The 60,948-nt window shown below is 43.9% G+C and overlaps 4 protein-coding genes and 1 non-coding gene across 8 annotated transcripts; 3 read left to right on the top strand and 2 right to left on the bottom strand.

Moving 5' to 3' along the window:
* Window positions 1-5,756: 5,756 nt before the first annotated feature.
* On the top strand, window positions 5,757-10,870 carry cssa29h11orf65 (chromosome ssa29 C11orf65 homolog). Of its 2 annotated transcripts, XM_014181722.2 has the most exons (10): window positions 5,757-6,040; window positions 6,217-6,272; window positions 6,492-6,600; window positions 6,675-6,767; window positions 6,869-6,922; window positions 7,442-7,651; window positions 7,835-7,968; window positions 10,039-10,209; window positions 10,325-10,380; window positions 10,515-10,870. In XM_014181722.2, exons 2-10 carry the CDS (start codon window positions 6,238-6,240, stop codon window positions 10,679-10,681), a joined length of 1,029 nt encoding a protein of 342 aa, XP_014037197.1. In that variant the 5' UTR covers window positions 5,757-6,040; window positions 6,217-6,237; the 3' UTR covers window positions 10,682-10,870. The 2 variants fall into 2 exon arrangements, with proteins under 2 accessions (XP_014037197.1, XP_014037196.1); XM_014181721.2 differs by lacking the exon at window positions 5,757-6,040 and having other exon boundaries at window positions 6,067-6,272.
* Window positions 10,871-11,014: 144 nt separating this feature from the next.
* Window positions 11,015-11,086, bottom strand: trnac-gca (transfer RNA cysteine (anticodon GCA)). Its single transcript has one exon. It is a non-coding gene; the product is annotated as a tRNA-Cys (tRNA).
* Window positions 11,087-17,414: 6,328 nt separating this feature from the next.
* LOC106590604 (proteasome maturation protein) lies at window positions 17,415-19,002 on the top strand. 2 transcript variants are annotated; one of them, XM_014181725.2, is made up of 6 exons: window positions 17,415-17,539; window positions 17,996-18,096; window positions 18,199-18,259; window positions 18,417-18,512; window positions 18,635-18,728; window positions 18,818-19,002. In XM_014181725.2, the coding sequence occupies exons 1-6, from the start codon at window positions 17,537-17,539 to the stop codon at window positions 18,883-18,885; spliced, it is 423 nt and encodes a 140-aa protein (XP_014037200.1). In that variant the 5' UTR covers window positions 17,415-17,536; the 3' UTR covers window positions 18,886-19,002. The 2 variants fall into 2 exon arrangements, with proteins under 2 accessions (XP_014037200.1, XP_014037199.1); XM_014181724.2 differs by having other exon boundaries at window positions 17,416-17,539; window positions 18,411-18,512.
* Window positions 19,003-23,105: 4,103 nt separating this feature from the next.
* Window positions 23,106-24,916, top strand: ndufb4 (NADH:ubiquinone oxidoreductase subunit B4). 2 transcript variants are annotated; one of them, XR_001325073.2, is made up of 3 exons: window positions 23,106-23,331; window positions 23,664-23,990; window positions 24,748-24,916. XR_001325073.2 is itself a non-coding variant. In NM_001141168.2 (3 exon segments), coding segments are annotated over 3 exon segments (384 nt in total). In that variant the 5' UTR covers window positions 23,145-23,154; the 3' UTR covers window positions 24,811-24,913.
* Window positions 24,880-34,882, bottom strand: LOC106590602 (homogentisate 1,2-dioxygenase). The gene is made up of 14 exons (XM_014181723.2): window positions 34,651-34,882; window positions 32,325-32,396; window positions 32,074-32,162; window positions 31,813-31,918; window positions 31,649-31,708; window positions 31,436-31,527; window positions 31,312-31,346; window positions 31,145-31,224; window positions 30,592-30,691; window positions 30,378-30,502; window positions 27,616-27,720; window positions 27,407-27,533; window positions 25,446-25,627; window positions 24,880-25,359 (listed from the first exon to the last, which is right to left on the bottom strand). The coding sequence occupies exons 1-14, from the start codon at window positions 34,663-34,665 to the stop codon at window positions 25,216-25,218; spliced, it is 1,332 nt and encodes a 443-aa protein (XP_014037198.1). The 5' UTR covers window positions 34,666-34,882; the 3' UTR covers window positions 24,880-25,215.
* Window positions 34,883-60,948: the final 26,066 nt, after the last annotated feature.

The following is a 60,948-nucleotide window of genomic DNA, read 5'->3' as shown; positions in this document are numbered from 1 at the left end:
TTACTCAGTCATTTAATCAGTCTTTACTCAGTCTTTACTCAGTCTTTACTCAGTCATTTACTCAGATTTTACTCAGTAATATACTCAGTAATTATCTTTACTTTTACTCAAGTATGACAATTGATTACTGTTTCCATCACTGATGGTTTGTTAAGGTATTATGTGGATTAACAATAAAACATTTTTAATTGAGTATCTGCCCAATTTATGATATGTATATCCAACTATTTTGTCCAACAAGATATTTATATTAAGCTGTTATATCCAACAAGATATGTTTAATTATCTGTTACTGTACTTCCAACAAGATATTTATATCAAACTATTATGTCCAACAATATATTTATATCAAACTATTATGTCCAACAATATATTTATATCAAACTATTATGTCCAACAAGATATTTATATCAAACTATTATGTCCAACAAGATATTTATATCAAACTATTATGTCCAACAAGATATTTATATCAAACTATTATGTCCAACAAGATATGTATATCAAACTATTATGTCCAACAAACTATTATGTCCAACAAGATATTTATATCAAACTATTATGTCCAACAAGATATTTATATCAAACTATTATGTCCAACAAGATATGTATATCAAACTATTATGTCCAACAAGATATGTATATCAAACTATTATGTCCAACAAACTATTATGTCGAACAAGATATTTATATCAAACTATTATGTCCAACAAGAATGTGTGCTGTGACAGTAGTAGTTTGCTATGACTTTCCCCTTGCTCCTGCCAAGAGCAGGTGTACCAAACCACATTCCACCTATGAGAATGGACCTAGACTAACAATATCAAACACAAAGCCTCTCCACATACTTTCTGCTTTAAATAGTGTCTTTAATGAGTGTAGGTGCGTCTATTTAACTGTATTGTACTAAAGAGGGTGTTTTTCTCTGTATTCCAGTTACATCAATGCAGTGTTATGCTGTGATGCAGCTGTTTGTCTGTGTGGTTAGGTTAGACAAATGGTAGAATGCAGCTGGTCACAGTTCCCTTTGGCCATTTTCTATGATGTCACTTGGGAAAGGACACACATGGCTGCACAGCCACATAAATGTGTACAAGCTGTAATGGTTTTGTCATGCATTAGTCATCTTGACTGCAGAACAGACGAGTCAAGACAAACCCCCAAGGTCCATATTGAAAAGGGCTTTGTTTTCATTTGTGTTCAGTGTGTCTGTTCAAAGCCGTCTGTTTGTCTCTCTTTCTATACTGTTTTGCACAGTAATCATTAATAAGTCATGCAATGTTATGAAAAGTATAGCTCTCAGGCGTTGTTACATAAATATTCAGTGGGCGTAGGTGCTATCAACAGTACTCATGTTGTTTCATACATGCGCCTACTTGTCTTTGTCATTACACTTCAATGGACTTCTCCCCACTGCAGTTCAACCTGTCAGCACAACATTCGAATGGGTGTCTTCTAATAGATATTGCATAATGATGGGTTATTAAAATGTCAATACAAATGGTCATTTATCAAATCTGATCTTGTCAGTAATGGGCTTGAACATTTGGGCAGAATTTTGGACTTGGGTGCTGCCATGGTTAGGCCTTACCTTCTCCCTTCCCTTCTCCCTTCCGTTCTCCCTTCCCTTCTCCCTTCCCTTCTCCCTTCCCTTCTCCCTTCCCTTCTCCCTTCCCTTCTCCCTTCTCCCTTCCCTTCCCTTCTCCCTTCCCTTCTCCCTTCCCTTCTCCCTTCTCCCTTCCCTTCCCTTCTCCCTTCCCTTCTCCCTTCCGTTCTCCCTTCTCCCTTCCCTTCTCCCTTCCCTTCTCCCTTCCCTTCCCTTCTCCCTTCCCTTCTCCCTTCTCCCTTCCCTTCTCCCTTCCCTTCTCCCTTCCCTTTCCCTTCCCTTCTCCCTTCCCTTCTCCCTTCCGTTCTCCCTTCTCCCTTCCCTTCTCCCTTCCCTTCCCTTCTCCCTTCCCTTCCCTTCTCCCTTCCCTTCTCCCTTCCCTTCTCCCTTCCCTTCCCTTCCCTTCCCCTTCTCCCTTCCTTCCCTTCTCCCTTCCCTTCTCCCTTCCGTTCTCCTTCCCTTCCCTTCCCTTCCCTTCCCTTCCCTTCTCCCTTCCCTTCCTTCCCTTCCCTTCTCCCTTCCCTTCTCCCTTCCCTTCTCCTTCCTTCTCCTTCCTTCTCCTTCTCCCTTCCTTCTCCCTTCCCTTCCCTTCTCCCTTCCTTCCCTTCTCCCTTCCCTTCTCCTTCCCTTTCCCTTCCTTCTCCCTTCTCCCTTCCCTTCCCTTCCCTTCCCTTCTCCCTTCCGTTCTCCCTTCTCCCTTCCCTTCTCCCTTCCCTTCCCTTCTCCCTTCCGTTCTCCCTTCTCCCTTCCCTTCTCCCTTCCCTTCTCCCTTCTCCTTCCCTTCCCTTCCCTTCCTTCCCTTCCTTCTCCCTTCCCTTCCCTTCTCCCTTCCCTTCCCTTCTCCCTTCTCCCTTCCCTTCTCCCTTCCCTTCTCCCTTCCCTTCCCTTCTCCCTTCCCTTCCCTTCTCCCTTCCCTTCCCTTCTCCCTTCCCTTCTCCCTTCCGTTCTCCCTTCCCTTCCCTTCCCTTCTCCCTTCCCTTCCCTTCTCCCTTCTCCCTTCCCTTCTCCCTTCCCTTCTCCCTTCCGTTCTCCCTTCCCTTCCTTCTCCCTTCTTCCTTCCCTTCTCCCTTCTCCCTTCCCTTCTCCCTTCCCTTCTCCCTTCTCCCTTCCTTTCTCCCTTCCCTTCCCTTCCCTTCTCCCTTCCCTTCCCTTCCCTTCTCCCTTCCCTTCTCCCTTCTCCCTTCCCTTCTCCCTTCCGTTCTCCCTTCCCTTCTCCCTTCCCTTCCCTTCTCCCTTCTCCCTTCTCCCTTCCCTTCTCCCTTCCGTTCTCCCTTCCCTTCTCCCTTCTCCCTTCTCCCTTCCCTTCTCCCTTCCGTTCTCCCTTCCCTTCTCCCTTCCCTTCCCTTCTCCCTTCCCTTCCCTTCTCCCTTCTCCCTTCCCTTCCCTTCTCCCTTCTCCCTTCCCTTCTCCCTTCCCTTCCCTTCTCCCTTCTCCCTTCCCTTCCCTTCTCCCTTCTCCCTTCCCTTCCCTTCTCCCTTCCCTTCCCTTCTCCCTTCCCTTCTCCCTTCTCCCTTACCTTCTCCCTTCCCTTCCCTTCCCTTCCCTTCTCCCTTCCCTTCCCTTCTCCCTTCTCCCTCCCCTTCTCCCTTCCCTTCCCTTCTCCCTTCCCTTCCCTTCCCAGACCCTTCCCTTCCCTTCCCTCCCTTCTCCCTTCCCTTCTCCCTTTTCCCTTCCCTTCTCCCTTCTCCCTCCCCTTCTCCCTTCCCTTCTCCCGTCTCCCTTCCGTTTCTCCCTTCCTTCCTTCCTTCCCTTCCCCTTCTCCCTTCTCGCTCCCCTTCTCCCTTCCCTTCTCCCTTCTCCCTTCCCTTCTCCCTTCTCCTTCCCTTCCCTTCCTTCCCTTCCTTCCTTCCCTTCCCTTCCTTCCCTTCCCTTCCTTCCTTCCCTTCCTTCCCTTCCCTTCCCCCCTTCCCTTCTCCCTTCCCTTCCCTCCTTCCCATCGTCCCCTCTTCTGTCTATCTACCTCACACCCTGGCAAGGTTTCTCTCTCTTTCTCTATCTATTGCTCTTTCTCTCTCTCTGGGCGTATGCCCAGAAGTAGGTGGGCGTATGCATGGCCACCCCTACACCTGCACCACTGGGTGAGATTGAAGCTGTCCTTCCCTGCCTTGCACACATTGCTCTGTGTATACTAGAGTATAATCGTGTACAGTATTTCCCTCTTTTTCTAGAGAGGAACAGGGGCAGTATGTAATGTGTGATTAACTAAATTGACTTTGTACTTGTATAGAATCTTCATTCTCCATAGAGACGCTGGATGCAGAGTTTCAGTCCAGTGCAATTCCTCACATCCTAAATGTTAAGTAGAGAAGAACATCCATAGACATGGAGCTGCTGCAGCAGCAGATAGACCACTTCCTACAGGTAACATCCATAGACATGGAGCTGCTGCAGCAGCAGATAGACCACTTCCTACAGGTAACATCCATAGACATGGAGCTGCTGCAGCAGCAGATAGACCACTTCCTATAGGTAACATCCATAGACATGGAGCTGCTGCAGCAGATAGACCACTTCCTACAGGTAACATCCATAGACATGGAGCTGCTGCAGTAGCAGATAGACCACTTCCTACAGGTAACATCCATAGACATGGAGCTGCTGCAGCAGCAGATAGACCACTTCCTATAGGTAACATCCATAGACATGGAGCTGCTGCAGCAGATAGACCACTTCCTACAGGTAACATCCATAGACATGGAGATGCTGCAGTAGCAGATAGACCACTTCCTACAGGTAACATCCATAGACATGGAGCTGCTGCAGCAGCAGATAGACCACTTCCTATAGGTAACATCCATAGACATGGAGCTGCTGCAGCAGCAGATAGACCACTTCCTATAGGTAACATCCATAGACATGGAGCTGCTGCAGCAGCAGATAGACCACTTCCTACAGATAACATCCATAGACATGGAGCTGCTGCAGCAGCAGATAGACCACTTCCTACAGGTAACATCCATAGACATGGAGCTGCTGCAGCAGCAGATAGACCACTTCCTACAGGTAACATCTATAGACATGGAGCTGCTGCAGCAGATAGACCACTTCCTACAGGTAACATCCATAGACATGGAGCTGCTGCAGCAGCAGATAGACCACTTCCTACAGGTAACATCCATAGACATGGAGCTGCTGCAGCAGATAGACCACTTCCTACAGGTAACATCCATAGACATGGAGCTGCTGCAGTAGCAGATAGACCACTTCCTACAGGTAACATCCATAGACATGGAGCTGCTGCAGCAGCAGAAAGACCACTTCCTACAGGTAACATCCATAGACATGGAGCTGCAGCAGCAGATAGACCACTTCCTACAGGTAACATCCATAGACATGGAGCTGCTGCAGCAGATAGACCATTTCCTACAGATAACATCCATAGACATGGAGCTGCAGCAGCAGATAGACCACTTCCTACAGGTAACATCCATAGACATGGAGCTGCAGCAGCAGATAGACCACTTCCTACAGGTAACACTCACACAGCAAATGGATGAGCACACACAGACACCCAGATGGTCATAATAGAAAGGCTTAAAGGCTTATCATTCTGTTTTTTATCCTCTTATGTTTGTTGTGTAGTAAATGTTTTATTTTTTATTTTCATCGATTCTTTTTCAGTTTTTCTGTGAAGCACATTGTGTTGCATTTCATGTCTGAAGATGAATGGGGAAAGAAAAGGGTTTTTGGAATAAACTCCAAAAATAAAGTCCGAGGTTTACACAAGTTTAGGTGATCTTATGGGGGGGTGAGAGATCTTATGTGTGGTGGTAAAATTCCAGGCCAGAATTGTTGTCCTAGTCCGCCCATGGGTGAAAGTGCAAGGTGATGAGCTTGATGCTCATTTCCAATAAATATTAAGGTGTCTTATTCTTATTCGTTTGACAAATAAAATCAATATTGCTCTTTTGTCCATAATAATCTTATCATGTAGGCTATACCCGCGCTATATCGACTGGCTGTTGTGTAGAGCGCACCTGGGCAAACTCGCTATAAAACGCAAATTTTTTTGTTAGAAAACGATCAATAGAGTTGAAAATGCGATGGAAACTCATTTAACTGCAAAAAAATGTGTATGTGCACGCACAAACTTTTATTCGATAGAAAATATATTTGATGGAAACACAATTGTGGTGGGAATAGCATTTTGTTTTTACGTCGCCAAATGGATGGAAATGTAGCCGGTGACACGCTCTGCATGTTGCTTGGTAACCAAATGGCGTTTGCTCAAACAGGGAAAACCTGAACACAACAACTCTGCGTTTAGGGCATGTTTTGCAAATATATATATAACGAAAACAAATGATGACATGTATTAACTAACTGTTATCTATATATCAACGGGCAAGAGTTGTGTTTTGAACAGACACATTTAGGGTAAACTCTGTGCGTAATTGGAATAGGTGGATCATCATAGTGCGACGAATGTAGACGGTTCGTTTTTCTGACGCAGTTGCTGGGCGAGTCAGTTGTCTGTGTCTGTCTGTTGCCAGTGTTTATTCTACGCGTGTCTGTGTTCAGTTTTGCTGCATAAGGTCTCTGTCCATTGTGACCGTTGCATAACAACAGTTCTTTAATGTTCTTTGTATTTATACCCATTTCGGTCACAGGCACAGGTCCAGTTCATAAGCATGGAGAAGAACATTTACAATTACGCAATAGAAAGGTTAGTAGAAGTTATTCCTAAACTCAACATTAAATGGATATACCTCCACCACCTAACACCTAAAGTTACAATGCCTCAGTATTTTAGAGCAGGTATAAGGTGATGTGCCACCACTCAAGCAGTAAAAGTGAAGGTTCTTAGTACCAATCGCACCACCCCACCTCAAACACTGATCTCAGCCCAGCATAGTTACCTCTTTAACCTTTAACCCCCTCCCAGTGCCCCTTCGTCCCCCCCAGTGGAGGATATGACGGAGCTGGACAACCGGCAGCAGAGAGTCTACCACAGAGCTGCCAGGATGATACAGAGGACATGGAGGAGACATGTGGTGGGTGAACCACAATACAACACACACACACACTAACACACACAGACCGTGTAACCTCTATATCCTATGTGTAGGATACACGCGTGTTCCAGTACTTCAAGAACCTTGTGAGGTTCCGTAACCAGGGAGACCCTCAACTCCTGCTCAAAAATGTCAACCCCAGAGAGGTACAGACACCAGACATACACACACACACACACACACACACACAAGACAGACACACAGACTCACACACACAGACACATGTATGTTACTATGGTTGTTGCAGGCAAATATTCTGGATGCTGCTGCAGGAGTCCACATCAGATTCAGACTGGGAGGGGTAAGTTCATTTTGTCAGTGCTAAAATGCACATTATAAACTGTCTGGTTCAAGCCCCGAATGCTGATTGGCTGGCAGCTGTGTTATATCAGACCATATGAAAAAGAAAAGGAGAGCCTCACACTCTAGGAGATCAGATGTGATAATTTAATAACCAACGTTTGGACAGACAAGCTGTCTTCATCAGACCCCGCTATGACAAAACATGTATTATACTGTTTAATTACATTGATAACCAGTTTATAATAGCAATAAGGCACCTCAGGGTTTGTGGTATATGGCCAATATACCACGGCTAAGGGCTGTATCCAGGCACTCCGCGTTGCAAGGTTAATAAGAATAGCCCTTAGCTGTGGTATATTGGCCATATACCACACACCCCTGGGCCTTATTGCTTAAATAAACACCCATCAGCAATACTAATACCTGAATTTATTTCAAAATCTATCTGCGATGATTTATGCAATACAAATAGATGTGTGCATGCTAATGTGAGATGGGTTTTTCTCTCCCCTCACAGACCACCTTTCCACCGAGCATCTACTATAAGATCTACACCCATCGACCCATCGTGGACATGTGTGCCAACAGCCCCAAGGACTACACCCACCCCAGGCAGAAGAGGCCCGTCCCCAGGCAGATACACAACGGGAGGACCCAGGTGCAGGACGACCATGCTGGCTGGTACCACCGCGTGGAGAACAACAGCTGGAGACTGCTCTCTGGGAAGGTGGTGCACAAGTTCTGATTCCATGATATCACACTGTATCAGATGTGGGTTCAGTATGATATGGTTGGAACCACCAACAGAGATACTTTGTTTGCCTTCATTGTTTTAGTGCAGTACTCAGCTACTCTGTGAAAGAAGAATCATTTGAGAACTGCTGTGCACTCTCTCTCTGTATTGGTTCAGGCTGCTCTGTTAGGTGACATCATCACGTTGGAGACCAATGGCAGGAAGGTGGAGTTTCACCATTCCAAACTGCAGCGTCGTCAGGACGTGGACAGGAGGAAGAAGAGGAGGAAGATTGAATGGTTGAAGCAGATGTGAGTTCGTGTGCGTCCTTACCTGCAACAGCACTACTCACCTGTTCACTCACCTGTATGCAACAGCACTACTCACCTGTTCACTCACCTGTATGCAACAGCACTACTCACCTGTTCACTCACCTGTATGCAACAGCACTACTCACCTGTTCACTCACCTGTATGCAACAGCACTACTCACCTGTTCACTCACCTGTATGCAACAGCACTACTCACCTTCACTCACCTGTATGCAACAGCACTACTCACCTGTTCACTCACCTGTATGCAACAGCACTACTCACCTGTTCACTCACCTGTATGCAACAGCACTACTCACCTGTTCACTCACCTGTATGCAACAGCACTACTCTCCTGTTCACTCACCTGTATGCAACAGCACTACTCACCTGTTCACTCACCTGTATGCAACAGCACTACTCACCTGTTCACTCACCTGTATGCAACAGCACTACTCGCCTGTTCACTCACCTGTATGTAACAGCACTACTCTCCTGTTCACTCACCTGTATGCAACAGCACTACTCTCCTGTTCACTCACCTGTATGCAACAGCACTACTCACCTGTTCACTCACCTGTATGCAACAGCACTACTCTCCTGTTCACTCACCTGTATGCAACAGCACTACTCGCCTGTTCACTCACCTGTATGCTCAAACTGAATCATTATTGCTTATCTGTAACAGCAATGCTAACCTCTAATAGCCTCAGCTGTCCCCCTCACCCCTACCTGTCCCTCTACCTGCCCCCCTCACTCACACCTGTCCCTCTACCTGCCCCCCTCACCGTCACCTGTCCCCCTCAGCCTTACCTGTCCCTCTACCTGTCCCCCCACCCCCTCCTGTCCCTCTACCTGTCCCCCTCACCGTCACCTGTCCCTCTCTCTTAGCCTTACCTGTCCCTCTACCTGTTCCCCCACCCCCTCCTGTCCCTCTACCTGTTCCCCTCCCCCTGTCCTTCTACCTGTTCCCCCCACCTGCACCTGTCCCTCTACCTGTTCCCCTCACCCTCACCTGTCCCTCTACCTGTTCCCCCATCCTCACCTGTCCCTCTACCTGTTCCCCCCTCACCTGTCCCTCTACCTGTTCCCCTCACCCGCACCTGTCCCTCTACCTGTTCCCCTCACCAACACCTGTCCTTCTTCCTGTTCCCCTCACCCTTCCTGTCCCTCTACCTGTTCCCCTCACCAACACCTGTCCCTCTACCTGTTACTCCCACCTGTCCTTCTACCTGTTACCCTCACCACACCTGTCCCTCTACCTGTTCCCCTCACCAACACCTGTCCTTCTTCCTGTTCCTCTCACCCTTACCTGTCCCTCTACCTGTTCCCCTCACCAACACCTGTCCCTCTACCTGTTACTCCGACCTGTCCTTCTACCTGTTCCCCTCACCATCACCTGTCCCTCTACCTGTTCCCCTCACCAACACCTGTCCCTCTACCTGTTCCCCTCACCAACACCTGTCCCTCTTCCTGTTCCCCTCACCCTTACCTGTCCCTCTACCTGTTCCCCTCACCAACACCTGTCCCTCTACCTGTTACCCTCCCACCTGTCCCTCTACCTGTTACTCCGACCTGTCCTTCTACCTGTTCCCCTCACCAACACCTGTCCCTCTACCTGTTACTCCGACCTGTCCTTCTACCTGTTACCCTCACCAACACCTGTCCCTCTACCTGTTCCCCTCACCAACACCTGTCCCTCTACCTGTTCCCCTCACCAACACCTGTCCCTCTACCTGTTCCCCTCACCAACACCTGTCCCTCTACCTGTTACTCCCACCTGTCCTTCTACCTGTTCCCCTCACCACGCACCTGTCCCTCTACCTGTTCCCCTCACCAACACCTGTCCTTCTACCTGTTCACTCCCACACCTGTCCTTCTTCCTGTTCCCCTCACCAACACCTGTCCTTCTACCTGTTCCCCCCACGCCCCTCCTGTCCCTCTGCCTGTTCCCCTCATCCTCACCTGTCCCTCTACCTGTTCCCCTCACCTGTCCCTCTACCTGTTCCCCTCACCCTCACCTGTCCCTCTACCTGTTCCCCTCACCTGTCCTTCTACCTACTGTCTGCAGGTATGACTGTGGCTGTCTGCATGCACGTACAGAGCATAGTGAGACAGCCATGCTGGTGGAGCGGTCAGCCCAGGGCATGATGGACGCCGTGGAGCAGCTGGGACCCAACCACATCGTAGAGTGGGAGGTGGATGAACTACTGGAGTGGACCAACGCTCTCAACTTTGACGAGTAACTAACCACCATATGTACCTTTTTTATCATCCTTCATTATAACAGGTGATCACATTGAGACAGTTGCAATACAGTGTTACCCAAAGCAACAATGCTTTTTATATTTCTGCAGGTATATTAATGACTGGAGGGTTGTGGGTACCAGTAATTCCTCTGAGTCTTGGAAAGGTACAATTATTTCTTCCTTGACCTGAGGCACAAAATAACCACACCAACAACTGCTGTGGGATTATAGCACCCCCTTCTGGTTAAAGGGAGTAAAAAGGCTCTTTTGCTCTCTTTCTGTTTCTCTTTCTCACAAGATAAGAGGCCTTCCAACCTGGAGCCTTGTGTTGAGTTCTCAGGGCTGGGGCAGGAGGACAGCCAGGGGCTGGGGCAGGAGGACAGCCAGGTGGATACCTACAGCAGTATCCTCCAGCCCCTGGTCTCCAGCCTCATCAAGTCAGAACACTCCAAGGCCAATCTCTGACTGACTGGCTGGCTGGCTGACTGACTGGCTGACTGCATCGTATCGCTGACCAGACCAGAAAATTGCTATACCAACCATCGGACACTACTACTATGACACTATGCAGTGAGATTAAATTAAATGTGATGAGCAATAAAGCAAGTGGTGAATGTAACTATGTAACTATGATATACATTATATATTATTGTAGCTAAGGGTAGGTGTGTTTTTTTCTACTCCGCTGTTCACGAAACTGTAATGGACCTAATCACACCAGATGTAGGCAGATACAATGCGCTTCTAAAGGTTATACTTATTGAGGTTAAAGTGTGAGCAAAAGTATCAAACATAATGAGGGGGCACCCGGATTTGAACCGGGGACCTCTTGATCTGCAGTCAAATGCTCTACCACTGAGCTATACCCCCGTACTCATAACATATGGAAGATTATTTTCATATAAATCTTAATCCATTTGTGGATATTGTACATACAATATCAGTACGATAAATCATATATAGATACATATAAACGACACAGTAGTTCCAAAAGCAGCAAACGTACTTTCCTTTTTATTTACGTCTATCTGCCCGCTTGTATTTTTATCATCTGATTCGGAAGTGTCGTCAAACGATGAAAGAGGGTTAGAGGTTGGAAAAGGCGTAGTGCGGACGTAATGGAGAAGTTGGTGAAGAAACAGCTGTGCTGCAATGCGAACCATATTCTTGTCCGTTCTGATTGTATGCAGCGGGAGGATGAGGGTCAGAGATCGGTAGTGGGAAGACATCGGAAGAAAAGAGATCACGATACAGAAAGCAGTGGAGTGTCTAGTAAAGAAAGCCACCCGATCGGGTGCACTGCACCCCGAAAGCATAAATATGGCCAAAGTAGGAAGAAAGAGTAATGATGTGTTGGAGTGGAAAGTGGTAATAGTGTTTGATGACAACACAGAGCCTCATTTACAACTAACTAATGCCGTAGAGAAAGAGGTAGGTGAAGTGAAATTAGTTCGTTTCATTGGACATGGTAGATTGTTAATATTGTGTGGTAGCCAAGCTCAGCAAGAGAATATTCTGAAAATGGAAAACGCATAATGGTAAAAAGATTAAAACCATGTCCCTGGTGCGTATGCTAGATTGAGGGGAGTCATCATAGAGTCCCAAATATATGTCCACAGATTATATTAAAGAAAATGTGACGGCAGGTGTCAAAGAAGTGAAAGTTTATCAGTGATGCTGAGGTTTTGAGAAAGTCTTGCTAGGAAAAGTACAGATAGGATTCCTTAGTTACAATGTGAGAGAATTTGTCCCATATCCACTGTGGTGTTTTAAATGCCAAACGGGACATGTAGCCAGGGGCGGAGCCAGAGGGGTGTCCAAGGTGGCTCTGGCATCTGATTGGCTACCCCGGATGCCACCCCAAAATGTTATTCGCTACTGTCAGTTTGATGCTGATTGACATCTCATTCCACCTCTTGTTGAAATAATCATTTATTTTCTGCTGCAGTGCATTTTTCAAATCAGACTTATGTTCCAACAGGACCCAATGGTAGACCAGGCCTATACTTTATACTACACATTTTAGTAAGCAGCTGTTAGTATCTAATCTTGTGGATCCCTAAATTATACATTTCCATAGAGATATGACACATTATTTAACGTGTATTTCAGACATTTCAAGATCCAGAGAAGAGGGTCCTGTACAGCCAGAGCGCAGCATGGTACTAGGAAAAGGGCTTTCAACAGCTCCTGGTATAAAGACAATTCATGGCTTGAATATTCTGTAAATCAAGATTCAACTTATTGTTTCGCCTGTAGGCATTTTTCTCTGCCCAATACACCTGAATCTGCCTTCACATCACAGTCAAGTTTTTGTAACTGGAAAAAGGTGCTGTTTAAAGATTCTGGGTTTAAGTTCCATTCGAAGGCAGAGCATCATATCAATGCTATGTATGCTTGGAATCAGCATAAAAGGGCTATTGACAGAAACTCATCAATGTTAGATGTTATAAATGAGGACCGGAAAAAGAAAGTGGAGGAAAACTGTACTTACATTAAAACAATTGCAGATGTGCACCTATTAGCTGCCACTCAAAATATAGCGCAGAGAGGTCATCGAGAGTCTAATGACTCTCACAACAAGGGTCATTTTTGACAATCTTAGAAGAAATAGCAAAGCATGACCCTCTCATAGAGAAAAGGATGAATGCATGTGGCAATGTTAAGTACACAAGCCACCAAATCCAGAAGGAAGTTCTTGAGGGCTGAGCTGAGATGGTACAAAGTGAAATAATAAGACAAGTAAAAGAAAGTGAAGTTTTTAGTGTAATTTCAGATGAAACCAAAGATTTAAAGAAAAATAACACGTCTTTAGTTGTGAGGTACTTTTACAACGGGACCATCCACGAAAGCTTTTTACACTTTCAGTCATCTGAAAGCTTAGATGCAGCACGGCTCACAAAAATTATAATTGATTGCCTTGAAAAACATGGTCTGGACTACAGAAATAATCTTGTGGGGCAAGGCTTTGAAAGTGCATCTGTCATGAGCAGAAAGCATTCTGGTGTGTCTGCACGGATTAAAAACAGTGCAAGATTTGCATTTTATGTGCACTGTAATGCACATTGTTTGAATTTGGTTCTTGTCGATGCTGTAAAATGAGTGCCTGAGGCAGTTAACTTTTTTGCTTTCCTGCAGAAGCTTTATAACATTGTATCTGGCTCCTACGTTCATCTCAAGTGGCTTGCAGTTCAGAAAGAGCTGTATCCACAGCAGCAGCCCAGGGAACTACAGAGACTTACGGATGTAAGGTGGGCATGCAAATACATGGCATGCTGTAATCTGAGGGACAGGCTTCCAGCAGTTTCGGAGAGTGCTACAGGATATCACACTTGAAAATAGTGGTGATGGATCAGTGGAGGCAAGGGGCCTTCTGTCTCAGATAGATTTACATTTCATAGGGCTTTTGGTTACCTTTTGTAAAGTGCTTGGTGATGCCAAATGTCTTCCTGACATGCTCCAATCAAGCTCTATTGACCTAGCAAGGGCTGTGGATCTAGTAGGTGCCCTTACAGACACATTACAGGACTACAGAAGTGAGGGTTACTTTGGAGAACTATGGAAAGAGGTTGAAGAGATTGCAGAGCATTGTGAAATAAGTGTACAAACAGTGTGTAAAAGACAGCCTAAAACAAGCTTAAGATTTCACGACTCATTTATGATGACCACTGTAGGACAGAAAAATAGTGACCAAGGTGATGGTGAGAGCTTCCAAAGAGCTATCTTTTATCAGGTGTTTGACAGTCTCACAGCTGAGCTGCTGAGGCGTTTTTCAAAGAAGAATCGCGAGATAATGCAAGGGGTCCAGTCTCTCAACCCAAAGAGTACAACATTCTTGAATGAGGAGCCTCTGTTTGTCTTTGCTCAGACCTTTGAGTCAGATTTAGAGGACCTCGAACATTAGGTTCATCAAACCAAGCGGCTTCTTGATAGGAGAGAGAAAAGTGGAAGGGACACTGTCTACTCTCCTTGACTTTGTTGTGTTTCAAGAACCTTATAAAGAGGTCTTCCATGAGCTATTTCCACTTTGTAAGATTTCTGTTGTTACATCAGTCAGCAGTGCTTCTTGCAAGAGGAGAAGCTTCTCAGCTTTAAAACTGATTAAAACCCATCTTGGACAACAATGGTTGATGACAGGTTAAGTCACCCCGGAATTCTCAGTGTTGAGTCAAGGAGGGCACGCTCCCTCAACATAGATGAGTTTGTGAAACATTTTGCCAGTTCTCACCAGAACCACAGAATTATACTGTTTTAAATCTAGCACAGATAATTTGGCACTTAGGCAGTCCCTCTGGTCAGGATTAAAACCTGCACTGTGTACTAGCTAGTACACTGACATTCTAAAATGATAAATCCAAAGGGTATCAGGTCACACAGATTTAATTTGGTCTTGATTAGACCAATTCCAAACGTTTCTTTGCTATTAGTTAACATAATATATATGAGCATAAATATGATACTGTACGTTTGTAATATTGATGGGCACCAAAATTATTTGTATTTTTCAAGTCCATTTCTGCATGATACCTGGTATGTCAAATTGCAGTGTTTTTTTGTAAATGAACTTTTTTGTAAATAAACTATGCAATTTATGTAACACACAAATGCTATCTTATCTCCTTGGTGCTTGAGCTTTATTCTCTGAAAATATTTTGGATGTTCAACACTTGTGGACCCAGATTATATATTCATGAAAACAGAGTGACCCAAGTCTCTCCTGTGTGTGTGTGTGTGTGTGTGTGTGTGTGTGTGTGTGTGTGTGTGTGTGTGTGTGTGTGTGTGTGTGTGTGTGTGTGTGTGTGTGTGTGTGTGAGAGAGAGAGAGAGAGAGAGAAAGAAAGAAATGTAGCTGCAGTTCTGAGGTAGAGACACTGACTATTCATAGTATGTTAAAGAATTCTTGTGAAGTAACTAACCCTTTTGGACCACACTATCTGCCACATTGAAGAACTCCAGGTTAAGTGAATTATCACTTCTACCTCTAATCACCAATCATAGGATTCATTCATGCTCCTTAGATGCCAGGTTAGGGTTACATACTAATTTTCTGTCATGGTCTATGGACCCCTGAAGTAACCTTGGCCAACCCATGTATAAAAATCTAGTTCCACCACTGAGTGTAGCTGCTCAGTGTAAAGGAAAGAAAATATGTGCCAAGTGTAGAGGGGCACATGATTACGGTGAATGTGGAAGCAATGTGAAGGTTAAGGTTGTACTTGGGGGGGGAGACACAGTGCACCATTTGGTGGATGCCAGGAATAGAGAGGGGCTCAGAGACATAGGATTAGTCATGATATATCATATGCAGAGGCCGTAGAATAGGTTAGTAGAACTAGAGTGCGGACTGATGGAGCTTACATGGACGTACCTGTAGTAAGTGGACCTACTGTCAGACTGATGGATCTGACATGGATGTACCTGTAGTCAGTGGACCTACTGTCAGACTGATGGATCTGACATGGATGTACCTGTAGTCAGTGGACCTACTGTCAGACTGATGGATCTGACATGGATGTACCTGTAGTAAGTGGACCTACTGTCAGACTGATGGAGCTGACATGGATGTACCTGTAGTCAGTGGACCTACTGTCAGACTGATGGATCTGACATGGATGTACCTGTAGTCAGTGGACCTACTGTCAGACTGATGGATCTGACATGGATGTACCTGTAGTAAGTGGACCTACTGTCAGACTGATGGAGCTGACATGGACGTACCTGTAGTCAGTGGACCTACTGTCAGACTGATGGAGTTTACATGGACGTACCTGTAGTAAGTGGACCTACTGTCAGACTGATGGAGCTGACATGGATGTACCTGTAGTCAGTGGACCTACTGTCAGACTGATGGAGCTGACATGGACGTACCTGTAGTAAGTGGACCTACTGTCAGACTGATGGATCTGACATGGATGTACCTGTAGTCAGTGGACCTACTCTCAGACTGATGGAGTTTACATGGACGTACCTGTAGTCAGTGGACCTACTGTCAGACTGATGGATCTGACATGGATGTACCTGTAGTCAGTAGACCTACTGTCAGACTGATGGAGTTTACATGGACATACCTGTAGTCAGTGGACCTACTGTCAGACTGATGGAGCTGACATGGATGTACCTGTAGTAAGGACCTACTGTCAGACTGATGGAGTTTACATGGACATACCTGTAGTAAGTGGACCTACTGTCAGACTGATGGATCTGACATGGATGTACCTGTAGTAAGTGGACCTACTGTCAGACTGATGGAGTTTACATGGACGTACTTGTAGTAAGTGGACCTACTGTCAGACTGATGGAGCTGACATGGATGTACCTGTAGTCAGTGGACCTACTGTCAGACTGATGGAGCTGACATGGACGTACCTGTAGTAAGTGGACCTACTGTCAGACTGATGGATCTGACATGAATGTACCTGTAGTAAGTGGACCTACTGTCAGACTGATGGATCTGACATGGATGTACCTGTAGTCAGTGGACCTACTGTCAGACTGATGGATCTTACATGGATGTACCTGTAGTAAGTGGACCTACAGTCAGACTGAAGGAGCTGACATGGATGTACCTGTAGTAAGTGAACCTACTGTCAGACTGATGGAGCTGACATGGATGTACCTGTAGTCAGTGGACCTACTGTCAGACTGATGGATCTGACATGGATGTACCTGTAGTAAGTGGACCTACTGTCAGACTGATGGATCTGACATGGATGTACCTGTAGTAAGTGGACCTACTGTCAGACTGATGGATCTGACATGGACGTACCTGTAGTCAGTGGACCTACTGTCCGCTGGTGCTTCTAAGGGCCGAGGCCTGTTCAGAAATCTTGTGCTCATAAATGTGCAGTGCCAAAGGACACCTTGACAGTGAATAAAGTTGACTTCATAGCTTTTATTGGTAAGGTTATCAGTACGACTCGGGTTGTGGAAAGCAGAAATGCCAGGTTGAATCTTATTGTAGAGAAGACAAAAGAGATATTGGGGGTAACAGATGGTACTGTTGAAATGGTTGTTGGCATGCTGAACAATCCTACGGGTGGAGTGTTTCAGCATGATATAGATCAAGTTTAATGGGGTTGGGGAGGATGTGGCAGGAGTTAGGAATTTATTTGGTTTTTAATTTTATTTTCATTGTAGTACAGAATTGGTCAGATCATGGTTGATCGTAAATTCCAGCACAGTAGGTGGCGGCATGCACTTTAAACGTTTGTTTGCGGACCGCAATGTCATCATAGAAGAAGAAAAGTAAGTGTCGTCAAACTAACGCGACCCTGACCGGAAGTGTTGAACTAAAAGTGGAAACAGCCCCATCACAGCGACAATGGTAGCTATCAAATAACCAACATTTGTTATTTAATTCACACATTAAAAGTGTAAAATGTATGTTTGATAGATAGTTATGTTGTCTATACGAAATACCAATGACTCGTGGGGTTTTATTAATGTATTGCTTGCTGTATTTGTAGAGATTTGTAGTTTGGATTTTGATTAGTCACTCATGCCAGTGAACTAGCTAACGTTAGCGCGTTATTAGCAGCGATGATGTCCAACGTTAGCTCTAGCTAGCTATTTGTGTTTGTTTGTGTCAGTCAGTTTGGTTAATTCATCTAAACTAGCGCCAACAATCTTGCCTACCCTTTGCTTCGTGCCAGTTAGGTAGTTAACAACGTAGCAGTTATCTCAGCTGTTTGGGATACACTAAAGTGTTAGCTAGTAGGTAACGTTAGTCACCATGCCTCTACTATAATGCAGACTGAGTTGTTCTTTTGTTCGTCTCCAGAATACTCGTGGACTACGATCACAGCTTAGGGACAGTGTGCCGGTGACGGGCATGGGTCAACAGGTTGGGGCTTATGGCGTTCAGGACACACTCAGGAGCGGGTGAGAGAACGGTCTCTGCTGGACACTCATTCAACTCAAAGTATGTAACGTTAACTATATAACAGTTTGTGAGACATAACTGACAGTTGAACTCTCTCTCAGGTTCAGCAGTGTGAAAAATGAGCTGCTCCCCAGCCATGCGCTGGAGTTGTCAGAGAAGAATGTGAGTGACACAATACGCTGTTGTTCTGAGCTAAAGGCTAGGCATATGTTCTGGGAGTTAATACAAGTCTTCAGGTCTCGTACAACTTTTCTCGAATAAACCACTAATGCTACTTTAGCTCCAACATTGACTTTTGTACACTCCCTTGCAGTTTCAGCTGAACCAGGACAAGATGAACTTCTCCACCCTCAGAAACATCCAGGGCCTCCACGCTCCCCTGAAACTGCAGATGGAGTACAGGGCAGCCAGACAGGTAGACACATGTCTCTCTGATCTTCATTGAAAACAAAGAATAGTGTTGGAGAAAATGCAATAACCAACTTTCCCACTTACCCCTTACCATTTTCCCTGTCCCTTCTCTCTCTTCCTTCTCAGATCCAGCGCCTTCCGTTCCTGCAAAGCTCACACCTGGCCCTGGACACTCTCAAAGGGAACGATGAGAGCATCAGCTTTGAGGACATCCTCAACGGTAAGAGACACTGTATACAGACGAGACAACAGCAGTAAGAAGTTAAACTAATGTGAACTTAGCACTATTTTGTGTCCATCTCCCTGCAGACCCAGCCCAAAGTGAGATGGTGGGTGAGCCCCACATCATGGTGGAGTATAAGCTGGGCCTGATGTGAGAGCCGTCAGACCCCCGGATGTTTGTGTTTACCCTCTGTTCACTTCCTCATATGAGACAGCACTCAAGACTTTCGTATCGTTTGATTCCTTTGTTTCTAATAAATCCTATAACTCAAGCATGTTGTTGATCTATTACAGGTGTGTGCTAGTGTTTTTGGTGTGTGCTTGCTTGTTCACTGAATTTATAGAAATACACACTTAAGCACAAGATGCATTACAACTCTTATTTTAATTTTTTTTTTCAAACACTGTTAAGATTTGTGTAGGTTTAACTCTTATGAATCTTATCCATTATGACCACACGTCTGTCAGATGCCCCTGACAGTAGATACTCCCCCGTGGTACAAAAAAACACTGCACCAGGTCCTCGTGCTTCCACACGCCACTTACGGGTACCCCAATCTACCACCCTCACCTCGTCCACAACGACTGCCAGCATCCGGCCCGACGGGGCAGAAAGCCATCTAGTTGCTAGGCTGCGTCCCCGTCTCCATAGTGAACAGGTCTGCCACCCTCCTGACGTCCCACAGCATGACAGAGCCATGGGAATTGCAGTACGCGATGAGGTCACCAGTGGGGCTGAGTGAGGCGTGGTTGATGGAGCTGCGGTAGCTGTAGATTGTCTAGGCACGCGGCGGTCCGGGTGTCCCACGAGGACAGTCTTCAGCCGAGGAGGTGAGCAGGCTAGTGGAGGAACTACACTGTTGATAGAACCAGTGTGGCTGTGTAGCAGCACCTCTCACTCTGCAGGTCCCACACCTTTATAATATGGATAATAATCATGTCTACAAATATGATGGCACACATTACCTCAACACAGTCAGCATGTGTGTGCCAAGTTTGGTAGAAGAACAGGAAATATTTATTTCCTAACAAACCTTAATTGTCATCAAGGGAGCAGGAGGCCACAAAGTCTCCACCAGGGTGGAAGGAGCAGCCCCAAGTGGCTCCAGTGTGGCTCTCTGGGGTCAGCACACAACAGCCCTCAGAAAGGTCCCATATCTGGAACCTGGAGTCCCACCAGTGGCCCCTAGCTTAACCCCGTCAGGGTGGAAGTTAACCCCAGAGAGCCGTCGCTGTGCCCCTGGCCTGTAGAAATCAGCTCTCCTTCAGGAAGCCGCCAGAGCTGGTCGTCACCAGCTGAGGCAACCACTAGTTTGCTTGGGTGTAGAGCCAGGTAGCTGACAAGCAGGGTGTGGGCCTAGAGATGTTTTATTGTGAAAAAAGAACAGTAACTTTAACATACATTTAGTAGTTTGAGTTGCTATTAGGGAAATAAAATGCCTTGATACATAAAGGGTGAGCAGGGTATTCATCACATCTTACCTTGAGGGTGTTGGTGAGGCGGAATGTGGCTCCCTTGAAGGAGCCCTAACTAGACACAGACTTCCCTCTGTGGGCCAGCTGGGTGTCTGGTGGAAACTCTGTCTGGTGGTGTTGGGGTCTTTGGAAGGAGCGTAAACACTGACCCCATCCCACTTGGCTTGTTGTTACCACTGTCTTGTTTGGGGTGAGGTTTCGTTGTCTGGTCTTGGGCTACACTCGGAGGTGGGGTGGGGAGGTTGAGAAGGAAGGGTGTTGTCTAAGGTCACCTGCCTCTCCAAGCTGACCAGAATTTCTGCTTCAGACCTGCGTTGTATTTTTCGTTCATCTGTTTCAATGCTGGATCATAAGTGGGGGCACTGTGTGTCTTCAGCTTTCTAATATCTTCAATCAGTCTTTTCTTCTCCTGGCCCACTCGCTTGTACTGGAGACAGTGGAAATCTCTGGCTGTCCTGCTGCTAAGGCTGTTTGTCTGTATTCTCCCCTCTCCCTCTGTGTTTTTCATCTCGCTGCCAAGAAAATGGTTTTGAGTGTACACATCTGGAACTAGCCCCACATCCTCCGCGTTAAACAGACATTTGTGCGCCATCTCATTCCACTCCGTTTGAAAGCAGTTCATCGTTTTGGTCATGCCCATGCTGATAAGGAAGTTGGGTGGAAAGTCATTGACCACTTCGGGTATGCGAGAAACCGTCTTTGATTGGAGCTTCGCTGTATTGAAAGCCATAATCAGTGTGGGAATTGTAGCAGACTCGAGGTAAAATATATCGTACGCTGGTTGTTGTTTGGAAGCAGTGGCGACCCGTCATTCAGGTTTTGAGTCCCACATTTTTTGGGGTGGGGCTTACCTGTTTTGCATGTTATTTTGGCATTAATACATGTCACATATCAATTTGCAAGCAATGTAAAAAATATAATAGTCATTGAGTTAACAAAGCTTCATACAAACATGGTCTCTTTTTTGCTTTCTTGAGTAAGGCAGCTCCAAAATGCAGGTGTTTCAGCCTAGCTTAGTACTTTCTGTTGTGGCGGGGCAGCCAGTGGAAAATATGTAGTGTAAGTGCTGGTAATGTCCCCTATTTGCGCCATGATTGGCTCAGTATTCTGTTACTCATGGGGACAGTACGTCACCGCCAAGTCTAAGGGTAGAACTCAAATTCAAGCCCCTTGGGTGCTGCCATAGAGTTACATTAGAAGTGCCCATCCAAGAAGGCTCAAGGTCATTGGCCACTGATAAAATGACGTCAAATGATGTTATATCTACAGTAGCTTTGATTGGACTGATCATGTCAACATCATACTTTCAAAATCTTAGCTAGCAGCCATCACCATGAATCAAGTTGACAATCTACTGGCAAATCCTTTTTTAATCCTTGTCATATGAAGATAAATAATGAAGAGAAATCATAGATAAATGTATCAGTGCTCATCGCCCATTGGACATAAACATTACACAAGTTGCAAATTCAACAATGAGTGGTTTGGAAGGAATTAGTGACAGTGGCTAACTGCAAGCATTGCAAAGCAATCACTAGCCTGCTATTCAGTGGAATGGCTGTGTGGTCCAAAATCTGGGAATAAGTGTCTTTAACAAGTTTAAAATGATAAACAATCAACATTGGCCATGCTGTCAATGAAGCATGCTTTGTACCGCACTCAAAACAATTGCTAACTCATAACTGTGAAAACTTAACTTCAGTGAGTTCAAGACAACTGGGAATTACGGAAAAAATTTGCTCTGACTGGAAAATATGTTTTGAACGGTCATCCAACTTGGAATTGTAAGTCGGGTACTCGGGCCTCTTTATAGAGCTTCGGCCTGAAGATCAATGACGTCAATATGATTTGGCCTTGTTTTGTTTTTTCTCCAAGTTCACAGTTGTCTTGAAAGCACCATAAATCCAGAGAATGACAGACTTTGATGACAAAATTTGCCCACGAAGGACCGCCAAGCCACCTTCCTGTTCAAGTGAGCACAGCACAATAAGATGAGTCCAAAAATGACTTGTATGCTGCTGCATAAGTTATGTAATATGCCAGGGAGATATGTATACTGTAGCTAAGAAAGTAATACTAAGTGTATGTTGTGCAGTAAGCTGTTAATAGCCCATGTGCCTCACGCTAATAATTTGGTCTATTTACCCCTCTTCATTTTGCCTACTGTTCTGATTTGGTGGTGCACATGTGGCCTATGACCTGTTTTAGAGAAATGTAATCATCACATTTTGTAAGAGCTTTCATTGTCCACTTATATGCCTCCTTTATTTATCCTACAGTTCTGACTTGGTGTATTGAGAGAACACTAAGAACAGCACATGTTTGCTGTACATTTCAAAAGTGCTAAACAAATAGTTATACTGACTATGTCTGTCCTAGCTCGCTCATGAATGTCTTAATCGAAATTACGGATTATCTCATTCGCTTGTCATCCCTTTATGCCATAGTTTGTACATCTCAATTGTCAGTAGAAACCACATTTATTTAAGCAAGTCAGCCATATCAGCTATGTTTTTTAAAAAGGCATTAAATGAGGCTGAATGAACTGTTTCTCTGTCAGGAAAGGCTCTGCTGATAGACAGGTGTAGCAATGGTAAGATGTTGGGACTGCTGTTGGGATAGCTTTATTTATGTAGGCCCTAACAGGCACCTTTGTCACCGTTATAGTGCAATTAATGTATCGTTTAGTGTTGTGGCTTTGCTCGCATGCATCTCACTTTGTATTTTTTGCAATACAAAGATTTACATACTAAAATCGCCACTGTTTGGAAGTCTTTGTGGACATTTTTAGGCACTCAAAAGTTGACAGTCCCTGCCAAAAAATGGACAGGTTCGTGTGTAATGCTTCGTGTTGCCATGGAAACTAGCCTGCTGGAAGACAACGCGATACTTCGTGGTAATCTAATCACGTTGTCTGTCTCTACGGTCATTGGTCTCTACTCACAAACATGGCGGACTACCGCGAAGCGCCCTTGGCTACTCGGCCAAAAACGTTGGACCCTGCTGAATATTTCAACCTTTCGCTGGACCAGAGACGTGCCGAGGAGGAGAGGGCTGTCTTAAGGGCCCAGCTGAAGAGACAATATCAGATGCAGCTAAACAACCCGCACAGAAAAGAGCTTATTGTAAGTAGAGTGAGCTAACATGCTAACGCTAGCTAGCTAGCTAGCTTGCGAATGTCAGACTCACAGTTCACCCAGAGGTAATGCTATTGATGGGGTTTGCTAACTAACGTTACTTTTGTTGATATGACCTTGATATTACAATTTCGGAGTAAGTTTGCTATTTAAACTAATTTGTGATGCATTGTTGTATTCAGTTAAATTTATTCTGGGGGAACATGACTGTTTCTGAATTCAACCGTTTTTACCACGATAGTAGTTGACTGTAATAAGATTGGCACCCACTCTCAAAGAATGGCCGTCATTATTGACATGCTGTTTTTTTGTGTTTACAGGAAGACCCTGCCTTGACACGCTGGGTGTACGCACGCACCAACCCCTACAACCACTTCAGAGCCACCAAGAAGACGTCGCTGCTAGGTGGGCTCTTTGGAGTGGTTCCCCTCTTCGTCCTGTACTACGTACTGAAGACGGACAGGGTATGGATGAGATGACACCAACCCTTATCCTACTTGTTCCCTGACACTAGGGGTCTGTTCCAAATCCACCCTAGCCTCTATACCAGTGGTCAACAACCTTTTCTGAGTCAAGATCACATTGAGTCAAAATACAAACTGAGATCTACCACTCAGGTTTTTTATTTTTTTAAACATGACTTAAAGGTAAGCAACTCAATATTAGGAAAGTGTTCCAATCTATATTATGAAGGCAAATTTGTACAGGGTCACTAGACTGTGCCCACTAAGGTCATCCATTGAACAGACACATTTGCTGTCTAATACAGAAGTGATTGGAGTCTGAGCCCTCAGACAGAGCCAGTATTAAGTCACTCTCAGTAAATTCATTTTAGCTCATCGACATGGTGAAATATTAATTTTTGCATTATTGGAAGCAAATACACTTTGAAACTTTGTCTGACTCCATAATAGTTTAACGTTTTTTTTGTAAGAAACTGAAGTCAGAGAAGAACACGCGCTAGGCTAAGCTCACCTTCTACTCCGCCACCATTCTTTGTGACACAGTCTACATGGCACCTCCATTGTTATTAAGATCCTCTCTCTGAATCTGAGAGAGCTGTCACAGACCTGGGTACTGAGACTCACACAGTGCTGTAATTCCTCTGCTATTTCTCCACTGAGAGGAAGAAAAACAACCCTGTATTTATTCATGAGACATTAGTTCATATTATAAACACAACACCAAGAGGAGGTTGCTTAGAGCAGGGCTTCCCAAACTCAGTCTTTTTGGTTTTAGCTAAGCACTACACAGCTGAGTCAAATAACTCATTATCAAGCTTTGATTATTTGAAACAGCTGTGTAGTGTTAGGGCAAAAACGAGTTTGGGAAACCCTGGCTTAGGTGACGATGCTGTCTCTCTGTTGCCATCGTGACCTCATTAACCCCCCCCCCCCCCTGCAGGACAAGAAGGAGGAGCAGATCAAAGCTGGGACCTACGACCGCAAGTTCAAGCTTGCCTACTGAGTTTGCTCATCTCAGACTTCCATTGTAAAGTATTGTAGAGTTAATGTCAGCGTGTGTATTTATTATTGATAACTGAATAAAAAAACCTTTATTGTTGAAAAGCAAATAAAGTGTCTGCCTGTCATTACAAACATACATGGGCAGCAGAGTAGTGAAAACGTGCTATTAAGTCTTCCAGGGTATTTTTATTCATTCACTTTTGTCCAGTACCTTTATCTATCAATGAACTGGTCAGTCAAAAAAACAAGCATTACCCAAACACTCTATTAGGCTGTGAGTGACAGAATGAATTGAGCCACGGTATAGTGGTATGAAGCTAAATAGGTCCAGGATGTTGACTTTATTGGCCTTTGCGCCATGCCTTGAAAGTGATCTAGGGGAAGCAATGACTGTTCTGCTTCTACTCTACTGTTTGCTTGGTCTCCAGTTGGGGTCGAAGTGTTTGCGTAGCGGCTCCCAGCACTGGTAGTAGCTCTTGTCCAGCCTCTGACAAGTCTCCAGACCCCACTTAGTTACCGCCATGCTGAACGACGACTCAAACATGAAGGCCTGAGAGAGAGAGAGGGATGTTACTTGACGGATCACTGATATTTACAGTTTTATAATTTCATCACGTGTGTGCTCCCATATGTTACCATGGTCCCCTCGGCCACCCTCTCTGGTTTGAGGGGAGCGGTGCTGCTCTTCTCGAAGCAGTCTCTGTCAGGGCCATGAGGGGTCATCATGCTGTGGAGACTGCCCCCTCCTGGCTGGAAGCCCTCCTCCTTGGCCTCATAGTGGCCCTTGATCAGCCCCATGAACTCACTCATACAGTTCCCTGGAACACAGACACGGGGAGCTCTGACACAAACACACGCTACTACAAAATATACTGCTCAAAAAAATAAAGGGAACACTTAAACAACACAATGTAACTCCAAGTCAATCACACTTCTGTGAAATCAAACTGTCCACTTAGGAAGCAACACTGATTGACAATACATTTCACATGCTGTTGTGCAAATGGAATAGACAACAGGTGGAAATTATAGGCAATTAGCAAGACACCCCCAATAAAGGAGTGGTTCTGCAGGGGGTGACCACAGACCACTTCTCAGTTCCTATGCTTGCTGGCTGATGTTTTGGTCACTTTTGAATGCTGGCGGTGCTTTCACTCTAGTGGTAGCATGAGACGGTGTCTACAACCCACACAAGTGGCTCAGGTAGTGCAGCTCATCCAGCATGGCACATCAATGCGAGCTGTGGCAAGAAGGTTTGCTGTGTCTGTCAGCGTAGTGTCCAGAGCATGGAGGCGCTACCAGGAGACAGGCCAGTACATCAGGAGACGTGGAGGAGGCTGTAGGAGGGCAACAACCCAGCAGCAGGACCGCTACCTCCGCCTTTGTGCAAGGAGGAGCAGGAGGAGCACTGCCAGAGCCCTGCAAAATGACCTCCAGCAGGCCACAAATGTGCATGTGTCTGCTCAAACGGTCAGAAACAGACTCCACGAGGGTGGTATGAGGGTCCGACGTCCACAGGTGGGGGTTGTGCTTACAGCCCAACACCGTGCAGGATGTTTGGCATTTGCCAGAGAACACCAAGATTGGCAAATTCGCCACTGGCGCCCTGTGCTCTTCACAGATGAAAGCAGATTCACACTGAGCACGTGACAGACGTGACAGAGTCTGGAGACGCCGTGGAGAACGTTCTGCTGCCTGCAACATCCTCCAGCATGACCGGTTTGGCGGTGGGTCAGTCATGGTGTGGGGTGGCATTTCTTTCGGGGGCCGCACAGCCCTCCATGTGCTCACCAGCGGTAGCCTGACTGTCATTAGGTACCGAGATGAGATCCTCAGACCCCTTGTGAGACCATATGCTGGTGCGGTTGGCCCTGGGTTCCTCCTAATGCAAGACAAGGCTAGACCTCATGTGGCTGGAGTGTGTCAGCAGTTCCTGCAAGAGGAAGGCATTGATGCTATGGACTGGCCTGCCCGTTCTCCAGACCTGAATCCAATTGAGCACATCTGGGACATCATGTCTCGCTCCATCCACCAACGCCACGTTGCACCACAGACTGTCCAGGAGTTGGCGGAGGCTTTAGTCCAGGTCTGGGAGGAGATCCCTCTGGAGACCATCCGCCACCTCATCAGGAGCATGCCCAGGCGTTGTAGGGAGGTCATACAGGCACGTGGAGGCCACACACACTACTGAGCCTCATTTTGACTTGTTTTAAGGACATTACATCAAAGTTGGATCAGCCTGTAGTGTGGTTTTCCACTTTAATTTTGAGTGTGACTCCAAATCCAGACCTCCATGGGTTGATAAATTGGATTTCCATTGATTATTTTTGTGTGATTTTGTTGTCAGCACATTCAACTATGTAAAGAAAAAAGTATTTAATAAGATTATTTCTTTCATTCAGATCTAGGATGTGTTGTTTAAGTGTTCCCTTTATTTTTTTTGAGCAGTGTACATTACAGAGAGACCAGGGACAGGTTAGGGTAGTCACTAGATGGCTATGCTAGAAAGGACAAAGTTCTCGGTAACATCAGAACTGAAGACGAGCAAGTGCTTGAGTTATTTGTTCTTAGGGTTAGAATTGTGTGTTTTGTCGTACTGTGGTAGTACGGGGGTCTGAAGGTGTGGTCGGCCACTCCCCAGCGCGGGGGGAAGATGACAAAGTCAGCCATGGCGACTCCTGGACGGGTGGACTTGGCCGTCAACACTGTGAAGATGGAAGGATCCTGGTGCACAGATGGAAGAGAAGAAGGGTTAGGGGTGTGTGTGTGTGTGCGTGCTTTATGTGTGCGTGTGTGAGGTTCTCACCGCATGATCGAAGGCCACACAGTTGATGACCATGAAGTTCTCCAGGTTGTATTTGTAGGGTGTGTAGTTTCCATGCCACGCTACCACATTGAAGGGAGAGAAACTCTGCAATCACACACACAAGAAGAAATAGAATGTTAGAATGTATAGTAGGGGTGAGGCAGGCGTCAGCATCCCCTGGCCTACCACACCTTGGAACTTGAGATATAGCCGTACCTCAAGTCGGCTTGATATTCATAATTGAAAAACAGACGTAGACCAGCATGGGGAAAGAAATAATCTGAGGATAAGGGCTGATTTTGAACGGTGTGCCTCCTCTCGTTCTCTACTATTCTTTTCATTCACCCCATTCGTTGTGATCTTCAGCTCCAGGTATTTATGCAGTAATTGGTTTCACAATCAAACTTTCTCAAACTTTCACGGCGCTCGGCGAGAGATGGGGAGAGAGACACGAAGGCGGTGTAGTGATATTTCTTCATCTTGATTGTTAAAACCACAGCAATTTTATATAGCAGTTCTGATAATGTCACTGTGAAAGAGACATTCAATGGTAGTTCTAAAATCAATATTATTCATTACAGCTCAAGCTGTCTTCAGGACTGACCCATGTACCCTCTCAAACGTGCGCAAGCACACATACATTCTCCCACACACGCATTCTCCCACAGACATACACCATAAATGACATACTAACACACTCGCATGCAATACAAGCGCACACACAAACACACCATGCACCCAGGGGGTCGGAGTACCCCAAGGCAGGTAATCTCTTGGGCATTACAGTTCCTGTGATAACTCTGCCAGATTCGATTAAAAACGGAGTGCAAGAAAAAAGAAAAAACATATTGGCCCAGTCAAGCAAATAATAAGTTAATTTGAGCAATTTCATCTCTCTGCAGGGGGACCAAACAGAGACGGAACCTGGCCCCCCACAATTCCAATATGTGTGACACACACACACGTTTCAGGTTAGGTGGGGGGAAAAAGTGCAAGCCCCATCACACGGTATCGAAACCAGATGACTAAGAGAAAGAGAGGGGTGGATGGAGAGAGGTAGAGAGAAGTTAACAAAAGAAAGAGGGGACCGGTGTATATCCCATGCATACACAGGGCATTCGGAAAGTATTCAGATCTCTTCACTTTTTGTTACGTTACAGCCTTTTTCTAAAATTGATAAAATACATGTTTTTCCTCATCAATCTACACAAAATACCCCATAATGACAAAGCAAAAACTGTTTTTTAGAAATGTTTGCAAATGTATTAAAAATAAAAAACACCTTATTTCAATAAGTATTCAGACCCTTTGCTATGAGACTCAAAATTGAGTTCAGGTGCATCCTGTTTCCATTGATCATTTTTTAGATGTTTCTACAACTTGACTGGAGTCAACCTGTGGAACAGCCCGCTTGGAGTTTGCCAAAAGGCACTTAAAGGACTCTCAGACCATGAGAAGCAATATTCTCTGGTTTGATGAAACCAAGATTGAACTCTTTGGCCTGAATACCTAGCGTCACGTCTGCAGGAACCTGGCACCATCCCTACGGTGAAGCATGGCGATGGCAGCATCATGCAGTGGGGATGTTTTTCAGCGGCAGGGACTGGGAGACTAGTCAGGATCGAGGGAAATATCAACGGAGCAAAATGCAGAGAGATCCTTGATGAAAACCTGCTCCAGAGCACTCAGGACCTCAGATTGGGGTGAAGGTTCAGCTTCCAACAGAACAACGACCTTAAGCACACAGCCAAGACAACGTAGGAGTGGCTTCGGGACAAGTCTCTGAATGTCCTTGAGTGGCCCAGCCAGAGCCCAGACTGAAAATTGCTGTGCAGCGATGTGCCCCATCCAACCTGACAGACCTTGAGAGCATCTGCAGAGAAGAATGGGAGAACATACCCAAATAGAGGTGTGCCACGTTTGTAGCGTCATACCCAAGAAGACTCAAGGCTGTAATCACTGCCAAAGGTGCTTCAACAAAGTGCTGAATAAAGGGTCTGAATACTTATGTAAATGAGATTTCAGTTTTTTATTTGTAATACATTTGCAAAAATGTCTAAAAACCTGTTTTTGCTTTGTCATTATGGGGTATTGTGTGTAGATTGATAAAAATCTTTTTTTTAAATCCTTTTTAGAATAAGGCTGTAAACAAATTAACAAAATGTGGAAAAAGTGAAAGGGTCTGAATACTTCCTGAATACACTGTATCCCCTCTAACACAGGTGTTTCCACGGTTACCTCCCTCCCTAACACACACACACACACACCCTCCATCCTCCCTTTCCCTGTCTCTTTAAAATCCCCTCCTGTCAGACAAAATGAGTCGATCCAATTACCTGCTCGACAGGAAGCTTTCAGAGCGGGGTGGGAAATCATTCCCCGGTAAAATATGCTGAAATTAATGCTTAACTCGAGCAAGGTTTTCTCCCCTTCTGAAAAGACAGGTAAGTATCTGGTGGGAACTCCAGGACGCGTTAACTAATTATGATTAAGGCTGGTAAGCGAGCCGAGACGGGAGCCTGCTGATCAGAACTGTCAGGCATTTTACATTAAATAATCGGGGAGGGCAGTTCAATGTTAACGTGCAGCTATTCTCGGAGTTGGGACGTCTAGATAGCTAATCGCTAACATTAGTGGTGTCCCATGTATATATTACAAGCTACTATCATGAATTATAATGCTGTGTATTGTAATGTCTGTGACAGAACATGTACATATGAACTAAAGACACACGTGTACTCACGTCACGCACACGTACACACCTGTTGGCTGGAGAACAGTTTGCCCTGATACTTGTTGATGACGGTGTAGCCTGTGGCCACCTCACGGTCCTCATACCACGCTACCGGAGTCAGGAAGTCCCTGGGATTGGCCAGTCCGTTGGCCCCTAGGAAGATGATAGGTTCACAAATGTTATAGCGTTGAAAGGTGGGAGGGTCAAGGTGTCACGTTGAGGAGGAATGGTGTCACACGCACCTATGGGTCCCAGGTCGGGAAGCTCAAAGTGGGCTCCGTACACCTCCAACACGTAGCCTCTGGTCTCCCCGAACACATCCACACTGAAACGCATACCTTGCTGCAACACACAAGGGACATACAGATATAGGCGAGGGGACAGGTGAAGGTTGACAGTTACAGGTGATGGTTGACAGTTACAGGTGAAGGTTGAAAGTTACAGGTGAAGGTTGACAGTTACAGGTGAAGGTTGACAGTTACAGGTGAAGGTTGACAGTTACAGGTTGACAGTTGCAGGTTGACAGTTACAGGTGAAGGTTGAAAGTTGCAGGTTGACAGTTGCAGGTGAAGGTTGACAGTTGCAGGTTGACAGTTACAGGTGAAGGTTGACAGTTACAGGTTGACAGTTGCAGGTTGACAGTTGCAGGTTGACAGTTGCAGGTTGACAGTTGCAGGTGAAGGTTGACAGTTGCAGGTGAAGGTCGACAATGAGAGGGATTCATGTGAAGCATGGTTTTGTCATTGAGAACTGTCAAGATTGACAGACGTAAGTTCTCTGGTGCTGCCGTCTCACCTGGATGACACAGATCTCGTTGGGTTCCACCATCATCTTCCCAAACTCTGTAGTGATCAGAACCTCCCCCTGCTGGGGTACTGAGAGAGAGAACAGGTGGGTACTTACTTACTACTTATCAACTTAATATGTGTACCTTTACTAAAAAAACTGCATATTTGACTGACCAATGAGGAAATCTCCATCTGAATTGTTGAAACACCTGAAAAGCAGAGACCACATAAAATTGTTGACATGGGGCTCAGAGTTTTAAAGCTCAATTATGGGAGAGATGATGTCACACACACACACCTGTCACCCATGGAGGTGTTGCAGGTGAACATGTGGATGCCGATCCCATTGCGGGACTTGGTGTCTCCTGCTCCACATAGGGTGTGCAGACCCTATGGTTGACAGATGGGAGAACCAATCAGACCCAGGACAGGTGACAGGCTATGCAGCAGAAACAGCTATTTTCTACCAAGTAAAACCAGAGGACTGAGTGAACGAGGGATTATGTTTTACCGTCACAAAGTCTACTTTCTTCTCTGAGGATTTGGGGATGGTAAACGGCATCCATCGGAGCTACGAAAAGGAAACCATTTTTAAATGTTGAGACTTAATTTCCCTGTTTATCTTCTCTCTCTCTCTCTCCCTCCCTCTCTTCCTCTCTCCATTTCTCTCTGTACCTGGTTAGGGTCAGGTTCCACTTCGTCCCATTTCTCTGTTAGGTTTCCACAGTGCATTGCGGTGTAGGGCTTGTGGCGGACGGACGGCAGGATACGGTATAACCAGCTGTAAAATCGAGGAAAGAAACTTAGCAAAGATAGTGTGTTCCTCTGTGTGCATGTCTATGAATAAGTGTATAAAATTGCTTTGCTGTACACATAATCTGAGGACCATTGAAAAGAGGATACATTCCTGTCAATCACTATTAAATGACTGGATACCTCCTCTTATTGGTTGGCCGTGGGCAGGTGAAGGCGGAGCCAGAGAGTTGTTCAGCATAGAGGCCATAGGGACACACCTGAGGGTTGTTCTGGAGAGACACATCAGAGCTGGGTTCAACATCCCAGAGAGGGTAATGGAGGTGTGAGGGGTGTTGCAGGGCCTACAGAACCTACAATGTAGGCTATACAGGTGTGGTTTGAGGGGTGCAGTTGGATAACAGGTGAGGTGTTGGTCTAGTGTGGAATGTTACCTGCCCTTCAGGTAAGGACCCTGGGCAACGAGGGTCTTCAGAGGAGAACTCATTCCCAAACCCACTCAGGTACTGGAGGAGATTGAGAGAGAGGCACTACAGTTGACAGTGATACTTTACATCTGGCTTCAGTATTGCATTATATTATGACATCATCATGTCTATGTTGTTTAGTCCTTATACACTGTACAAAAATATAAATGCAACAATTTCAAAGATTTTACTGAGTTACAGTTCATAAAAGGAAATCAGTCAATTGAAATAAAATCATTATGCCCCTAATCTATGGATCGCACATCTGGGAATACAGATATGCATCTGTTGTTCACACATACCGTTAAAAAAAAAAGTAGGGGTGTGGATCAGAAAACCAGTCAGTATCTGGTGTGACCACCATTTGCCTCACGCAGCATGACACATCTCCTTCGCATTGAGTTGATCAGGCTGTTGATTGTGGCCTGTTGAATGTTGTCCCACTCCTCTTCAATGGCTGTGTGAAGTTGCTGGATATTGGCGGGAACTGGAGTACGCTGTCATACCTGTCTATCCAGAGCATCCCAAACATGCTCAATGGGTGACATGTCTGGTGAGTATGCAGGGCATGGAAGAACTGGGACATTTTCAGCTTCCAGGAATTGTGTACAGATCCGGTGAATTAATGGCACGACAATGGGCCTCGTCACGGTATTTCGTCACGCTACCTCTGTGCATTCAAATTGATCAAATGCAATTGTGTTTGTTTTCCGTAGCTAATGCCTGCCCATATCATAACCACACCGCCATCATGAGGCAATTTGTTCACAAAATTGACATAAGCAAACCGCTCGCCCACACGAAGCCATACACGCCGTCTACCATCTGCCCGGTACATTTGAAACCGGGATTCATCCGTGAAGAGCACACTTCTCCAGCGTGCCAGTGGCCATCGAAGTTGAACATTTGCCCACTGAAGTTGATTACAACGCTGAACTGCAGTCAGGTCAAGACCCTGGTGAGGACGACGAGCATGCAGATGAGCTTCCCTGAGACGGTTTCTGACAGTTTGGGCAGAAATTCTTCGGTTGTGCAAACCCACAGTTTCATCAGCTGTCTGGTCTCAGATGATCCCTCAGGTGAAGAAGCCGGATGTGGAGGTCCTGGGCTGGCGAGGTTACATGTGGTCTGCGGATGTGAGGCCGGTTGGACATCCTGACAAATTCTCTAAAACGATGTTGGAGGTGGCTTATGGTAGAGAAATGAACATTACATTCTCTGGCAACTGCTCTGGGGGACATTCCTGCAGTCAGCATGACAATTGCACGCTCTCTCAACTTGAGACATCTGTGGCATTGTGTTGTGTGACAAAACTGCACGTTATAAAGTGGCCTTTTATTGTGCCCAGCGGTGAATGGATTATCTTGTTAAATGAGAAATGCTCACTAACAGATGTAAATAAATTTGTGCAAAATAAATTGAGAGAAATAAGCTTTTTGTACTTATGGAAATTGTATGAGATCTTCTATTTCAGCTCATGAAACATGGGACCAACATTTTACATAACTTTTAGACTTTATGCTCAGAGTACTTGTGTCATCTGTTTGCATACTTGGCACACAATGCAAACCTACGTGACTTTTCTGATGTAGCCATGCAACGCCACAGCAGTACGACCCCCAGTTCTCTCTTTCTCCTCTCACAGTAGCCTACGCTTGGAACTTGGCGCACGCACAAACCAAATAAATTGTGCTGAGTCATCGCGGGTCTGCAAAAGCGCACGCGTCTTTTTTCCAGTAATGCGCGCGCTCGCGTGATTACATTCCTTGCAGTGTAGTTTACTTGGTGTGGAAGAATGATGCCCAAATTCTCAATAAATTCCAGTGGCTGAATGAAACATGAGTGGCACAATGGCCGTCAACTGATTACAGTGTTAACCGTGTTAACTGCGCTCAGAGCTCTGCGTTCCACAAGCGGCTCGGACGCATCTGGGCAGCTGCTAAACCCAGCGCGCTGATTGGACATACGGGAACGCCTCTTCAGCGCAACGCTGGACCGCGGCAGTAGGCTCCACATTTATAAAACACAGTTTAGTTTAGCGAAACACAGTTTAGGCTTGCATTGCATATCATAAGATTTCGGACATTTGTTGATGCGATTGATAGCTAATGTATAACATTCAAATGTAAAAAAAAAAAGTTATATATGCTTATCGTTCCCATATGTCAGCATCTTATTTTAAATGAAGAACAATTTATGAGAAATAACAGCCCTCTGTAAAAATATAACCTGAACTTAGATTCATCATAAATGGAGGTAATATTTACGGAAGTTGTTCCTCCTTAGTCATTACCTTAAGCCCGGCCATTGTCCTTCCTTATGAAACTGTCCAACTGAAGAAAATACGTGTTTAAAGTCCAACACGCTGGTTAAAACGTAACTATTTCTCTCCAGTGCCTCAGTCTGCTCTACCTACCTAACCAATACGCCACACAACCCCCACGTCCCGAGATGGAGAGAGTGGAAAAAAAGAGGAGAGGAGGGCTGGATTTATGCTCTTTCTCAATATGGCTTTAATTAAGACCAGACCCGTCCGTGACGTATGGGGGGTTCTCTCTGGGAGAAAGGGGTGGAGAGGCTGTTTGCTCAAAAGTGAGCAAACAAGGACCAAAGTCATGGCGAAAGCAAATACAACCCCAAGCCACCTTTTAAATACAACATGGGTCCAATGTGTAGTTTTACGTTCCATCCACATCGGGGCTACGGATGCACTGATGCACGTAGAAATATAATGAATATTATTAATGATATGGTGATGCACAACAGTGTACTGACATTATAGAGATCCTATTCAATTACCATTCTACTTCCTAATTCTATGACTAAAACCAACGAGATGATGACTCCATTACTTAGCTGGCCATGTTGGAAAGGATAACAGTGGCAATATAATCAGGCCTGCTAAGTGGCATGTTTAAGCAATACGGTCCAAGCGGGTGTGGTATATGGCCAATATACCATGGCTAAGGGCAGTTAGTAATCATGATGCAATGCAGAGTGCCTGGATACAGCCCTTAGGTCATGGTATATTGGCCATATACCACACACCCTTGTGCCTTATTGCTAATTATAAACTAGTTACCAATGTAAATAGAGCAGTAAAAATAAATATTGTCATAGCCGTGGTATACATTCTGATATACCACGGCTGTCAGGCTGTCAGCCAATCAACATTCAGTGCTGAACAATCCAGTTTATAAAGGCCTTTGAATGATTGCGTTTAGCATAGGACCTAATCGAAGAATCAGAGGTGTAGGCCTTTATCATTGTGGACAGAATCAAAAGGGACAACCAATCTGTGGGATAGAGAATAAGAAATGACTGATTATTTTTTATCTGCTTTTAACCACATCTATTTTTTTTCAGAATAATTTAAATGAATAATACATTAATATTAAACATGCAATCGAATTTTCATCTGTACATCATACAATACAGAACCAAAGACGAAAAATCTACATTATAGGCCAAATTTATTCAGTTAATTTTGTCAAAAGGAGAGGACCAAACTGGGCGCAGCTAATGTCCCAGCATTATCAAAAAGAACGCATTTCCATTTCTCATTCTTCATCCCAATCCACTCTCTTGTTTTTCTTTTCTTTTAGGGAGGGTTCGGGCAAAGGTAAATGATGGCAATTCTCATAGCGAGGCGCAAATAAACTCGACGCGACAGAAGTAACTGTTCTCCATCGAGGCGTGCAGTTGTCGCGGGTGCCCCACTGTGTGCCGCGTCGCATACGAGAAAGCCCAACGGCGGAAAATATCGCGACCAGGTCTGCGGAAATTGATCTGCTCCTTGGATTGAGAAAGACATGAGATTTGAATATCACCTCCGAGTTTGATGATAGAATTCTGCAGTATTTGTCTCCTCTCCGGGTAGTGTTCTACGAGGGGCTGAAAGACTGAAGAATGGAGAAAAGTAGCCTATTGCATCGCAGTTGTATCTATGCATGAGTAAGTGGGCAGTAAATGGTTTGTTATTAGGGGCCTGCTGGACTCAATGGACTGATGGGAAATGGCATGCATATCTTAACTCACCTGCTACAAACCCCAATGCACCCACCCAATGTCAGCTTGTCTGGACAAGTCTGCGTTTTAACCTGAATGGTTGAAACATTGTGTCAGCACACATCAGCACTCAACAAAACAATATCCCACAAAGCAGGTGAGAACAGGGACACCTTAAGTATGATCCCCAATTAGAGACAACGAACATCAGCTGCCTCTAATTGGGAACCATACCAAGAGCACCAACATAGAAATGAAAAGACTAGAACACCCCCTAGTCACACCCTGAGAACCAAGGGCTCTCTATGGTCAGGGCGTGACACATTGAAAATATTGAAACACATTTCCTTGTTGTCCGTCACCATTATATGGCCTAAGTTGCTCTGGATAAGTGTCTGCTAAATTACTAAAATATAACTGTAACTGTAAATTACAAAGTAAAATATAAAATGTGATCACAACAAAACACTTGTGTTGAGAAGGCCTTGGCATAGGCTATACCAAAGACAGGATCTCTCCTCTTATGCATGCAGAAAACATCCACAGCAATACACACACACTAACAGAACACCCCGATCCACAAACATCTTCTAATGTAAATAACTCCACTGATTAACCAGGAACACGAATTGTCGACAGACAGACAGACAGACAGACAGACAGACAGACAGACAGACACACACACACACACACACACACACACACACACACACACACACACACACACACACACACACACACACACACACACACACACATATACTCTACACATGCCTTTTAGTACTGGCTCCCAGTTTCTAACACATCACAGTGTCACAGAATCGAAAATTACACTCTCCACCCACAGAGAAAATTGCTTTGGAATTGCTTGGTTATAAAGACTACTTAAAAAAAAGACTAGTAATGCAAAAAAACACAACAGACTTTAGCACTTTGTGGACAACTCGTGCTGCTGGTTAATCTTTGGATTTACCAGTTATTTACGTCAGAGTATATATGTGGATCGGTGTGTTGTGTCCGTGCGGAGGACCTAAAGTCACTTTACAATTGTAAAAAAAATGATGATAAAAAATAAACAGGAGTCAAAATAAAACATCAGACTAAACAAAAGATGAATAAAGAGAGAGGTAGTCTCAAAGAACGGAGAGATTGTGATGTATCAGTGTATGGGGAGGGGCAGGTTGGGATTTGGATACAAACCCAGTTTAGTGGAAGGGGTAGGGTGTGTGTGTGTGTGTGTGGGGGGGGGGTTAAGGGTAGGCCTTGTTAAAGAGGTGGGGCTTTAGGAGGGACTGAAACATAGTGATGGACTCAGAGTCATGGATGGCTGGAGGGAGGCAGTTCCAGAGCCTAGGAGCAACCCTTGAGAAGGCCCAAGCTCTGGAGCTTCGACCTGGAGATGACAAGGTGGCCTGCTGTGGTGGAACGGAGTGTTGGTAGGGGAGAAGAAGGTCTGAGAGGTAAGGGTGGAGAAGATGCCTATGTGGTTCAGTTTCATCACTGTTGAGCTTGAAGACGTTTTGTTGCATCCATGTTTTTATTGCAGAGAGGCAGGATTTAATGTGGATCAGAGGTGGGTTGAGGAATATAGCAGTGGAAGTCAAGGTTAAAGTGACAGAGGATCTGACCAAGGGGGAGGATGTAGATGATGACGAGTAAGGGACCCAGCACAGAGCCCTGTGGGACACCCTGTATAACTGCAGCTGAGTCTGAGGTGTGGCCATTGAGGGAGATGTGGTGGGTTTGGTTTGCGAGGTGGAATTGTAGCCAGGAGAGTATGATACCCTCAACACCCAGACCCTGCATCCTGGTGAGGAGGATCTGGTGGCTCACTGTGTCAATATCAGCACTCAGGTCAAGGTGAATCAGAATGTTCAGGGCACCAGCATCAGCAGAGGTGAAGAGGTCATTGATTACTTTGAAAAGTGCAATTTCAGTACTGTGGAGGGGGTGGAAACCAGGCTGGAGGGGCTCAAACAGGTTGTTGATTAGCAGGTTGGTTTGTAATTGGGAGGCACCAGTACATTCCATAGTCTTGGCAAGGAAGGGGAGGGTGGAAATGGGGCAGAAGTTATTGAGGATGATGGTAGCTAGTCCAGGCTTTTATAAGATGTGGGTGACTGCAGCTGTTTTGTAGTTGGCGGGGAGATTTCCGTGGGCGAGGGAGAGGTGTGTGATATATGGACAGAAAGCAGGCAGGCAGGCTTTGATGAGAACACTGGGGAGAGGATCCAGGGATGGACAGAGAGCAGGCTCTATACCAAATGAGCATACCCCTAGCATACCCCATACCCCTCTCTTCCTTGTTTCACACCTGGTAGTTTGGTGGATGGCACTACCAGCTCTCTGTAACCTAAAGGGCAACCAGTGAGTCCGTCTCCTTTATACCATGTTTCTTGTAGGATGACAATGTCTGTATTTCTAATTTCTTTGATGAAGTCTGGGTTCCTGCTCTTTAGGCCAAAGGCAGATGACCTCAGACCTTGTATATTCCAGGATGAGATAGTAAAACCTTGTTTAGGCCCGGACCATTACTGTCTGTCTGTCTGTCTGTCTGTCTGTCTGTCTGTCTGTCTGTCTGTCTGTCTGTCTGTCTGTCTGTCTGTCTGTCTGTCTGTCTGTCTGTCTGTCTGTCTGTCTGTCTGTCTGTCTGTCTCTCTCTCTCTCTCTCTCTCTCTCTCTGTCTCTCTGTCTCTCTCTCTGTCTCTGTCTCTCTGTCTGTCTCTCTGTCTGTCTCTCTCTCTGTCTCTCTCTCTCTCTCTCTCTCTCTCTGTCTCTCTCTCTGTCTCTCTCTCTCTCTCTCTCTCTCTGTCTGTCTCTGTCTCTCTCTCTCTGTCTCTGCATCGCTCTCTGTCTCTCTGTATCTCTCTCTGTATCTCTCTCTGTCTCTGTATCTCTCTCTCTCTTTCTCTTGCTCTCTCTCTCGCTCTCTCGCTCTCTGTCTATCAGTGAGTCTGTTAAATTCCACTTTTCCTGACCCCTGTGTCAGGGACATAGAGTGTGCAGTTATGAATTCCTCACTGTGGAGTGGACTGTGTGTGTGTGTTGCTTACATCCTCACCGCAGACTGTGTGTGGGGCCTGGCGATGAAGAGGAATAAATCCAATAGAGATTGCAGGGTTGCACTGAACGGCTGTTCCCCCACTGGGCCTCACCAGACCTGCAGGTCGCGGCTGTTCCCCCACTGGGCCTCACCAGACCTGCAGGTCGCGGCTGTTCCCCCACTGGGCCTCACCAGACCTGCAGGTCAGGGCTGTTCCCCCACTGGGCCTCACCAGACCTGCAGGTCGCGGCTGTTCCCCCACTGGGCCTCACCAGACCTGCAGGTCAGGGCTGTTCCCCCACTGGGCCTCACCAGACCTGCAGGTCAGGATAGAATACCTAATGATACCACACACACACACACACACACACACACACACACACACACACACACACACACACACACACACACACACACACACACACACACACACACACACACACACACACACACACACACACACACACACACACAGAGCCCAGACACACACACACACAGAGAGCCCAGACACACACACACAGAGAGCCCAGACACACAGTGAGCCCAGACACACACACACACACAGAGAATAATTCCATTTGAGATGAAGTGTCTGACGAGCCGCAGGGTAGCCACTGTGATCAGGATGCAAAGCGCAGGAGGTTGGTGGTACCTTAATTGGTGAGGACGGGCTCGTGGTAATGGCTGGAGTAGAATAAGTGGAAAGATATCACCAACATCAAACAAATGCTTTCCATGTATTTGAAGCCATTCCATTCGCTCCGTTCCAGCCATTATTATGAGCCTTCCTCCCATCAGCAGCCTCCGCTGATCCAAAGCCAGCGTCACTGAACGCCCCTCAAGAAGACATTGTGGCTCTACACCCTCCATTACCAGCTCACAGGGCTCACTGCGGTGGCCATTTTGTGCCAACTGTGATGTGTCTACTACCCTCTTTCTCTCTGGAGGACAAGATATTATAAGGTTACTGAAGTAAATACAGACATGAGCCACATAAACGTTTTGAACCTGGTCTCTTTTATCCTAACGGCAGTTTAGAAGACATCCTAGGGCTACAGGCAGAGATTTGATTCATGCTGCTACAAGGCCTCGTACTGCCGGGCTCTTGATTCTCCTTACCATCTATTTCACTTATCTGGCTGACATGGTACCAACCTCGCCCACAAGGTTCCGCGAAATTCACCCAATTCAATCAGGTTCTGAGAGCCTTGAACCCATGCTATATAACTCTAACCTTTTTTGTTGTTGTCATTTAGCAGACACTCTTATCCAGAGCGACTTAAAGTAACAAGTTCATAACAGTACCGACTGGGAATCAAACAGACATCCCTGACGTTGCAAGTACTATGCTCTACCCACTGAGCCACACGGAAAACCCACAGCCTGCTATGTAACCCTAATCCACGGCCTGCAATATAACCCTAATCCACGGCCTGCTATATAACCCTAACCCACAGCCAGCTATATAACCCTAACCCACGGCCTGCTATATAACCCTAACCCACGGCCTGCTATATAACCCTAATCCACAGCCTGCTATATAACCCTAACCCACGGCCTGCTATATAACCCTAACCCACGGCCAGCTATATAACCCTAACCCACGGCCAGCTATATAACCCTAACCCACAGCCAGCTATATAACCCTAACCCACGGCCAGCTATATAACCCTAACCCACAACCTGCTATATAACCCTAACCCACGGCCTGCTATATAACCCTAACCCACAGCCAGCTATATAACCCTAACCCACGGCCTGCTATATAACCCTAACCCACAGCCTGCTATATAACCCTAACCCACGGCCTGCTATATAACCCTAACCCATGGCTGCGCGAGAACACAAAGCACCCAGGGCCCTTGTGCTACAAATCTGTTAGAGTAGAGCCTAACCAGCCCTGAAGGTTTTGTTTGGCCCTGGCCTCAGCTATGGAAAGAGCACAAAAGTCTGAGGCTTTAGGTCAAGCACCAGGCTAACTCATTGTAGTGGAAATGGTCCATTATTTTACTAAGGTAGGCTACATTTCCAACCACTTTGTTTTTGCAAGCCTACAGAAGTCTACAGGCCTACAGAAGCCTACAGGCCTACACAAGTCTACAGAAGCTGACAGGTTTGCAGAAGCCTACAGAAGCCTACAGGCCTACAGAAGCCTTGTCACAGTTGTCGTCGGTAATGGAGGACCAAAACGCAGCAGGTATGTGTAAGCTCATCTTGAGGTTTATTAACTTCCCAAAATGAACAGCAAAATAACAAAACAAGTGAACGAACGATATACAGACAGTCTGGCCAGGCACAAGGCTAAACACAGAACAATCTCCCACAACACACAGACAAACACACCCAACTAATATAGGACTTCCAATCAAAGGCAACACCACACAGCTGCCTTCAATTGGAAGTCCACCCCAATTAACTCTACATAGAAACACACTTACTAGACTACACATAGAAATACATAAACATAGACCATAAACCAAAAACCCGGAAATACTAAATCAAACACCCTTTTACCAAAACACCACCCCGAACCACATAAAACAAATACCCTCTGCCACGTCCTGGCCAAACTACAATAACAATTAACCCTTATACTGGCCAGGACGTGACATGCCTACAGGACTACAGAAGCCTACAGGCGTACAGAAGCCTACAGGTCTACAGAAGCCTACAGAAGCCTACAGGCCTACAGAAGACTACAGGCCTACAGAAGCCTACAGGTCTACAGAAGCCTACAGAAGCCTACAGGCCTACAGACGCCTACAGAAGCCTACAGGTCTACAGAAGCCTACAGAAGCCTACAGGCCTACACAAGTCTACAGAAGCTGACAGGCTGACAGGACTACAAAAGCAGCTCACAGATCACTGCACCTGTACATAGCCCCTCTGTAAATAGCCCACCCAACTACCTCATCCCCATACTGTATTTATTTATTTATCTTGCTCCTTTGCACACCAGTATCTCTACTTGCACGTTCATCTTCTGCACATCTACCATTCCAGTGTTTATTGCTATATTGTAATTACTTCGCCACCATGGCCTATTTATTGCCTTACCTCCCTTATCTTACCTCATTTGCACACACTGTACATAGACTTATTCTACTGTATTATTGACTGTATGTTTGTTCATTCCATGTGTAACTCTGTGTTGTTGTATGTGTCGAACTGCTTTGCTTTATCTTGGCCAGGTCGCAATTGGCCAGGTCGCAAATGAGAACTTGTTCTCAACTATCCTACCTGGTTAAATAAAGGTGAAATAAAATAAATAAATAAATAAAATACAGAAGCCTACAGAAGCCTACAAGCCTACAGAACTCTACAGAAGCTACAGGTATACAGAAGTCTACAGAAGTCTACAGAAATCTACAACAGTCTACAGAAGCTACAGGTATACAGAAGTCTACAGAAGTCTACAGAAATCTACAGAAGGCTACAGGCCTACAGAACCCTACAGAAGCCTACAGAACCCTACAGAAGCCTACAGAAGCCTACAGAAGCCTACAGAAGCCTACAGAAGGCTACAGAAGCCTACAGAAGCCTACAGAAGCCTACAGAAGTCTACAGAAATCTACAACAGTCTACAGAAGCTACAGGTATACAGAAGTCTACAGAAGTCTACAGAAATCTACAGAAGGCTACAGGCCTACAGAACCCTACAGAAGCCTACAGAACCCTACAGAAGCCTACAGAAGCCTACAGAAGGCTACAGAAGGCTACAGAAGCCTACAGAAGCCTACAGAAGGCTACAGAACCCTACAGAAGCCTACAGAAGCCTACAGAAGGCTACAGAAGCCTACAGAAGCCTACAGAAGCCTACAGAACCCTACAGAAGCCTACAGAAGCCTACAGAAGCCTACAGAAGCCTACAGAAGCCTACAGAACCCTACAGAAGCCTACAGAAGCCTACAGAACCCTACAGAACCCTACAGAAGGCTACAGAAGCCTACAGAAGCCTACAGAAGCCTACAGAAGGCTACAGAAATCTACAGAAGGCTACAGGCCTACTTTAATCCACACACTCTGCTCAATACAGATTCAAAAGAACCTCACATTTTCATCTTGTGGCATTTGCAGTGCAGACTCTTCGTACACTCTTAGAAGTAAAGATGTCTGGAAGAATATTTTGGGTTTCCTTGAGGAATCCCTCTGAAAAGGGTCTTCTTTTTTTGATGAGAGGAGTTCAATTTTGACCCTTTTTAATAATATATTGTAGAGGTGGCAGCCTATCAGATTGGAGGAGTTACTTATTGGAGGAGTTGCTTTCATATGACTTATTTTTGGTCACCTGTTAGCGTAAATGTAATTCCTGTTCATCATGTTAAGTTTGTACACAGCAAATTAATATTTATGCATATTACATTTTCTAATATAATATTAATAACATTGGTGATCACATATTTAACTAGGCAAGACAGTTCAGAACAAATTATTATTCACAATGACAGCCTACCCCTAACCCAGAAGACACTGGGCCAATTGTGCGCTGCCCTATGGGACTCCCAATCTCGGCCGGTTGTGATACAGCCTGGAATCAAACAAGGGTCTGTAGTGCCGCCTTTAGCTGCGCCACTCGGGAGCCCTGGTACATACAGTAGTAAAGTGCTAACTATTCCAACTTCTCATAGGCTCTTGAAGAACTCATACACCTCTGTTAGACTCATTGAAGCTACAAAACTGACAGTGTTCAACCTTAACATGTGACGACAATACAACAGAACAGACAAACAGGAACGGGTGTCCCAAAAAAAGATCAATCTTAAAGCCACTAAGTCACGCCCCCAACTCCAGCAATCCTCCAGGAACCTATTGCTACATTGAACCGTTGAAGGTTCCTCTGAGAACCCTTCAACTAACTGAAGGTTGAAATATGAACCAATGACTAGAAATTATTTCTTGAGGGACTCCAGGGTTCCTGGAGTCACCACTAATTCTAAGTATGTATGATTAGCCATTTTCTTATAAAAACATTTTTTTTTTAATCAGATTATAATGCAATTTATCCTATCACACCAATTGTTTCTATAATTTACATAAAACTCAGACAAGGTCAGATAGCAGTGAGGTACTTAATTTGTCCTAATCAAATCAACCATCATTTGCATCACGCCATCCACATGAGTTGTTGCCGCTAGCTGAATAAAAGGACTTCTTCAGACTGGAGAGGGCAGGTACGTTTTGATAAGCTTGTGAGGTAATTCATTTGCATACATTACTTTGATTATCTCATTAAGGGGAGAAGTGATTCTTCAGCTGAATTTTTTGGCACACTTGCTTGCGCGCAGTCAAATTAACCAACGCCCGCAAAGGCACAATCAAGAAAAGGGCAAATGTGCCCAAACTTGTGAGTTCAGTCACCCCTGCGCCCCCCAATTCGAGCTTGCCTCGTAGTAGAGACACAACAATATCAGCAAACAATGTTTATGGACTGACACTGAATGTACAAAACATTAAGGACACCTGCTCTTTCTCATGACATAGACTAACTCGGGAATCCAGATTAAAGCTATGATCCCTTATTGAGGTCACTTGTTAAATCCACTTCAATCAGTGTAGACGAAAGGGAGGAGACAGGTTAAAGAATGATTTTTAAGCCTTGAGACAATTGTGACATGGATTGTGTATTTGTGTCATTCAGAGGGGGAATGGGCAAGACAAAATATTTAAGTGCCTTTGAACGGGGTATGGTAGTAGGTGCCAGGCGCTCCGGTTTGTGTCAAGAACTGCAATGTTGCTGGGTTTTTCACACTCAACAGTTTCCCATGTGTATCAGGAATGGTCGACCACCCAAAGAACATATAGCCAACTTGACACAACTGTGGGAAGCATTAGAGTCAACATGAGCCAGCATCCCTGTAGAAAGCTTTCTGCAGAGTCCATGGCCCAACGAATTGAGGCTGTTCTGAGGGCAAAAAGGGGGGCGGGGGGTGCAATTCAACATTAGGAAGATAACCTTAATATTTTGTACACTCAGTGTATTTTGGCAGGTGTCTCCAAACCTCTTGGCCTTGATTCATGCTATCAAAACAGCAGTCAATGGAGTGAAGACAATGGGGCCACAAGAGGAAGGCCCAAAAAATGTTCAAAGTCTCCAGCCACCCCGGTCATAGACTGTTCTCTCTGCTACCACACGGCAAGCGGTACCGAAGCGCCAAGTCGAGGTCCAAAACGCTTCTTAACAGCTTCTACCCCCAAGACATAAGACTCCTGAACAGCTAACCAAAGGGCTACCCAGACCCCTCTTTTACTCTGCTGCTTCTCTCTGTTTATTATCTATGCATAGTAACTTTAATAACTCTACCTACATGTACATATTACCTCAATTACCTCGACACCGGTGCCCCCGCACATTGACACTGTACCGGTATCCTCTGTATATAGCCTTGCTTGTTATTTTACTCCTGCTGTTTAATGATTTGCTGGTTTTAAGTATTAAACTTTCAAATGACTCTTTGTTGACTGTTGCTGGGTGTTATCGTCCTTCATCAGCACCGACCTGTACCCTACCTGCCCTAAGCACCGGCCTGTACCCTACCTGTACCCTACCTGCCCTAAGCACCGGCCTGTACCCTACCTGGACCCTACCTGCCCTAAGCTCTCTCCTGACCCCTTACACTAAGTCTGAATTTGTCCTGCGTGGTGACCTAAACTGGGACATGCTTAACCACCTGACCAAGTCCTAAAGCAATGGGACTCCCTAAATCGTTCTGAGATTATTACCAATCCCACAAGGTATGACTCCAAACACTCAGAAAAGGATACTCTCCTTGATGTTATCCTCACAAATAATCCTGATAGGTATCAGTCTGGTGTTGTCTGTAATGACCTTAGTGATCAGTATTTTACAGCCTGTGTTTGTAATGGCTGCTCAGTGAAACAACCTGTCCTGATTTGTCATAGATGCTTGCTAAAAAACTTTAATGAGCAAGCCTTCCTTCATGACCTGGCCTCTGTAAAATGGTATGGAATCAGCTTGATCACCTCTGTCGAAGACGCTTGGACCTTCTTCTTTATCTTTTCAGTGGTATTGTTAACAAACACGCCCCCATAAAGAAAATGAGAATTAAAAACAGGTTCAGCCCCTGGTTCGACCGTGATCTTGCAGAGTTACTCCACCTCAAGAATTGCATTTGGCGAAAGGCTCGGCACACGCATACTCAGGCTGATTGGCTCTCGTTCAGGCAAATGAGAAATAAGTGCACTCATGCTATCCGGAAGGCCAAAGTTAGTTACTTTAAGGAGCAGTTCTCTCTCTGTGGGTCTAACCCCAAGAAGTTCTGGAAAACAGTTAAAGACCTGGAGAATAAACCCTCCTCCTCACAGCTGCCCATGTCCCTTAATGTTGATGATGTGGTTGTTACTAACAAGAAGCACAGGGGCGGCAGCGTAGCCTAGTGGTTAGAGTGCTGGACTAGTAACCAAAAGGTTGCAAGATCAAATCTCTGAGCTGACAAGATACAAATCTGTTGTTCTGCCCCTGAACAAGGCAGTTAACCCACTGCTCCTAGGCTATCATTGAAAATAAGAATTTGTTCTTAACCTGTTGGGGCTAGGGGGCAGTATTTTCACGGCCGGATAAAAAAACGTACCCGATTTAAACTGGTTACTACTCTTACCCAGAAATGAGAATATGCATATAATATGTAGATTTGGATAGAAAACACTCTAAAGTTTCTAAAACTCTTTGAATGGTGTCTGTGAGTATAACAGAACTCATATGGCAGGCCAAAACCTGAGAAGATTCCATGCAGGAAGTGCCCTGTCTGACAATTTGTTGTCCTTCTAGGGCATCTCTATCAAACATACAACAGCATCTCTGCTGTAACGTGACATTTTCTAAGGCTTCCATTGGCTCTAAGAAGGCGCCAGAAAGTGGAATGAGAGCTCTGCAGTCTGGGCGAAAAACAGCAGGAGTGTTTGTGAGTGGTCAGGCAGGGAACACCGACACTGGAGCGCGCGTGCACGAGAGGACTCAATTTTTTTCTTTCTCTCTTTGAACGAATACAATGTCGCCCGGTTGGAATATTATCGATATTTTACGAGGAAAATCTAATAAAAATTGACTTTAAACAGCGTTTGACATGCTTCGAAGTACGGTAATGGAATATTTTGAAAAATAATTGTCACGAAATGCGCCGGCGCGTCACCCTTCGGATACTGACCTCAACGCACGAACAAAACGGAGCTATTTCAATATAACTATGGATTATTTCGAACCAAAACAACATTTGTTGTTGAAGTAGAAGTCCTGGGAGTGCATTCTGACGAAGAACAGCAACGGTAATCCAATTTTTCTAATAGTAAATCTGAGTTTGGTGAGGGCCAAACTTGGTGGGTGTCAAATTAGCTAGCCGTGATGGCCGGGGTATCTACTCAGAATATTGCAAAATGTGCTTTCGCCGAAAAGCTATTTTAAAATCTGACAAAAATCGCGATTGCATAAAGGAGTTCTGTATCTATAATTCTTAAAATAATTGTTATGTATTTTGTGAACGTTAATCGTGAGTAATTTAGTAAATTCACCAGAAGTTTGCGGTGGGTATGCTAGTTCTGAACATCACATGCTAATGTAAAAAGCTGGTTTTTGATATAAATATGAACTTGATTGAACAAAACATGCATGTATTGTATAACATAATGTCCTAGGAGTGTCATCTGATGAAGATCATCAAAGGTTAGTGCTGCATTTAGCTGTGGTTTTGGTTTTTGTGACCAATATGCATGCTTTGAAAATGGCTGTGTGATTATTTTTGGCAGGGTACTCTCCTGACATAATCTAATGTTTTGCTTTCGTTGTAAAACCTTTTTGAAATCGGACAGTGTGGTTAGATTAATGAGAGTCTTGTCTTTAAAATGGTGTAAAATAGTCATATGTTTGAGAAATTGAAGTTATAGCATTTATGAGGTATTTGTATTTCGCGCCACACGATTCCACTGGCTGTTGACTAGGTGGGACGCAAACGTCCCACCTTGCCCAGGGAGGTTAACTGACTTGCCTAGTTAAATAAAGGTTAAATAAAAAAATCACCACTTCATTAAGTCAGGATTCCTATTTGACTCAGCCTTACCTCCTTGACCGTCCAACATTTCATAATCTACCACCCCTTCTAATGCAACTATCCCTGATGCTACTCCCTCTTTCCCCCTCCCCCGCTACAAAGTTTCTCTCTGCAGGCAGTCACTGAGTCCGAGGTGCTAGAGGAGATCCTGAAACTTGACCCCAGAAAAACATCTGGGTCAGATGGTTTAGACCCTTTCTTCTTTAAGGTTGCTGCCCCTATCATCGCCAAGCCTATCTCTGAACTTTTTAACCTGTCTTTCCTCTCTGGGGAGGTTCCTATTGCTTGGAAGGCAGCCACAGTTCGTCCTTTATTTAAAGGGGGAGATCAAGCTGATCCTAACTGTTATAGGCTCATTTCTATTTTGCCCTGTTTATCAAAAGTGTTGGAAAAACTTGTTAATAATCAACTGACTGGCTTTCTTGATGTCTATAGTATTCTCTCTGGTATGCGATCTGGTTTCAGCTCAGGTTATGTATGTGTCACTGCAACCTTAAAGGTCCTCAATGATGTCACCATTGCCCTTGATTCTAAGCAATGTTGTGGTGCTATTTTTATTGACTTGGCCAAAGCTTTTGATACGGTAGACCATTCCATTCTTATGGGCTGGCTAAGGAGTATTGATGTCTCTGCGGGGTCTTTGGTCTGGTTAGCTAACTACCTCTCTCAATGAGTGCAGTGTATAAAGTCAGAAAATCTGCTGTCTCAGCCACTGCCTGTCACCAAGGGAGTAACCCAGGCTCAATCCTAGGCCTCACGCTCTTCTCAATTTACATCAACAACATAGCTCAAGCAGTAGGAAGCTCTCTCATCCATTTATATGCAGATGATACAGTCTTATACTAAGCTGCCCCCAAAGACATCATTATGGAGACATCATTTATAGATCAGCAGGTAAAGGTGCTCTCGAGCAGCTAGATGTTCTTTACCATTCGGTCATCATATTTTCCACCAATGCTCCTTATAGGACACATCACTGCACTCTATACTCCTCTGTAAACTGGTCATCTCTGTATACCTGTCGCAAGACCCACTGGTTGATGCTTATTTATAAAACCATCTTAGGCCTCACTCCCCCTATCTGAGATACCTACTGCAGCCCTCATCCTCCACATACAACACCCGTTCTGCCAGTCACATTCTGTTCAAGGTCCCTAAAGCACACACATCCCTGGGTCGCTTGTCTTTTCAGTTCGCTGCAGCTAGCGACTGGAACGAGCTGCAACAAACACTCAAACTGGACAGTTTTATCTCAATCTCTTCATTCAAAGACTCAATCATGAACACTGACTGACAGTTGTGGCTGCTTTGCGTGATGTATTGTTGTCTCTACCTTCTTGCCCTTTGTGCTGTTGTCTGTGCCCAATAATGTTTATACCATGTTTTGTGCTGCTACCATGTTGTTTTCTACCATGTTGTTGTCATGTTGTGTTTCTACCATGTTGTTGTCATGTTGTGTTGCTACCATGTTGTTGTCATGTTGTGTTGCTACCATGCTGTGTTTTCATGTGTTGCTGCCTTGCTATATTGTTGTCTTGGGTCTGTCTTTATGTAGTGTTGTGCTGTCTCTCTTGTGTGTTTTGTCCTATATTGATAAGTTATATATATATATATATATACTCTGACCCAGGACATATATATATATATATATATATATATATATATATATATATATATATATATATTTATTTTATTTTTTAATTTTATTTTTTAAATCCCAGCCCCCCCTCCCCGTAGTGAGGTATTTTGCCTTTTGGTAGTCCGTCATTGTAAATAAGAATTTGTTCTTAACTGACTTGCCTCGTTAAATAAAGGTTAAATAAATAAAAAATAAATACAATTATTTGTTAGTTTTATTTCTGTTTTCTACTTATCTATGTTTTACTTAACACTTTGTTTTCTTAACTTCTCAAAGCATTGTTGATTAAGTGCTTGTAAGTAAGCATTTCATTGTAACTTGTTGTATTCGGCGCATGTGACAAATAAAATGTGATTTGATTTGATTGCTGCTGCTCAAGTGCCTGACCTATCCATCAGCAGTGGATTTAAGAGCAGAACATTCCACGGCTCTAGACTTTCCTTTTCCATATTATTATTATTACTATTAAATAGCCTACATAAAATATGTAATGAGTCTTGTTAAACAACGCGGAATTGCAGGAAATGAACATCAACATTTTCCAAATTAAACAAAACCAAACTATTGGTGGTGTATTTAATATAGGCTATCTCAATAAACAATAATGTTTTTCATATAATTACATTTTTTAAATGTGAGAATGGGGGCCCTGGCGAATAAAAGGTTTGGAAGCCCTGCCTTAGTGATGTTTCCTTTACAGAAGGAATACACCGCCTATAGAAACAACACCTTTCATGCAGCAAGGTGAGGTACAAATGATTCCCAACTCATTCCCACGTCTGGATTTTGGTGTCCCCCTTTTTTAATGCTCAATGGTTCCTGAAATATAATAATAATCAAAGCAAAATAAGTGTTAAAATCAAGAAACCATGAATAATTGATTTTACACATGCAGGCCAATGTAGACTGTGATCTGAAGCCATTCTTGTGATTATTGTGATTTTGCTATTCATATGGTCGTATGCTTTTTATGTTCTATCTATATATGGAAATTAACCAATGAAATCGAGCCACACCCGACCATGATTACAGACACCTGTGTGTCCTTTCAAGCTATATAAACTAGTGACCCGCAGTGTGTATCATTATACCCTGATGAAGACAGCTTGTCTGTCCAAACGTTGGTTATTAAATTATTGCATCTGAGCTCCTAGAGTGTGCGCCTTTCCTTATTCAAGTGTTTTACTCCGCTAGCCAGCACCTCTCCTAAACAGCTGTACGTTTCTTTCACCTCCAGATACACATGCAGGCCAAAACAGATCTGCAACGAATATAGGCCACCATGCATGGGCAACTCTTTAGGAAATACAGCTAACAGGCTTTTCTTTGATGGGCCCTGCGTGTATTTTTACTTAATCATTGAGGAGAATGAAGCCTAATCTTGCGTTTGAAATATTTAAGTCATCAATTATTGGGAGAAATTATCCAGTCAGTTGAGTGAAATTAGATCCCTTTGTTGTTTTGTCAGACCGCGTTGTGGTTGGAAATGTGGCCCACTGATTTGATGATGGCTGCGTGCGCCGCCGCCTTAGCGGTTTCGATCATCGTTCTGAACCAACAAAGTCATTAAATTGACTCCCTCGCTCTCTCAATACGCGGGGCTGTTAATAACCGCTAATTAACTTTGCTTAGAGCGCCTTTAAAAGCCTCCTCCGTTTCGCTCGCTCTCTTTCTCTACTCCTGCTAGCGTTCCCGTTCCCAAGCATCCAATTATACCAGCGAGAGGATGAAGATAAACCACCGGCAGCGGGGCCACGAGACTGGAACTTCCGTTAACGGCTCATATTCTGTCAGATTAAAACTCAACACAGGTCAATGTCAGGATTTAAACAATCAATTAGGCCTAAGCAGTCAGTGAACTAAGAGAGAGAGATATTAGACCAAACCAAATCATGAGAAAACAAAAAGATACTTGACATATTGGAAAGAATTCACAAAAAAAATGAGCAAACTAGAATGCTAATTGGCCCTAAACAGAGAGTATAGCCTTGCTGCTGTGACTGACCCAAACTTAAGGAAAGCTCTGACTATGTACAGACTCGGTGAGCATAGCCTTGCTATTGAGAAAGGCACCTGGCTCTCAAGAGAAGACAGGCTATGTGCACACTGCCCACAAAATGAGGTGGAAACTGAGCTGCACTTCCTAACCTGCTGCCAAATGTATGACCATATTAGAGACACATATTTCCCTCAGATTACACAGATCCACAAGAATTCGAAAACAAACCAAATTTTGATAAACTCCCATGTCTATTGGGTGAAATACCACAGTGTGACATCACAGCAGCAATATTTGTGACCTGTTGCCACAAGAAAAGGGCAACCAGTGAAGAACAAACACCATTGTAAATACAACCCATATTTATGTTTATTTATTTTCCCTTCTTTACTTTTAACCATTTGTACATCGTTATAACACTGTATATAAAATAATATGACATTTGAAATGGCTTTATTATTTTGGAACTTCTGTGAGTGGAATGTTTACTGTTCATTTTTATTGTTTATTTCACTTTTGTATATTATCTACCTCACTTGCTTTGGCAATGTTAACATATTTTTCCCATGTCAATAAAGCCTCTTGCATTGAATTGAATTGAATTGAGAGAGAGAGAGAGAGAGAGAGAGAGAGAGGTTGATTGGTTACAATGGTGCTGTGACCTGATAGAACAGAGTTGAGAACTGTGTTGGCTCCTTGGCTTTAGCCCTTGAAGTCGTCATGGCTGGAAGGAATCCAGCTTTCATCAACTGAAAGTCAGATTTGACTTTTCGTAGCAGGTTAGGATAATTTACTCAGCAGGTTAGGATAATTTACTCAGCAGGTTAGGATAATTTACTCAGCAGGTTAGGATAATTTACTCAGCAGGTTAGGATCATTTACTCAGCAGGTTAGGATAATTTATTCAGCAGGTTAGGATAATTTACTCAGCAGGTTAGGATAATTTACTCAGCAGGTTAGGATCATTTACTCAGCAGGTTAGGATAATTTACTCAGCAGGTTAGGATAATTTACTCAGCAGGTTAGGATAATTTACTCAGCAGGTTAGGATCATTTACTCAGCAGGTTAGGATCATTTACTCAGCAGGTTAGGATAATTTACTCAGCAAGTTAGGATCATTAACGTAGCAGGTTAGGATAATTTACTCAGCAGGTTAGGATAATTTACTCAGCAGGTTAGGATAATTTACTCAGCATGTTAGGATAATTTACTCAGCAGGTTAGGATAATTTACTCAGCAGGTTAGGATCATTAACGTAGCAGGTTAGGATAATTTACTCAGCAGGTTAGGATAATTTACTCAGCAGGTTAGGATAATTTACTCAGCAGGTTAGGATAATATATTCAGCAGGTTAGGATAATTTACTCAGCAGGTTAGGATAATTTACTCAGCAGGTTAGGATCATTTACTCAGCAGGTTAGGATCATTTACTCAGCAGGTTAGGATCATTTCATTAGCAGGTTAGGATCATTTACTCAGCAGGTTAGGATCATTTACTCAGCAGGTTAGGATAATTTATTCAGCAGGTTAGGATCATTAACATAGCAGGTTAGGATAATTTACTCAGCAGGTTAGGATAATTTACTCAGCAGGTTAGGATAATTTACTCAGCAGGTTAGGATAATTAACGTAGCAGGTTAGGATAATTTACTCAGCAGGTTAGGATAATTTACTCAGCAGGTTAGGATAATTTACTCAGCAGGTTAGGATCATTTACTCAGCAGGTTAGGATCATTAACATAGCAGGTTAGGATAATTTACTCAGCAGGTTAGGATAATTTACTCAGCAGGTTAGGATCATTTACTCAGCAGGTTAGGATCATTTACTCAGCAGGTTAGGATAATTTACTCAGCAGGTTAGGATAATTTATTCAGCAGGTTAGGATAATTTACTCAGCAGGTTAGGATCGTTAACATTGCAGGTTAGGATAATTTACTCAGGAGGTTAGAATCATTTACTCAGCAGGTTAGGATAATTTACTCAGCAGGTTAGGATAATTTACTCAGCAGGTTAGGATAATTTACTCAGCAGGTTAGGATAATTTACTCAGCAGGTTAGGATAATTTACTCAGCAGGTTAGGATAATTTACTCAGCAGGTTAGGATCGTTAACGTTGCAGGTTAGGATAATTTACTCAGCAGGTTAGGATCATTTACTCAGCAGGTTAGGATAATTTACTCAGCAGGTTAGGATAATTTACTCAGCAGGTTAGGATCATTTACTCAGCAGGTTAGGATCATTTACTCAGCAGGTTAGGATAATTTACTCAGCAGGTTAGGATCATTTACTCAGCAGGTTAGGATCATTTACTCAGCAGGTTAGGATAATTTACTCAGCAGGTTAGGATAATTTACTCAGCAGGTTAGGATCATTTACTCAGCAGGTTAGGATCATTTACTTAGCAGGTTAGGATAATTTACTCAGCAGGTTAGGATAATTTACTCAGCAGGTTCGTATAATTTACTCAGCAGGTTCGTATAATTTACTCAGCAGGTTAGGATAATTTACTCAGCTGGTTAGGATCATTTACTCAGCAGGTTAGGATCATTTACTCAGCAGGTTAGGATCATTTACTCAGCAGGTTAGGATCATTTACTCAGCAGGTTAGGATCATTTACTCAGCAGGTTAGGATCATTTACTCAGCAGGTTAGGATCATTTACTCAGCAGGTTAGGATAATTTACTCAGCAGGTTAGGATCATTTACTCAGCAGGTTAGGATAATTTACTCAGCAGGTTAGGATCATTTACTCAGCAGGTTAGGATAATTTACTCAGCAGGTTAGGATAATTTACTCAGCAGGTTAGGATCATTTACTCAGCAGGTTAGGATAATTTACTCAGCAGGTTAGGATCATTTACTCAGCAGGTTAGGATAATTTACTCAGCAGGTTAGGATCATTTACTCAGCAGGTTAGGATCATTTACTCAGCAGGTTAGGATCAATTTACTCAGCAGGTTAGGATCATTTACTCAGCAGGTTAGGATCATTTACTCAGCAGGTTAGGATAATTTACTCAGCAGGTTAGGATAATTTACTCAGCAGGTTAGGATCATTTACTCAGCAGGTTAGGATCATTTACTCAGCAGGTTAGGATCATTTACTCAGCAGGTTAGGATCATTTACTCAGCAGGTTAGGATCATTTACTCAGCAGGTTAGGATAATTTACTCAGCAGGTTAGGATAATTTACTCAGCAGGTTAGGATCATTTACTCAGCAGGTTAGGATCATTTACTCAGCAGGTTAGGATAATTTACTCAGCAGGTTAGGATAATTTACTCAGCAGGTTAGGATCATTTACTCAGCAGGTTAGGATAATTTACTCAGCAGGTTAGGATAATTTACTCAGCAGGTTAGGATAATTTACTCAGCAGGTTAGGATCATTTACTCAGCAGGTTAGGATCATTTACTCAGCAGGTTAGGATAATTTACTCAGCAGGTTAGGATCATTTACTCAGCAGGTTAGGATAATTTACTCAGCAGGTTAGGATAATTTACTCAGCAGGTTAGGATCATTTACTCAGCAGGTTAGGATCATTTACTCAGCAGGTTAGGATCATTTACTCAGCAGGTTAGGATCATTTACTCAGCAGGTTAGGATAATTTACTCAGCAGGTTAGGATAATTTACTCAGCAGGTTAGGATCATTTACGCAGCAGGTTAGGATAATTTACTCAGCAGGTTAGGATAATTTACTCAGCAGGTTAGGATAATTTACTCAGCAGGTTAGGATAATTTACTCAGCAGGTTAGGATCATTTACTCAGCAGGTTAGGATCATTTACTCAGCAGGTTAGGATCATTTACTCAGCAGGTTAGGATCATTTACTCAGCAGGTTAGGATCATTTACTCAGCAGGTTAGGATAATTTACTCAGCAGGTTAGGATAATTTACTCAGCAGGTTAGGATAATTTACTCAGCAGGTTAGGATCATTTACTCAGCAGGTTAGGATAATTTACTCAGCAGGTTAGGATAATTTACTCAGCAGGTTAGGATCATTTACTCAGCAGGTTAGGATAATTTACTCAGCAGGTTAGGATAATTTACTCAGCAGGTTAGGATAATTTACTCAGCAGGTTAGGATCATTTACTCAGCAGGTTAGGATCATTTACTCAGCAGGTTAGGATCATTTACTCAGCAGGTTAGGATCATTTACTCAGCAGGTTAGGATAATTTACTCAGCAGGTTAGGATCATTTACTCAGCAGGTTAGGATAATTTACTCAGCAGGTTAGGATCATTTACTCAGCAGGTTAGGATCATTTACTCAGCAGGTTAGGATCATTTACTCAGCAGGTTAGGATCATTTACTCAGCAGGTTAGGATCATTTACTCAGCAGGTTAGGATAATTTACTCAGCAGGTTAGGATAATTTACTCAGCAGGTTAGGATAATTTACTCAGCAGGTTAGGATCATTTACTCAGCAGGTTAGGATAATTTACTCAGCAGGTTAGGATCATTTACTCAGCAGGTTAGGATAATTTACTCAGCAGGTTAGGATAATTTACTCAGCAGGTTAGGATAATTTACTCAGCAGGTTAGGATAATTTACTCAGCAGGTTAGGATCATTTACTCAGCAGGTTAGGATAATTTACTCAGCAGGTTAGGATAATTTACTCAGCAGGTTAGGATCATTTACTCAGCAGGTTAGGATAATTTACTCAGCAGGTTAGGATAATTTACTCAGCAGGTTAGGATAATTTACTCAGCAGGTTAGGATAATTTACTCAGCAGGTTAGGATCATTAACGTAGCAGGTTAGGATAATTTACTCAGCAGGTTAGGATAATTTACTCAGCAGGTTAGGATCATTTACTCAGCAGGTTAGGATAATTTACTCAGCAGGTTAGGATCATTTACTCAGCAGGTTAGGATAATTTACTCAGCAGGTTAGGATCATTTACTCAGCAGGTTAGGATAATTTACTCAGCAGGTTAGGATCAATTTACTCAGCAGGTTAGGATAATTTACTCAGCAGGTTAGGATCATTTACTCAGCAGGTTAGGATAATTTACTCAGCAGGTTAGGATAATTTACTCAGCAGGTTAGGATAATTTACTCAGCAGGTTAGGATCATTTACTCAGCAGGTTAGGATCATTTACTCAGCAGGTTAGGATCATTTACTCAGCAGGTTAGGATAATTTACTCAGCAGGTTAGGATAATTTACTCAGCAGGTTAGGATAATTTACTCAGCAGGTTAGGATCATTTACTCAGCAGGTTAGGATCATTTACTCAGCAGGTTAGGATCATTTACTCAGCAGGTTAGGATCATTTACTCAGCAGGTTAGGATCATTTACTCAGCAGGTTAGGATAATTTACTCAGCAGGTTAGGATAATTTACTCAGCAGGTTAGGATAATTTACTCAGCAGGTTAGGATCATTTACTCAGCAGGTTAGGATCATTTACTCAGCAGGTTAGGATCATTTACGTCAGCAGGTTAGGATAATTTACTCAGCAGGTTAGGATCATTTACTCAGCAGGTTAGGATAATTTACTCAGCAGGTTAGGATAATTTACTCAGCAGGTTAGGATAATTTACTCAGCAGGTTAGGATAATTTACTCAGCAGGTTAGGATCATTTACTCAGCAGGTTAGGATAATTTACTCAGCAGGTTAGGATAATTTACTCAGCAGGTTAGGATCATTTACTCAGCAGGTTAGGATAATTTACTCAGCAGGTTAGGATCATTTACTCAGCAGGTTAGGATAATTTACTCAGCAGGTTAGGATAATTTACTCAGCAGGTTAGGATCATTTACTCAGCAGGTTAGGATAATTTACTCAGCAGGTTAGGATCATTTACTCAGCAGGTTAGGATCATTTACTCAGCAGGTTAGGATAATTTACTCAGCAGGTTAGGATCATTTACTCAGCAGGTTAGGATAATTTACTCAGCAGGTTAGGATAATTTACTCAGCAGGTTAGGATAATTTACTCAGCAGGTTAGGATCATTTACTCAGCAGGTTAGGATCATTTACTCAGCAGGTTAGGATCATTTACTCAGCAGGTTAGGACAATTTACTCAGCAGGTTAGGATCATTTACTCAGCAGGTTAGGATAATTTACTCAGCAGGTTAGGATCATTTACTCAGCAGGTTAGGATAATTTACTCAGCAGGTTAGGATCATTTACTCAGCAGGTTAGGATCATTTACTCAGCAGGTTAGGATCATTTACTCAGCAGGTTAGGATAATTTACTCAGCAGGTTAGGATCATTTACTCAGCAGGTTAGGATAATTTACTCAGCAGGTTAGGATCATTTACTCAGCAGGTTAGGATAATTTACTCAGCAGGTTAGGATCATTTACTCAGCAGGTTAGGATCATTTACTCAGCAGGTTAGGATAATTTACTCAGCAGGTTAGGATAATTTACTCAGCAGGTTAGGATAATTTACTCAGCAGGTTAGGATAATTTACTCAGCAGGTTAGGATAATTTACTCAGCAGGTTAGGATAATTTACTCAGCAGGTTAGGATAATTTACTCAGCAGGTTAGGATCATTTACTCAGCAGGTTAGGATAATTTATTCAGCAGGTTAGGATCATTTACTCAGCAGGTTAGGATAATTTACTCAGCAGGTTAGGATCAATTACTCAGCAGGTTAGGATAATTTACTCAGCAGGTTAGGATCATTTACTCAGCAGGTTAGGATAATTTACTCAGCAGGTTAGGATAATTTACTCAGCAGGTTAGGATAATTTACTCAGCAGGTTAGGATCATTTACTCAGCAGGTTAGGATAATTTACTCAGCAGGTTAGGATAATTTACTCAGCAGGTTAGGATCATTTACTCAGCAGGTTAGGATAATTTACTCAGCAGGTTAGGATCATTTACTCAGCAGGTTAGGATCATTTACTCAGCAGGTTAGGATCATTTACTCAGCAGGTTAGGATCATTTACTCAGCAGGTTAGGATCATTTACTCAGCAGGTTAGGATAATTTACTCAGCAGGTTAGGATAATTTACTCAGCAGGTTAGGATAATTTACTCAGCAGGTTAGGATCATTTACTCAGCAGGTTAGGATAATTTACTCAGCAGGTTAGGATAATTTACTCAGCAGGTTAGGATCATTAACTCAGCAGGTTAGGATCATTTACTCAGCAGGTTAGGATCATTTACTCAGCAGGTTAGGATAATTTACTCAGCAGGTTAGGATAATTTACTCAGCAGTTTAGGATCATTAACGTAGCAGGTTAGGATAATTTACTCAGCAGGTTAGGATCATTTACTCAGCAGGTTAGGATCATTTACTCAGCAGGTTAGGATCATTTACTCAGCAGGTTAGGATCATTTACTCAGCAGGTTAGGATAATTTACTCAGCAGGTTAGGATCATTTACTCAGCAGGTTAGGATAATTTACTCAGCAGGTTAGGATCATTTACTCAGCAGGTTAGGATAATTTACTCAGCAGGTTAGGATCATTTACTCAGCAGGTTAGGATAATTTACTCAGCAGGTTAGGATAATTTACTCAGCAGGTTAGGATCATTTACTCAGCAGGTTAGGATAATTTACTCAGCAGGTTAGGATCATTTACTCAGCAGGTTAGGATCATTTACTCAGCAGGTTAGGATCATTTACTCAGCAGGTTAGGATCATTTACTCAGCAGGTTAGGATAATTTACTCAGCAGGTTAGGATCATTTACTCAGCAGGTTAGGATCATTTACTCAGCAGGTTAGGATCATTTACTCAGCAGGTTAGGATAATTTACTCAGCAGGTTAGGATAATTTACTCAGCAGGTTAGGATAATTTACTCAGCAGGTTAGGATCATTTACTCAGCAGGTTAGGATCATTTACTCAGCAGGTTAGGATAATTTACTCAGCAGGTTAGGATAATTTACTCAGCAGGTTAGGATAATTTACTCAGCAGGTTAGGATCATTTACTCAGCAGGTTAGGATCATTTACTCAGCAGGTTAGGATCATTTACTCAGCAGGTTAGGATAATTTACTCAGCAGGTTAGGATCATTTACTCAGCAGGTTAGGATCATTTACTCAGCAGGTTAGGATCATTTACTCAGCAGGTTAGGATAATTTACTCAGCAGGTTAGGATAATTTACTCAGCAGGTTAGGATCATTTACTCAGCAGGTTAGGATAATTTACTCAGCAGGTTAGGATAATTTACTCAGCAGGTTAGGATAATTTACTCAGCAGGTTAGGATAATTTACTCAGCAGGTTAGGATAATTTACTCAGCAGGTTAGGATCATTTACTCAGCAGGTTAGGATCATTTACTCAGCAGGTTAGGATCATTTACTCAGCAGGTTAGGATAATTTACTCAGCAGGTTAGGATCATTTACTCAGCAGGTTAGGATCATTTACTCAGCAGGTTAGGATAATTTACTCAGCAGGTTAGGATAATTTACTCAGCAGGTTAGGATAATTTACTCAGCAGGTTAGGATAATTTACTCAGCAGGTTAGGATCATTAACGTAGCAGGTTAGGATAATTTACTCAGCAGGTTAGGATAATTTACTCAGCAGGTTAGGATAATTTACTCAGCAGGTTAGGATAATTTACTCAGCAGGTTAGGATCATTTACTCAGCAGGTTAGGATAATTTACTCAGCAGGTTAGGATCATTTACTCAGCAGGTTAGGATCATTTACTCAGCAGGTTAGGATAATTTACTCAGCAGGTTAGGATCATTTACTCAGCAGGTTAGGATCATTTACTCAGCAGGTTAGGATCATTTACTCAGCAGGTTAGGATAATTTACTCAGCAGGTTAGGATAATTTACTCAGCAGGTTAGGATCATTTACTCAGCAGGTTAGGATCATTTACTCAGCAGGTTAGGATCATTTACTCAGCAGGTTAGGATC

The sequence above is a fragment of the Salmo salar genome, chromosome ssa29, assembly GCF_905237065.1.
Source record: "Salmo salar chromosome ssa29, Ssal_v3.1, whole genome shotgun sequence".
Classification (NCBI taxonomy): Eukaryota; Metazoa; Chordata; class Actinopteri; order Salmoniformes; family Salmonidae; genus Salmo; species Salmo salar.
Note: the sequence above shows the minus strand (reverse complement) of the source record. Positions and strands in the feature narration are given on the sequence as shown.

Excerpts from the sequence above, each read along its gene's own strand:
- cssa29h11orf65 (XM_014181722.2), top strand. The coding sequence starts at position 6,238 with ATGGAGAAGAACATTTACAATTACGCAATAGAAAG. Across the intron at positions 6,601-6,674 it reads GGACATGGAGGAGACATGTG|GATACACGCGTGTTCCAGTA; the intron begins GTGGGTGAACCA and ends TCCTATGTGTAG. Across the intron at positions 10,381-10,514 it reads TTCCTCTGAGTCTTGGAAAG|ATAAGAGGCCTTCCAACCTG; the intron begins GTACAATTATTT and ends CTTTCTCACAAG.
- LOC106590604 (XM_014181724.2), top strand. Across the intron at positions 18,097-18,198 it reads CAGGACACACTCAGGAGCGG|GTTCAGCAGTGTGAAAAATG; the intron begins GTGAGAGAACGG and ends ACTCTCTCTCAG. Across the intron at positions 18,260-18,410 it reads TGGAGTTGTCAGAGAAGAAT|TTTCAGCTGAACCAGGACAA; the intron begins GTGAGTGACACA and ends ACTCCCTTGCAG.
- LOC106590602 (XM_014181723.2), bottom strand. Across the intron at positions 31,225-31,311 it reads AGATGGAGATTTCCTCATTG|TACCCCAGCAGGGGGAGGTT; the intron begins GTCAGTCAAATA and ends TCTCTCTCTCAG. Across the intron at positions 30,503-30,591 it reads TCCCGACCTGGGACCCATAG|GGGCCAACGGACTGGCCAAT; the intron begins GTGCGTGTGACA and ends TCATCTTCCTAG.